The 70863-nt window shown below is 39.9% G+C and overlaps 5 protein-coding genes, 1 long non-coding RNA gene, 1 other non-coding gene and 1 pseudogene across 14 annotated transcripts in view; 2 read left to right on the top strand and 6 right to left on the bottom strand.

The window, feature by feature from the left end:
• LOC103449638 (ubiquitin C-terminal hydrolase 12) overlaps window positions 1-723 on the top strand; it is a 10568-nt gene extending 9845 nt beyond the window's left edge. For all 4 annotated transcript variants that reach the window (XM_070809713.1, XM_070809715.1, XM_070809714.1 and 1 more), the window contains exons 31-32: window positions 1-19; window positions 135-723. The exon at window positions 1-19 is cut by the window's left edge and continues 68 nt beyond it. In XM_070809713.1, the coding sequence (XP_070665814.1) occupies window positions 1-19; window positions 135-176 (61 nt within the window). In that variant the 3' untranslated portion in view covers window positions 177-723. The remainder of the gene's footprint in view (window positions 20-134) is intronic.
• Window positions 724-3610: 2887 nt separating this feature from the next.
• Window positions 3611-7147, bottom strand: LOC103448736 (uncharacterized). 5 transcript variants are annotated; one of them, XM_070810164.1, is made up of 6 exons: window positions 6819-7147; window positions 6648-6738; window positions 6221-6561; window positions 5994-6106; window positions 4526-4633; window positions 3611-4352 (listed from the first exon to the last, which is right to left on the bottom strand). In XM_070810164.1, exons 1-3 carry the CDS (start codon window positions 7123-7125, stop codon window positions 6441-6443), a joined length of 519 nt encoding a protein of 172 aa, XP_070666265.1. In that variant the 5' UTR covers window positions 7126-7147; the 3' UTR covers window positions 3611-4352; window positions 4526-4633; window positions 5994-6106; window positions 6221-6440. The 5 variants fall into 5 exon arrangements, with proteins under 5 accessions (XP_070666265.1, XP_070666267.1, XP_070666268.1 ...); XM_070810166.1 differs by having other exon boundaries at window positions 3611-4633; window positions 6221-6403; window positions 6491-6561; XM_070810167.1 differs by having other exon boundaries at window positions 3611-4633; window positions 6221-6397; window positions 6491-6561.
• A 103-nt stretch (window positions 7148-7250) lies between these two features.
• TRNAR-CCU (transfer RNA arginine (anticodon CCU)) lies at window positions 7251-7323 on the top strand. Its single transcript has one exon. It is a non-coding gene; the product is annotated as a tRNA-Arg (tRNA).
• Window positions 7324-13891: 6568 nt separating this feature from the next.
• On the bottom strand, window positions 13892-19309 carry LOC139189784 (G-type lectin S-receptor-like serine/threonine-protein kinase At4g27290; annotated as a pseudogene).
• Window positions 19310-22836: 3527 nt separating this feature from the next.
• On the bottom strand, window positions 22837-27679 carry LOC103423230 (probable glutamate carboxypeptidase AMP1). Its single transcript, XM_008361301.4, has 10 exons — window positions 26613-27679; window positions 25469-25711; window positions 25147-25299; window positions 24954-25022; window positions 24775-24862; window positions 24598-24681; window positions 24387-24475; window positions 23809-23922; window positions 23452-23586; window positions 22837-23282 (listed from the first exon to the last, which is right to left on the bottom strand). The coding sequence occupies exons 1-10, from the start codon at window positions 27579-27581 to the stop codon at window positions 23100-23102; spliced, it is 2127 nt and encodes a 708-aa protein (XP_008359523.3). The 5' UTR covers window positions 27582-27679; the 3' UTR covers window positions 22837-23099.
• Window positions 27680-36551: 8872 nt separating this feature from the next.
• LOC103449605 (amino acid transporter ANT1) lies at window positions 36552-40275 on the bottom strand. The gene is made up of 3 exons (XM_008388940.4): window positions 39457-40275; window positions 37916-38563; window positions 36552-37132 (listed from the first exon to the last, which is right to left on the bottom strand). The coding sequence occupies exons 1-3, from the start codon at window positions 39667-39669 to the stop codon at window positions 36722-36724; spliced, it is 1272 nt and encodes a 423-aa protein (XP_008387162.3). The 5' UTR covers window positions 39670-40275; the 3' UTR covers window positions 36552-36721.
• A 965-nt stretch (window positions 40276-41240) lies between these two features.
• Window positions 41241-43534, bottom strand: LOC139190199 (uncharacterized). Its single transcript, XR_011574272.1, has 2 exons — window positions 43316-43534; window positions 41241-42460 (listed from the first exon to the last, which is right to left on the bottom strand). It is a non-coding gene; the product is annotated as an uncharacterized lncRNA (long non-coding RNA).
• An 11996-nt stretch (window positions 43535-55530) lies between these two features.
• Window positions 55531-56010, bottom strand: LOC139189783 (uncharacterized). Its single transcript, XM_070809008.1, has one exon. The coding sequence runs from the start codon at window positions 56008-56010 to the stop codon at window positions 55531-55533; it is 480 nt and encodes a 159-aa protein (XP_070665109.1).
• Between the last annotated feature and the right edge of the window lie 14853 nt (window positions 56011-70863).

The raw sequence follows: 70863 nt of genomic DNA, 5'->3' as shown, positions 1-70863 counted from the left end.
AGCGTATGCAGTAAATCAGGTAAGTGCTGCTTCTCGGTGTTATACAAACTTCACATGCTCATGCCCAAATAGTGTATCGAATAAATGGATACCTCCCGTTTCTTGGTTTTGATTCACCTCACAATATATTGCAGAACCGTCACACGTACGAGAAGCCAGTTAAAATATACAACTAACAAGAGCTGATGGTCCTAGGCCGGTGCATCAGCTTGTACTTAGCATCCTTCAGTGCCACAGAGGCAGTCTGAAAATAGCCAGGATGCGAAACAATGTAGCTCGTATCATATAGGGGTGATTTGGTTAGGATTCGATTGTTGTCTTTTGGGCTCAAATGTTGATTCATGTGGTTGCGGAACTGGAAGATCATCTCCCGATGTGTCGTAAAATTGTTAATCCCTCTGCTGGAGTTCTGCTCTGATCCTTTTGTTTGTTTGTTTTGCCTCCTTGGTGAAGGCGCCGCCTCGCTTTCGGAGGTTGGTTGCGTTCCCTATACAGCTCCGTTGTAATTTAGCAGTACATAAGGAGATTTTGAGGGCATTTGTATCGGGTACAGTCGGCTGCATTTGCATTTAGGATTGTTCCGTAATATTATTTTTCTGTTCAATTAATTTTATCTTAATTTCGTGAAAGAGATGGGAAAAAACTGCACAAGGGGTTTGTATTAGCGTGGTTGGCTTGTTCACAATTCTGGCTCTCAGATTGTATAAGATATATGATTTCGAATTGTCGTGTTTGTGTGCATCAATCTGAACCGTTTATTTTTCAGTTCATCTATGCAGTGTTTATGATTTCGCATGTCAGTTTTGCACAAGTCACTGCGTCGTCCATGCATGCAGGACATGTTGATTTATATACCAAAATAGATGTATAAGATACACTATTGAAATTCAAGTGAAAAACGCTTTTCGGCAATGCAGTTCAATTGATCCAGGAACATTAAAATATGAGTACGCATATCCCTTTTACTTGTCCTTTCTAAATTTTTTATTATTAAGGAGAGGGAAGGGTTCGAAACTATTACAATAATTTAGGGATGGATAAGGTTTCGAATCCGGGATGCATAGATAGAAACTCAACACCTTATCGAGAAATTTTTCAACATGCTTAGTATTTGGGACGGTACACCACATGTTATTATACAATTGGAGGAAAGTTTATTTTTCCAAGTGTCCTTCTAATTGTGTAATAACATGTGCCGTACTATTTCATGTTTCAAGTACATTAAAAAATCTCTATATTGGACCACATGTCCCTTTTAGTTTTTTATATTTTATCTTATACAGTAAAAACTCTCTAAAGTAATACTCTGTAAAGGAATAATCTTCTAAAGTCAAACAATTTTGGTCCCAACTTGGTACTAGTTATGTGTAGGAATAAACTTCATACGGTGATAAGTTATAATTTTTTTTTGGTCCCATCTTAGGAAACACATCGCCACACAGTAATAATTGTCGATGAGTACAAAAATATGCAATATCACAAATAAAAGTTTAAGATGAACTCAATATTTCTCTAAAGTTGTTTGGGACAAGGCTTTAGCTTTTAAAGTTGATACCACCTCTTTAAGCTTGTGGGTAATATAATACTTTGTCAACACGGACACCTTGTTGAAGCCGCAATGTTTCTAACTTCTCAAGCATGTTTACAACTTCTTGGCATGAAAATTTGGGTATTTCCACACACATTCATTAAGGATAAATAAGTTAATAAATAATATTTTTAACTACACCTCTATTATTTAATCACCTCTCTAAAATATGAAATTAACTTGGTCCCAACTTTATGACTTTATAGAGGTTTATCTCTGCAATGCCAAAGCAAATTGATATCCGAATTTGGGGTTTGGGGATTAATCCAATCTAATAAACATAGCAAGCCATGTTGACTCTGGGGGATGCCTTGAGTGTTGAATTAAAAAAGGGGAACTTTAACGAAAAGCTCCCGGTACTGTTCACTTTAACGAAAAATCACATTTTTACACTAAAAAATCAATCCTGGTACTATTCACTTTACCCTTTATTTTGTCCTTATCATTAAAACTCAAAGTTTCCAAATCCTTTTCATTAGTTTTCTTTTAAAAAAGAGTGGTTCTGTTTACACTCAAAAGCCTCTTCAGTTTTGTTGAAAATAAAAGAACACTATGCCCATCTGCGGAATGACCTGAAGAAATCCAGGATTTCCAACATCTGCATACATTGGGCGCTTGCTGTGAACAAGGGCGACCACAAGTGCGGTCCGATGGCCGCCGTACAAGCTAGAAAAAACTGGTGAAAAATCACCTTCCATTTGGTATTGAGAGTTCAAATGCAAGCTTAGCGTTAGAAGTAGGTGAAAAAGCCACAATGACTTTGACATGAATACCACTTTTAAAAATAAGACCAATTAGCTTAAGGTACAACGAAAATACCAAAAAACTCCTTTCTTTTCAAGCAAGCAAATATGGTGGTATCAATCTGTTTGAGGAACTTGAGAGGGTACATGACTGCCGGAAATGAAAAGAATCATGATGAAAAAAACAGGATTGAATGAGGCATTGTAACCAATTGACCCGCGATACAGGTCATAGAAGCCTTTTTACGAGCAATTGTTCACAATGTCCCTCGCAATCCTGTTTCTTCGTCATGTTAATTTTCTTATTCAGCCATGTAGTAACGTCTCAATTTCCTCAAAACACATTGTTACCACTGTATCTGCTTAATTGAAAGAAAGAGTTTGTTTGTATTATTGTTCTTCCTCAGCTAATTTGGTCTATTTATACAGGTTGCGCTCACGTTAAAAATCATGGTGGCTTTTTCACCTAACCCTCATGCTAAAAGCTTGCATTTCAACTCCAAAGACCAAAATTACCAACACTGATTTCATGAAGCTATTCAAGTTGAGATTATTCAACCTGATCTTGCATGGGATTTTTTACACTACTCTGAGTGTCTTAACCGTAAGATCTTTGTTTAAAAAAAAATACAAAAACCAGGATCTAAAAACGGTAAAAACATTCGAAGTATTTTGTAACCCAGAGCAACCTATTTCAATTCAATGTAGAATGGTTATGTTAACACTCAAAACTCATTTCAGGACCCAAATACATACTTTTCTTAAATGACTTCAGTATCCTCTTGCAAAATGACTGATAAGTCCACAGACAAATCCAACAACAACAACAACAACAACAACAAAGCCTTTTCCCACTTAGTGGGGTCGGCTATATGAATCCTAGAACGCCATTGTGCTCGGTTTTGTGTCATGTCCTCCGTTAGATCCAAGTACTCAAGTCTTTTCTTAGGGTCTCTTCCAAAGTTTTCCTAGGTCTTCCTCTACCCCTTCGGCCCTGAACCCCTGTCCCGTAGTCACATTTTCGAACCGGAGCGTCAGTAGGCCTTCTTTGCACATGTCCAAACCACCGGAACCGATTTTCTCTCATATTTCCTTCAATTTTGGCTACTCCTACTTTACCTCGGATATCCTCATTCCCAATCTTATCCTTTCTCGTGTGCCCATACATCCCACGAAGCATCCTCATCTCCGCTACACCCATTTTGTGTACGTGTTGATGCTTCACAGCCCAACATTCTGTGCCATACAACATCGCTGGCCTTATTGCCGTCCTATAAAATTTTCCCTTGAGCTTCAGTGGCCTACGACGGTCACACAACACGCCGGATGCACTCTTACACTTCATCCATCTAGCTTGTATTCTATGGTTGAGATCTCCATCTAATTCTCCGTTCTCTTGCAAGATAGATCCTAGGTAGCGAAAACGGTCACTTTTTGTGATCTTCGCTAGATTGCTCCGGTCATTAGTGTGGATAAGTATATAAATGGATAGAGATAGGAAAGCAAACACAAGATGTACGTGGTTCACCCAGATTGGCTACGTCCACGGAATAGAGGAGTTCTCATTAATTGTGAAGGGTTTGCACAAGTACATAGGTTCAAGTTCTCCTTTAGTGAGTACAAGTGAATGATTTAGTACAAATGACATTAGGAAATATTGTGGGAGAATGATCTCGTAACCACGAAACTTCTAAGTACCGGAGTGTGGTATCGTCTTGACTTGCCTTATCTGTCTCATAAGTAGATGTGGCATCTTAAGTGAAAACCAAAAATTAAAAACGAAATAGTTCTCGAACGGAACTTAAAAAAAAACAAACCTAATGCGCCAATTCCGTTGCATAATTGGGTAAAAGGCTAACGCAGTTCTGTCAGCAGGATTCGTAAGACTCGTATTTATGAAACTCCATTGGATATGATCTACATCCCGTTACAAAACTTGGTACGATATTAAACCATTTACGGTCTAAAAAATCGATTCATGCGTACAAGCAGGAGCAAAGAGCTCGCTTTCAGCCCTATATCTATGAAACAGCACCAAATCAGGTCGTTGATTTCGACATCTATAAACATATGGTGGTAAAGAGATTTCAAATGAAACATGTGTGCATATGCCAACAAGTATGGATGCACCGCAGGCATGCTATTGTTCTTGCATGAAATCAAAGTCTATGAAGAAGCAAAAAAAAGAACTTACCTAAGCCCAAGGACGAAATTTCATCTTGATGAAAGAAATTATTCCCCCTTGCTTTCTGTTTCAGGCTTGAATTAATCTTCTCGACAGCGGCAACCAAGTCCTGAAAGTCTGAGTTCAACACAACACAATTTTTCACAAATTGGAAACAAAACGAACAACAAATTTGACGTCATACAGTAAACTACAAAGCGAACTGTGATATTTGATGAGGATTGATATATTCATTTAAGACTAAAACTGGTAAGTTTCTAAATGCACATAAAGGCACGGAAAGTTTGTCAACATCGATCTTATTCTACCCTAATGTCATTCTTATTTGCATTCATTTTTCTTTCTCAATGAAGACACTACCTCGATAACGATATCCTCTGAGTTACACGGTGCATCATACATATTCATAAACTTTTCCAGAGTCCTCAACGCCATCTATTACATTACCTCACATCTTGGTCGATTCCATTGGCTTTATATAAATTTGCACATTTTAACTTGTATCAATTGGATGGAAAAAAAAAAACAAAAAAAAAAAGAAAAAGCCTTCATCTGCAATGAGACTACTGATTTAGCCAAGTGAAATCCTCAAACCATGCGTAAATCTGCTATGAAGCATTCTCAAACAATGTTCCAAGACAAGACGATGACCAATGACAAACCTGAGCTCTCTCGTGGTCTATACCCTTGGGGTTGCTAAAACGGGAAACCTTTAGGATATCATTTTTAACACTCAAGCACAATTAGCATGGAAACTTTATCACTAGATAGATACTTCACTATCCAACATTCAACATCTTACAGCTATCAGAATAATAGTCAATTTCTCAGTCATTCAATAGATACTTCTCTCTATATTTTATCACCATAAGGATTCCAAATGCCGGTATAAGAGTCGTGTGAGAATATGAGTATGAGATAGAGAAGTTTTGGATCGGCTATAGGTGTTCAGTTTGATAGAAAAGTCTTGTTGACAAAAGGAATGCTAATCCTTGGCAAAGAAGGATCTTGTATAGCATTGAGATCAGTTCATGTATAACAAGGAAATAAGTGTTTGTTTCGTATATGGATTTTAATAGGGAATCCTAATCTGTCAAGGTAAAGATTATATGTGTATATATATAATGACCTCTCTTCTCACAGAAAAAACACTCATACTGGACTTAATCCTATTTGAAAGTCGAGTTCTAGATAATCTGCAAGAGAAGAGAAGGTTCACTGGAAGCTTGGTGCTATGGCTTCGAGTTCTGGAGTTGCTGCAGGTATGCTTTTCTTCTTGGTTCTCTTATACATGAATTTTGGTTGGAGCTTTTAGACTGTGATTCATGTTTTGGTCTTGGATAATAATTCACTGCTTACAAGTCGTTCCCATTATCATGAATCATGATGCAGGTCACTTAAGCGCTACCTTGCAATACAGTGTATGCAGATTTGAAAACATAAATGCAATCACAATAAACACGACGCAGCTTCATACCTCCCAAGGTGCTAGACTTTTCATGTAGGAAGGAAGGCTCTCGTAGTCATCCTGGGATACCTTTACAAGAGGCAAAGGAACTTCAGCTAGCTTTGGTTTATCCTCAACTTCCCCTACATTTATTCAAAAGCAATGCCAACATCAATGGGCAATCGTCATAAGATTTTGTTCCCAGCTAAACCGATGATTTTCAGTGGAAACATACTACAAAAGACAGAATTAAATACCGAAATCAGATAGCAATCCATCTCTGGGAGCTCCTGAGGTCTTCGTGGAAGCATCATACGACCCCTTAAAGGACTTAAAACTCATGCATAGCTATATCAGGTTCCTCACTTTTAGCATTAGCTGCAGCAGAGTGCGCGATAGAACTCAAAGTGTCGATTGCATCAGCGAAAATTAAACTGAAACTAAGAAAGCAAGTACGCAAAATTCGAGCATTGTGAACTAGAAATCACAAACAAACAGATTTACGGGTTTTGATATAAATTTCTGACCTTGAGATGCTAAAGTGGCAAGAGACGCATCCGAAAGCCCGAGCTTCTTCAAACTCAAAGACTCATCCAATCTAATCGAAACACCACTAAGAAAACACAAATCAAAATTCCAATTCCTAAATTTTTAATTTTAATTACAAATTCCTATTAAGGATACAAATCTTCTTCTTCATCAATGACAGGTGCATAGAATCCCTCCTCTTGAACAACCGGCGTCCTTTCAAAGTCGTCCTCGTCGATCTCAAGCTCTGCTGAAAATACCGTAATTAATAATTTATTACGAATAATTATTTTTAAGGGCGTGTTTGGCAGGCGAGAAAACTAGTACGGGCGACGGAGGAGGGGGAGAGACGACGTTGGAGGTGGAGGAGGCAGGTTTGGTTGTCCTTGGACCTCGCAGCAGTGTCCCAAGAGCTCCTCGAAGGAGACGGTGCCGAGCGACATCGTTTCAAGGAGGTTGAGTTGGGTGCTGGCGGCGGAGACGCGGCGGTTGAGGGATTGAGGAAGTTGGACGACGCCGTATCGAGAGGGATGGGGCGGCGGTCGACGGAAGTTTTGAGGGCGTCGCAGCTGCTGTGGAAGTGGTTGCAGAAGGACGCGACGCCCTTGCACAAGCTCCGAATCGATTCCTCCATTTCTCTCTCTCTCTCTCGCGTTCTGAACTCTTGTTTTTTTGGCTCCTTTTTTCATTCGGAATTAAATGGGAGGGAAGTAGATGTAAAAGAATAATAATTTTAAAGTAGGTATATGATATCGACAAGCGCCTGTAGCTCAGTGGATAGAGCGTCTGTTTCCTAAGCAGAAGGCCGTAGGTTCGACCCCTACCTGGCGCGAACTAATTTTTACTTTTATTCTTTTTGCTCCTTTATGCGATTATTAAGTAACAATTTAACCAACATTGCTGAAATCTTCAGCTATTCCGAGTCCTCACATGATCTATGGAAATTTGTGAAGGACACGTATGGGAATCAAAACAATTACGCACGAGTTTGTCAGCTAAAGAGAGACATTGCCAGTCTTCAACAAGATAGAAAATCTTTTATGCAGCACTTGGGAAGTTTCAAGACTATGTGGAATGAGTTAGATGTTTATCTACCTCATACCATTGACACTGTTGTTCTATATCAGTTGCTTGCTAGCTTGAACTCGGACTGTGAGGATCTCAAGAGCCACATCCTGATGAATGTCAAACTTCCTTCGTTCAAAACGGTGTGTGCCACTGTTCAACGTGAAGAAGCTCGAAGAAGGGTGATGAATTTGGAGAAGAATCCCAAAATTTCTAAATCTAGAGTCTACGCTGCAATACATAAACCCTCAATCAACAGGCCTTACAAGGGTAAAAATCCACATTTGAAGTGCAGTTACTGTGACGCAGTAGGTCATGTTGAGGAAAAGTGCAGGATTCTGCATCCTGAACTGAAACCTAAGTTCAACAAGGATCACAAAATGATTCCTTCAAGGCAGCCCAGCTTTGGCTCGTACACAGTTCATTCACAGTTACAGTTCATTCACTGATGGTATTCAGGACTTCACTTCAAATCATGTCTTACTCATCAATGAATTTGCAATATACTTGCAAAACAAGGGACATAGAGAAGCTACAGAGAGCTCGAAGGCTACAAATGAAAATCTCACTGCGTTACTAGGACAGTTCGCATGTTTCCTTGCTGAAAATGAGAATATACCAAGAAGCAAGGCTCCATATATTTTTAGTGCTTTCTCAACTACTCTACACACTAGTATTGAACATGATTGTTGGATTATCGACTCAGGAGCCATTGACCATATGACAAACAAAGCCTCCAACTTACATAGTTTTCAAACCTTGTCAAAACCTTCTCATGTATCAGCTGCTAATGGCAAAAATGCCATGGTTTTAGGCGTGGGAAAAGTCAAATTGCTTTCAAACAACCTTGAGTCTACTGCACTATTTGTTCCTACCTTTCCCTTTCAACTTTTGTCAGTAGGGAAGATCACTAGAACCCTAAATTGTCTTGTCACTTTCTCACCAAGCAGTGTTGTGTTTCATGATTCTCTCACTAAGAAGACGATTGGTGAAGGTTTTTTTTTAATGGTCTGGATTATCTATGCAAGGAATCTCATCTAGTCAAAGTCTTCCAAGTTGATTCAATCTCGCCCAAGGACCAATAAATCTGGCATCAAAGCTTAACCCATCCATCAGAGGTTGCTTTGTTTAATTTTTTTCCCAAAATGTACCAATCATCTATAATGTGTGATACATGTCAATTCTCCAAGTTTACTAGACTCCTTTTTACTTCCTCAATGTATAGGGCCAGCAAACCTTTTGAACTTGTACACTCCGATGTTTGGGGTCCAACTATTGAATCTTTTGATGGATATAAATATTTTGTTATCTTTGTGGATGACTTTACTAGAACAACATGGCTATATCTCTTGAAATCAAAAAATGAGGTCTTCTCTATGTTTAAAGACTTTCATCAACTTGTCATAACTCAATTTCAATCAACCATTAATAACCTAAGAACCGATAATAGCACTGAGTTCTTATCCAACAATATGAATCAATATTTGAGCTCTCATGGTATTATCCACCAGACAAGTTGTGTGGGAACCCCACAACAAAATGGGATCTCTGAAAGGAAGAACAAAGATTTACTTGAGAAGACGTGTGCATTGATGTTGCATATGAAAGTACCAAAGAAATTTTGGTCACAAGCCATTCTTACTGCAACTTATTTAATCAACCGATTGCCTAGTCCTATTTTAGAGTTTAAGTCTCCTTATGAAACTCTTAAAGGAAAGCCTATAACTCTATCACATTTGAGGGTATTTGGCTGCACTTGCTTTGTTCATGTTCAAGCATTGCACCATGAAAAACTGGATGCTAGGGCTGTGAAGTGTGTCTTCATGGGATATTCATCAACCCAAAAAGGTTACAAATGTTTTCATCCTATCACTAACAAAATGTTTGTGTCTAGGGATGTAAATTTTGGGGAAACTGTTCCATATTTCTCCAAGAAGGCTGCTTACTCTCGAGAGGAGGAGCTAATGTATGACTTATTTCCTTTGCCTGTGTGCATTGACACTTAGTGCATTTGGATCCTGAAGCCACTAGCAATCACGGACAAGAAGAGATTGTGAGTGACACTACTCATGTGTCTCCTCAACCTAGCAATCTGGGGGATGGTAATGAGTCTACTCAAGATGAAAGTCACGAGGAGGTTCCCATTTCGCCTCCTACAAGGCATAAACCTGTGCGTGCTCGACAACCTCCAGCAAGGCTCCGAGACTATGTCACCTTTGCTTCCAAACACCCCATCATTGAGGTGTTGAATTATAGTCGTGTCTTTCCCAATCATGCTATGTTCCTGGCTGAAATTTCCCATCACATTGAACCACGAACCTTTCAAGAAGCTCAACTAATTCCTGAGTAGAGAAATGTTATGAAGGATGAACTTCGTGCCTTGGAGAACAATCAAACATGGAGCATTGTGAAGTTACCATCAGGGAAGAAAGCTATTGGGAGTAGATGGATCTATAAGATAAAGTTCAAGGCTGATGGATCAATTGAACGTCACAAGGCCATATTGGTTACGCGTGGTTTTACTCAGACATTTGAAGTAGACTACAAGGAGACATTCACTCCAGTAGCCAAAATGAACTATGTTATGGTTCTTCTTTCAGTGGCTGTGAATTGCCACTACTAGTGAATTCTCTTATGTCAACGAGGTTACCAAACCAAAGCAAGCAGCTTCTTTCTCCACCCCACCCCCCTGATATCTAGATTTGCATACTCCGTACATGAGCAATTTTCTAAACATAATCGCCTGCATCCCTTAAGGCTCATGCTTTTATTAAACTATGAAGAAAATGTGTATGGAAATTTAATCCCATTGTACTTGAGGAAGCCATCTCCATGTCTGCAGGCCAACGAAATCTTTCGAATGCACCCATCGAACCAGTATCCTGAGTTCCAATCTTTTGGAGATTTTGGTGCAAATCCCTTCAAGCATGCACATATGGGAGAACGATTGATATTGCAAGTAGTATATGCACCTCACAAGGCATGAGTTTCACACTGATCTGCATGGAATGTAAGGGAAAATTCCAAACTCTGTGTTTGGTGCACCCATGTGAACAGCTCCCCAACGCCTAACGAGTTCAATACATATTTGGCGAACACCGACCTTTTTTGGAGCATGTACTTATAGTAGACCTCATCCTTGTTCAACCTAAATTTGGCCCCAGCTATTGGATTTAGTTCTCTTTTTCCTCTAAATTCATATCATGTTAAATGAATGCCATTCCATGACCCTCTTTTAACATGTATCTTCTCTCCTTTCATAGTAAAAAGTTATGGTAAGCCACGATGAATTATCCGTAGCGAAAACTCTCCTGGAGCAAGATCTTTTGTACTCTTCCAAGACGAGTCATACCTCTCTAAACCGCTAGCTAAGTTCTAACCAAGCTTCATTTCTGGCAACAATGTGTCACAAGGATAATCGAAACTTTACCACAAGTAGTTATAAGGGTTAGTTTCATTTCCATATTTTACAATAAGATTTCCCGTATCCAAGAGTTGTGATACTGGATTCCCCACGGTTCTTGATGAATTTGATGACCATACAATGCTGTTTGAGCTATTAAGAATGACTAAAACTCTATGCTAAGTGAAATTCAAACATCCTGAAGAATCACCAAGTGATGTTTCTCTGTTGGTTACCCAAACAATTGTATCAGTAGAAACTGTGTGCCATATCCCCAAGTACCGGCCTTTTGAGTTACCAGGGCTGAAGAATCCCAGTTCAAAGTCTTCACCAGCCGAAACCAGAGTTTAACCATCTCTAATAGATCGAATATGAGTGATTGTTCCTGGTGTAACGGCGGATGTGATTCTTAGGAAGGATAATAGACACAAAGACATGAAAAACCTTGTCAAGTATTGCGTTGGCATCATTTCTATAGAGAAGTTGGAAGAAGCAAAAAGGTTTACACGACTTCAGGCAGATAAAACAGCTACAAAAGCTAAGCCAGTCAATCAAGTAGGTGGTTTTGGATTAGTTCCTCGGATTTCGTCTGAAGTAGAATACATTTAACATGGTCAAGTATTTAGTTAGACTTGGGTCCTTTGTTTGAAAAGGCTAAACAAAGGTCACAATTACATGCCATTCCCTAAGGGGGTAAGTTGACAACCAACCAATAAATTGATCACTTCTCCAATGGAGGGAAACTTCAACCTAAGACAAAAATGCCATCAAATAAGATACTACTTTAATGTGTTGCTGCAAGGCTTGTAGGTTTACAGCATGCCCATATGGAGTGACACTGGTAGAGGCACTGTAGGAAAAACCTTTCATGCCCTATGCCAACACCGTAACTGTCGCCCAGGATGGAATCTATCCATCGCCCCATAGCGGAATAGGGACCACTAGGTAAGTACAAAACCATTGAACATACATTTATTTGAAAGGCAACTTCATAGTATAAAGTCATCCATCATCTATACTATAAAGAGGTGTTATAAACGTGTTCTAAATATTATATCGTCATCCATAAGATATTCTATAAAGAACACGGGTTATAGGAAAAATAGTAATAATTCAAACTAGCCTTAATAAGCATGTTATCTCATAAAACGTAATCATTAAATCATGTTTTTCATGTATGCATTTCTACTATTAAAACATGCATTTTTAGAAGGGGTCCACTCATAGATACTTCACCGCCGAGAGCCATGCAAACTAACGGAGACAGAACGCCACAATAAATTGCTCCTAAGCGCATAAAGGGTCTAATTAATAAGACTATATTACAACAATTGAATTTGAGAAAATGGACATCAGAAACGGATTCAAGACGTCGAATTACCCTAAGAAGGGTCCCGGTTAAATTTATGAAAAGTCAACAGGGAAATATTCCAAGAATATTCCTTAGAATATTCCTGGAGGGCTTGGGCCAAAGGGCCCTAGGGTTTTTGAGCTTGGGTCCATGCTTCACATGGCCCAAGGGCCTTAGTTCACTTAGGGTTTTGGGTTGGGTTTTAGAATTAGGAAATTGGGTTGGGTTTAGGTAAATGGGCTAGGGGGTTTAGGCCTAAAGGGTTTTGGGTTTCTAGGTTAATGGGTTAGGGAATTAGGTTGATAAAAGGGCATGGGGTAATTAATTGGGTTTGGGCTTAAAAGGCTCATGGGTTGGGCTGGAAGCTCGTGGGTTTTGGGATGGTTTCAAAGGACTTGGCTCGGGTTAACCCGTTTTCAGGCCAATGAATTGGCCAGTTTCTGGGCACCACTTTGAACACCCATAACTTCTTCGTTACTCAACAAAATCAAGTAAAATAAAAATGAAAGTTATAGTTCTCGACGAGAAAAAGAGAATGGTACCCTGCACAATGGCTAACTCGCTATGGTTTGGACAGAAAATGCCTTAAAACCTCAGAGGTCGCTGGAAACTGGGTAAGATTCAAATGGATATAACTTCTTCAATGTTCAACAAAATTGGGTAATTCAAAAAGAAAAGTTGTAGTACTCAAGGAGATGAAGAGATTGATAACTTACACTCCAGCCAACTCATCATGGTTTAGCCGAAAATTACCTCGAAAGGGGCAGTGCTTGCTAGAAAACTGGGGAAATTTTCCCTCGTGAGGTTCCTATGTCCAAACATCGATAAAACTTCTTAAAACCACTTCCAAACATACACTAAGACATGATCTACAAATTTAAGATGAGGTTCAAGGCTTACCTTCGCCGGAGGAGGAGGATACTCGCCAGAGAACTTCGGTGAACAGTGTAGGCCGAGAAAGGGAGGGGTTTGGGGTGTTCTCTTTCGATTCTAAGCTCACTAGGGTGATAATGGAGATGTTGATGTTGTTGTGGTGTTGGGTGCGTGGGGGTGGTGCTCGGGCAGAAGGAGAGAGTGCAGAGAGAAAGAGAGAGCACGGGTAGAGAAGAGAGAGTGAGGGAGAAGAGAGAACTGAGAGAAAAGAGAGAGAAAGACAGGGGGACACAAATCAGGGGGTGGGCGCCTTGGACTCACTAATTAAGACCCAAAAACCATTTTAAAAGAAAAATGATCTAGCCCAAGGTGCAAAATTCGCAAAAATACCCCCTTTGTTCCTATAAAATCGGGTCGGGTTGTTACAATTTATTTCTTATCATTCATTTTCTTATCCCACTCAACCTTAACCTTATGATTGTCAACTTTAACTCTGCAAGTAAGTGATATGTTGATTATTGGTTGAATCTATATCATTATGAAATGTTTTAAACAAGTATGTAGTCCAATTATTTAGTTGATCACATTCATTTCCACATTAAAATTACTAACAGTAATCTCATGTCTCATTGTTTCCCAGCTAAGACTATAAGTTTCATTTCAACATTCTGAACATGTTTTGTGATAGTAGGACTAACCAATGATGATCTACCGAGGTTCTATCAACGTAGTGCTGAAAGTATTCTCTAAACATGGAAGCGTCCTTGATGGTGATTCGGAGACGTTTCGTTCAATGTAGAAATCAGGCTGCTTTGGAGGCGGCAAGGCCACATAACTGCTCAACATCAGAACCACAGATGACATGCTTGGTCTATCCTCAGGTACTCTTTGCACGCATAACAGCCCCACATGAAGGCACCTTACAACTTCAAATATGTTGCACGAATCAGAAAGCATCTTATCGATTAGTTCCAGTTGTTTATCTTGCATCCATAGTGTCCATGCCTTGAAAACAATTGAAACATGTATGCTATGTTAGTAGGATAATATGCAAAAGGGCTTTGCTGCAGACCACCTATGATGTTAAATGGCATGTCATGAGGGGGTGCTTCGAAGTTTGCACCGTATAACTCACTAATTTCATTAAAGTAAAATATCAGCATCTCGTTCGTTATACTTACGTGTCCAAGAAGGTTAAGGTGGTGATCAGGATGACTAAATCCCCTGTTCTTCTTCTTACTCAACATCTCTAACAGTATAACTCCAAAGCTGTAGACATCAGATTTCATTGAAAAAATTCCATATATGGCTTATTCAAGAGACATATAACCACTACCAAATCAAAATCGTGGTGAGAGGATTTCGGGAAAACAACACAATGTGAAACATAAATCATATAACAAATCTGATCGTGCTTACTAGGTTCCAACCGCTCTATTTATATTGGCCTGACTTTGATCACTGTCGAATATTTTAGCCAAGCCGAAGTCTGCAATCTTTGGGTTCATATTATTATCAAGGAGAATATTGCTAGCTTTTAGATCTCGATGGATAATCCTTACTCTAAAGTCATGGTGAAGGTAAAGAAGTCCTCGAGCAATTCCACCAATAATGTGGAAGCACTTAGTCCAGTCGAGCAATTTTTGTCCCTCTTGATTTGAAGAAATTTTAAGCCTGTTAATCAATGCAACATTGAATTCTGGTATAATAAATTTGAAAGCGAAGGATGGTATGACCTAAAAGCCAAATGGTTGGCTTCGGAGGAAGTCGTACCAAAAATAAAGAAGTCTAAGCTTCTATTAGGCATGAATTCATATATTAGAATCTTTTCATCTTCTTGAGTGCAACAACCCAGGAGCTTTTCGAGATTCTGATGCTAAAGTCTAGCTATAAGCTTAACTTCATTCATGAACACCCTCATTCCTTGTCCAGAATTTTTCGAAAGTCTCTTAACTGCAACTTATTTCCCTCCCATCAATGTGCCATATGCATCATCATTTCAAAAAGTTTTAAATTCTGTATGACAAAATATGGTATTTTAGTTGTTTAAATTTATGTTACCTTGTACACAAGTTCAAAACCACATTCTCCCAGCTTGTTGCTGCTTATTGCAATTTTTATTATCTAGGTTTTTGTTCTCAAATCTTATGATTAGATATCCGGAAATAAAATAAAAGTCGTAGTCCTTGTCTGAGATACTTACCTTCATTTCTGATTCTCTTCTTCCGTATGTACAATATCGACCCAACTATTAGCACTCCCAAGAGTAAAATTGCAGAGCTGATAAGAATTGGTAGCTTTTTCTCATTACAATTTGAAATATCCCAAATCAAAATTTTCATGTTAGCAATCAATCATGTTGTAGTAAATGTAAACATCAGCTTCATTTAGCCAGGTTGCTTATAACTTTCTTTTCGGGTAGAAACATGTACTACTGCCTTTTATTATAGACCTTGATCTACGAAAACCTCAATGATTTTCACAATGCTTCTAACTGCTGCCTTATCAAACCTCCTTCTCGGAGGGAAAAAAGAAGAAGAAAGCATAGAAAGTAGACAAAACCCCATTTCACCTTCTCAAATATATGTAGTGACCTTTACAACCAGCTTTGGAAAGAAAATAAAAGTCTATGAGCTACCTATTTCTGAAGCTGCCATCCATATATAGACGTCCTGAATTTCGTTAATAGTGATTTCTCTTATGTCAACGAGGTTACCAAACCAAAGCAAGTAGCCGCTTCCTCTTCCCCTGATGTATAGATTTGCATATGCCCTACATGAGCAATTTTCTAAACATCGCCTGCATTCCTTGAGGCTCATGCTTTTATTAAACCTTTATTAAACCATGACGAAGATGTGTCTGGCAATTTAATCCAATTGTACTTTAGGAAGCCATCTTCATGGCTGCAGGCCAATGGAGTCTACCGAATGCACCCATCGGACCAGTATCCTCAGTTCCAATCTTTTGGAGATTTTGGTGCAAATCCCTTCAAGCAAGCACATATGGGAGCGTGATTGATATTGCAATTAGTATATGCACCACATGAGGCATAATTTTCACACCGATCTCCAGGGATTGTAAAGGAAAGTTCCCAACTCTATGTTTGGTGCACCAATGTTAACCGCTCCCCAATGCCTAATACATATCTGGAGAACACCGACCTGTTTTGGAGCATGTACTCATAGTAGATCTCATCCTTGTTCAACCCAAATTCGACCCCAGCTATTGGATTTAAGTCTCTTTTTCCACTAAATTCATATCCTGTTACATGAACGCCTTTCCATGACCCTCCTCTAACCTGTATCTTTTCTCCTTTCATACTAACAAGTTGTGGTAAGCCACAAAAAATTATCCATAGTGAAAACTCTCCTGAAGCAGGATCTTCTATGCTCTTCCAAGACGAGACATACCTCTCTAAACCGATAGCTAAGTGCCAACCAAGCTTCATTTCCGGCAGCAATGTGTCACAAGGATAATCGAAACTTTGCCACAAGTAGTTATAAGGGTTAGTTTCATTTCCATCTTTTAGAATAAGATTTCCAGTATCCAAGAGTACTGATACTGGATTTCCCACGATTCTTAATGAATTTTATGACCATACAATGCTGTTTGAGCTATTAAGGAAGACTAAAACTCCTTGCTGAGTGAGATTCAAAAGTCCTGAAGAATCACCAAGTGGTGTTTCTCTGTTGGCTACCCAAACAATTGTATCAGTAGAAACTGTGTACCATATCCCCAAGTACCGGCCTTTTGAGTTACCAAGGCTGGAGAATCCCAGTTCAAAGCCTCCTTTCGTCGAAACCAGAGTTTCGCCATCTCCAATAGATCGACTAGGAGTGATTGTTCCCGACGTTGCAGCAGATGCGATTCTTAGGAAGAAGAATAAAAACAAAGACATGAAAAACCTTGTTAAGGATTGCATTTTCTACAAAGAATTTAGAAGAAGCAAAAATGTTTACACGACTTCAGGCAGATAAAGCAGCGACAAAAAGCTATGCCAGTTAATCGAGTAGGTGATTTTGGATTAGCTCTTGGGATTTCAGGGCAAAGTGGAAAACACCTAACATTGTCAAGTATTTAGTTAGAGTTGGGTTCCTTGGTTTGAAAAGATAACTAAGTTCACTATTACGTGCCATCCCACAAGGGGTAAGTTCACAGCCCGCCGATGAATTTGACCATATGGATTGACGCTGGTAGACGCACTGTAATATACAGGCCCATTGAATGCATAAACAGAAGTGAATTTTATAGCTACTATCATCTGGAGAGATAGATATGCAGTAACCCGTGAAGTGAATCGATGCAGCGAAAAAATATGAGGCAACCATGAATTAGGGCATCAAAATAACCAAAGCAACCGTGAATAAGGACATCAAGAAATCTAAGCATTCATCAACCAAGGGATAGCCCAGGCAACCGTGATCTAAGGTGACAATATACTAGGAAAAAAAAAACCTAAGGCAAAAGTTTAGCCTACTGGCAACCATCATTGGATACGACAATACATTGAGACAACCCTAAAACAACACTACAGAAAAAAAAAAATTGCAAGCAATCAATGGCAAATCCAGGATTTTAAACTCGAGGAGTCCTAATAATAAAGGTCAAAAAATTTATAGACAAAAATAACATTGAAAAGTTAAATATAACACACTTCATTCAAAAATCATATGCAAAACAACATTACAAGTTATAAAATCCTAATTCAAGCATCCACGCTGAGGTTTCATTCTGAAAATGTTCCATGATAGTTTCATTACCAATACATGAAAAAACATCTTTCTCAATGTAAACAACTAAGCTGTCACTCAACCATTGACCTCCCATTTTGTTGCGAAATGAACCCTTAATGATATTCATAGCAAAAAATGCCCTCTCCACTGAAACGGTTGCAACCGGTAAAACCAAAGCCAACTGAACAAGCAAATATACATGCAAATGTTCGATGCAACCCTTTCTCCACCATTTTCTTAGCAAGACCATTAATCCCCCGCAGTTGAAAAAAAACCTTAACAAAACGCACAAAACAAATATAAATATCAAGTTGATATTGAAGTCTCGATCTATCTCAATCCGTGAAATCTTTAGGATACATCTGAGCAAGGCGAACAAGCTTCTTTTTATCAAAAGTTACAAATGAATCATTCGGACTCAAACATGTCAAGCAAATACGCAATTCGGTATTACCTTCAGTGAAGCGATCATCTAATTCTATAAGTTGGAAATCAATGATGTCAATAAAGAGCTCCACTTTGTAATGATAACGATTGGTCTTTCTTGGAGCCTTACGTAATGACTTCCCTTGAATGACATATAAATCATCCATATTGGGCACCTCAATTTCATGGTCAACACAAAAAAATGATACTTTATCAACCAAAAGATCAAATTTTTCATCATTCCTCGTGCAACGTAGTTGTTCTTTACATGTCTTGACTAAAGCCATTGCATTCACAATCTCTTGATCTTTTTTTTTTTTTTTTGCAATGCTTGTGACAAATTATTTGTAACTCATAATATGAATTTCATTAAAAAGAGGAGGAACACAAACTCAAAAGATTGTAAATATTTTAATAACCTTTTTGCTTCACCAGCACTATCATTGTAACAATCTTCAACAATCATGTCCAGCACATCCACCACAGATGAGAACATTATAATCAAACTAATCAAAGCACCATATGTGAATTCCACTGTGTATCCCAGCACGTTTGAGACTAGTTTCTTGATTTAACCCTTGCCCCGTTTCAAGATAATCATTTTCAATAGCTTTCATGAGATTTTCTTGTTGTTTCTCTCTAAATGCATCACAACGCTTACATGAGCATCCAACAACATTCACCAAACTATTAGTCAATGTGAAAAAAGCACCAACATCAGAGTTTTTCTTAGCTACGGCAACAAGAGCTAATTGTAGTTGATGAGCAAACAATGAACATAGAATGCACAACTTTCTTCATCCAAATTTTGTTTTTTAAGGCCATTGAACTCACCTCTCATATTACTCGCCCCATCATAACCTTGACCTCGTAGGTTGAAGAAGCTCAAATCATGTAGTTTCAAGAACTTATCAATGGACTCCTTTAGTTTACTTGAAGTTGTTTCAGTAACATGTTGGACTCCCATGAACCTTTCAATTACTTGACCTTTTGTTGTCCACATAACGCAAAATCACCGCCATTTGCTCCTTTGTTGAAATATCACGTGATTCATCTACCATTATAGAAAAAAATTTACTTTCTTTCACTTCCTTCATAATAGCCTTAATGGTTTCGAAGGCACATGAATTGACAATATCTTTTTGAATTGAAGGAGCTATCAGCTTGAGATTTCACGGAGCATTTTCCAATACAACTTCCTTTATTTTCTCATCATGATCCACAAGGAATTGCAAGAGCTCTAAATAATTCCCTCTATTATTCGAAGTGTCACTTTCATCGTGGCCACGAAAAGGAAGGCCTTGTCACAACAAGATCTTAGTGCAATCTATTGATGCATTCAAGCAAAGACAATATTTCATACACTCTTCTTCTGACTGTTTAATCACAACTGCTTCAATATGTGTCTTTTGGTTCATTAGATAACTAGCTGTTTCTCTAGCTTTATTGTGGAAACTACCAATAGGACCAACATGTTTGTCAAAACATTCTCTTGCATTCTTCCATTTCTTAAAGCCTACCCTAGTGAAGGCATTGCTTCCTAATTGTGAAAAGTTAATTTTAAAGAGATAGCAATGAAGACAAAATGCCGCATCTTTAGATATACTATACTCCAACCAATCATATTCTTCAAACCACGAAACAACAAATCGTCGCTTTTTCTTTGCATGCAAAGTGTTTGGGAACTCATACGTTGTAGACCTACAAGGTCCCATTTGCAAATATGCTCTTCGGACCTCATCTTGAATATTAGAAGGATAGTCCTTCATTTGAATTATTTTTCCCAGGTCTCTCTCAAGATTATTAAAATCAATGTCACACTCATTTTGTCTTGAGCTCGAACTACCCGAACAAGTAGATGGTGCTATTGGCTTTGGCTTGAAATTTTTTTCCATATTTCTTATTTCTAAACTACACATTTAACCAAAAACACAAAATATATACCAATCAACCAATAAACAAAAATTCCATCTAAATTTCAATGATAAAATGATTATACAAACATAAAACATATCAACAATCATATCAATAATAGACTATTAATGTCTATCAATATCTAATATAATTTAATTGAGATTACATTAGAATACCAAAAATTTTACTTGAACTTTGAACCAAATAGTGGTGGCTAGGAGAATTGAAACAAGTGGAGGTATGATATTGGAGTAATGTAATTATAATATGGGATTGGGTGGGATTAGAAATTTAGGGTTTTGGGGGAATATAAATAAGATGGGGATTAGGGGAAAAGCAGAGGAGCGGGGAAAGGAAGGGGACTCTCAGGAAAGATGTGGCCCATGTGGGGCTAGGCTTTAAAAGAATATGGAACATCAAGGACAAACGGCAGCTTTTGTCTTTTTTGTTTTTGTTTTTTTTTTTTTTTTAAATTAAAACAATTGGCCAAAACACTACCGTTTTGGACCAATTGTTAAAATGCCTTGTTTTCTTTCTTCTCCCCCATTGTCTTCTTCTCCATTGCACCTGCAACCTACAAACTGCAGCACAGATCTCGTGTTCGAGTACGAGGGGTCCCCCGGAAAATTTCTAGTAGAAATTTAGGATCACCGAGGGGTCGTGGGACCTCCCAAGTCCCTCTGTAGATCCGACACTGCAAGCAATGTATTGAGGCAGCAAGTAACCAAGAAAAGCATTAAAGGCTAACAGTACAACCTCATGAATTAAGGCAACTATCAAGTAACTGAGGAGGGATCACTCTCGGTCTTGTGTTCTAGAACTTGAAAGACCAGGTTACTTAATTCATTGCGAAGTTCAGAATCTTCTTCACCAAGTTTGGCAGCTTCAATTGTATTCATGAGAATATAAGTGCGTTGAATCGGTATCAGACTGTAGACTGTAGGGACAAAGATACTCAAAGGATATAAGCATCTTTATGGTGAACGTTGTTCGACTGTCTGAATGCCGAACTCGGAAGTGCACTTGGGAGTAACCAATTATAGAACACTTCACTTTGCAAGGGAGCTAATGAAGTGACCTCTTCGGCAAAATAATCAAAGACTCCTCGCTAGCTGAGACTTGGATAGATAACCAACAAAACTTGAAGTATTGTTGTTAATCTAAATTGAAGGTACTTCTATATTGATTGATTTTTTGGCTCCAATAGTGTTAATCAAAATTGAACGTGTCGCTGGTTATCAACACAGTGTTGTTAATCCAAACTAAAGATGTGCTAGGCTAATTAGTATTTTTCTAATATGTGTGAGAAGGCTTCTCGCAGAGCGTTTGAGTTTGTGTGTTGAGTTGAAGAGGTTTTTCACATTGCAGAATCACTTCTATTTATAGAGGTCGATTTCATGATAACCAAGCTTACTATGCCTTCTCAGCATCCACTTGGATATCCTTGACGTTATCTCTTCAATCCTCTCTTCAAATGAAACACAATCTCTAGCTGGTCTCGACTTCTTTGACTTGAACTAGGATTATAAACCCAGTCTTTTTATCCACTTAATTTATTCTTATCTAATCAGCCATATGTTTTGATTCCTAGAATAATTCGAATTTTTATCAAAACTCATCTTGATCCTTAATAATTTTAATTTAACCAAGATTCGACTGAGTCACATTTAAGTCTGATCCCTTAGTAATCCTACTTCTATTAGGACTCAATCAAGTTATGCCTCTTTAGGCTGAAAAAGCCAACTGACATGAAGGATCACCATTAGGCCGAGAGTCATACCTTCCAACTTCAATCACATTTCTTCGGCCAAATTTAGTATATCAAGCCCAAACAGTATCAGATAAACATGACAGAATGATAATATTAATTTGGTTAACAAAATGATAATATTGATAAGGTGCCCGGACATGGAACATAAAAAGCAGAGAGCATAAACGGGCATAAGTCAAATAGTTGTTTGTCAATAAAATATGGGTATTTTTATTCACATTTGTTAGTTTTTGTTGATTGATCTTTTTCAATTCATTCAACACGACGTCGGAAATTAAAAGAAGTGTGTGAGATGTAAAAATAAATGTGTAGATAGCCGACCTATTTCAATCAAGCGTTTCAACAAGTCAAAACCTCGTGAAGCAAGCTGGTTAGTAGCTATGGAACAAGAGAATAACTTCAAATCGAACTTTTTTTTTTTTTTCAAGAAAATATCAATGATACGAGATAAATTTTATTGATCGATGATAAGTCAAAACCTCAACGGTACGAGTGGTAGCTTTTTATTTATGATTCTATTATTTGTTTCCGTCGTTGATTTGTACGTCCAGATTATATAAGAATTGTTAAGCGGTTTCTGAGTCAGCCACCATCAAATTTTGCAGAAAACTACATCACTTTTCTAAAAAGCTAAATATGCATTTTAGAAGTTTTTTTTTAGTGTTGATTTGTATGTCCAGATCATATAAGAATTGTTTTTCGGTTTCGGTCCCATATTTTTTGGTTTTCGATTTTTCGAATCGACCCCTAACTTGAAGTGCATTTTAAAAGCACAAATTATGTGTTTCTTGCATAAAACACATCATCACTTGTCTAAAAAGCTAAATATACTTTTTGATAAGGAAGGTACATCAAAATCTTCCCTCGGTGAAAGTTGTGAGTTTAAAGGGCATAACCAAGTTACTATTTACAAAAACTGTGAGTTTATATTACAGGGCAAAAAAGTTACATAATTTTCTACTCAATGCTCATAAATACAGGCCTGCACCAGAATGTTTCCGACGTTTCTTCTTTTTCTTCACACTCCCTGCCTCCCAAAGGCGCCTAAACGGCGGGCCAGTGTACATGAACTTCAGAAAACGTCTCCTCTCAGGGAATTTGCAGCCCTCTGTATGGCTCTGGCAACTCTCCAGATCTCGTGCTGAATTTTGGCCTGCCCTTCTCTCCTGCTCATTCTCTTTGCTCGAAGCATTGCATCGCCTACTCCGGGAAAGAAGGATAGTTTGCTTCCATGCTCACCAGGAGGCCCATACACCTACAAGAAGACGGGAAATGATCATGCAATGCGTTTGTATGAACACTTCGTCTCTTTTTCTTTGTTTCCACTCCCTCTCTCTCTCTCTCTTTTCGTTTGAACTACCATAATAAATATCTAATAATTTTCAATCAGCTTTAGGAAATCAAGGAAAAAGAAAATTACTTACAAGATGCTTGAGCCACTGTCTTCCTTCAAGTCCATCTGAATCCAGGAAGCCCCTTTCAGCAAGCATCAGCCGATCATTCAGTGCCCGCTTCTTCAAAACTACAAGCTCACTTGTATTTTCTTTCTCTCTCAGCTTCTGCACTCCATAAAATAAGAAGGGTAAATTTCACAGAATTTCCCAAAAGGTTTATGCTTATTCCGCTTCAGGACAAGAGAGAAAATAAATCAATGCAGTGCTGTATGCATGTCATTGTAATTTCACTTGTTTATTTCCAACACGACATAAAAAATGGCATTGATTATTTGACTAATAGACGGCAACAAAGAGTGTCAATATGCCTATTTTTGAAGATTTTACCTGTGCTTCATCTTCAGCTTCTTTGGCGGCATAGGCAAATTCCTGAATAGCTGTTGTGAGGGGATGTAGAGATACACCCCCGTCTAACAAGTTGCTCAAAACATCTTTATAATGCTGCCCAAAATTAGTGAAGATGTAGGTTTAGCATTTAGTTTAAAAAGGACCAACCATATGCACGAAAAAGCCTAGACTACCCCTTTTTTTAACCACAAATATAGTATTCTTGACAAATTCGTTAAACTGATGACAGCGAATGCCTTTAAATAATTTTCGTACTACATCATTTCATTCTATCCATTATAAAAATTAAATGCTTGCATTCCATTTGTCTCTCAATTTTATTGATTATACTAAAACAAAAGCCATTAGTAAAATGGTAACCATCAGTATTTCACCAAAAATAATTTAAGAAGTTAATAACAAAATTCAGAGACTTGGGTTCGAGACTTGGGAGCAGCCTCTCCATAAATGGGGGTAAGGCTAGCCGACATTCACCTCTCCCAGACCCTGCGTAAAGCGGGAGCCTTGTGCACTGGGTACGACCTTTTTTAATAACAAAATTCAGAGAAGATTCACACCTTTAACTGATCCGCATAAGAGAGGAAACTGAAAGGTATAATTGAATCGTCGGCCAGGTGGAGGGCTAGAAGTCCCCACATTCCAGCAACTGAGATAACCCCAAGAGAAGTTACATTGAAGTTTTAACAGTAAGGCAACAGACTTCATATCTATTAACGAAACTAGACAACAAACAGTTTTGTAAATAAGTCTGTAAAAAAGTATGCTTACCAGCCACATGTCTCTGAAACAAAGGATCTCCAAAGTTTGTCATCCACTCATAGGCATCAAATGCAGTGTGATAAACAGGAAAATCTGAACAAGAATGGATATTCATCACCCTACCGCATTATCAATATAAAAGTCGATTTTTCTATCCAACTTACTACAAGGAAATAAGAGGTGTACCAATTCCATAGTACATATCCGTGGAAGGAATCCCTGCATGTTGCAAAAATGGGGCAAAATCAGAATCCACAGCACTGAGTCTTTGGATCTGCAAATCCATGACAGAACATGTGACCAAAACTGTCATAGTAGGATACCACATGAAAGTATGGAGCAAGAATGGGAAAACCATCACTTACATCAACACTTCTATTTTCTGTCATCCATTTTTCATATACAGTGGCACCGACAGAGTCAGGATCTTTAACCTGAAGTCAGATTAAATAGCAGTCAATATTAGACAATACCAGGCGCCAACAGTGACTCATATCGAAACAAACTGACCATAACTTTCTTAGAAGTGCAGTTAATGTTTATGATTAATTTATTTACCATCTTTGTAACCTCAAGGATGATATTGTCCAGCTGAGGAGTTGCTCGAACAAAGAACCCTGGCCCTTGAACCGCACAATCTACATTGAGGTAGGCAACGGCTTTGGAACCCAGATTAGCAATGTTCTGTTCAACCCACTCAGTAGATCCTACCTGAGAGCACCGAACATAATGAATTTTACCTTGAGAGATCAATAAATTCAAGTATTCTGATTAATCAACCTAACTATTATGTAATAAAAGTCACTTAACCATCTGATGCAAAACAATGACTGTGACTGCCCAGACTCTTTTTTGGTAATGAAAATGGAGAATCACCTACCATTCCAAACTCTTCTGCATCCCAACTACAGAGAATAATCGTCCTCCTAGGATTCCAACCCGAACGCATCAAAAGAGAATATCTACGAGCAATGTCAAGTAATGCTGCAGTTCCACTATTGGGGTCAACAGCCCCAAACGTCCACGCATCTCTATGGTTGCCAAGCAGCACATAGCGGTCGGGCTCTTCTGAACCTCTTATGACAGCAAAAACATTGTGAATCTTCACCACCTTTTTCTCCCCCTAAAATTAAGACACGAAAGTATAAGTTATATACAAGGAGAGAGGGAGCAAGGAAGGATATTATCCCATGCAGGCGTAAATATCATTCCTCTTGTTTTTTCAGAAAATCTAATCGGTAAGTGAACAAAATATTCAAATCAAAAGATGAGTATTTAAAAGATTGTAGAGGGGTATTTCTATAAACAAGATACCGATGGTAGACAAGGAACAACAGATTTCTAACAGAGAGACTAAAAGACAAGCTCTCGGAAACAATACAAGAGACACACGTACTCAGAAAACGGGAGAATGGAATTCAACAATAAATATGAAAATTATGGCGCTCCAAATTCGCACTATTGTGTAGTTATGGAAATGTCACCAATGTCATATACAAAAATCAATTAGCATTTCTTACTCAACATTCCTTCTTTTTAAAGCTAATGCCCGAAAAACTCGTATTGGCTTTATTTCCTGAAAATATATGCAAGTAATGGAAACCCACAACTGGTATATAAACGTCACAATTCAAAGTTTGTCCCAGCAAGTATCTGATTCTCAGCTAAAGGTTGCAAATTGAGATATAGACCAACCAAACCAAGCAAATATTTCCAAATTTGATTAAAATTTAACCCCAAGTCAGCAATTCTCCTAAAATTGGCAAAAATCTCAAAGCTTTTTCACAAAATTATATGTTTCTAGCAAAAATCCCAAATGCAGAGCTGAGTTTATGACCCACATCCAAATTTGACTAAACTTTACACAACCACCAGTCTGGATAACATAACAGAAATAACAGAAAACACCAAAGTCAAAAAAAACACACATTGCCACAAGCAGAAGTTTCCAAGCCACCACCTTTCACACAACATTTGACTAAAATCCATGCAACAAAGAAAAATGGGCACCACCAAAGCCCAACCTGGTAAGTGAAATTCACCACTGTCGGTCCAGGCCCGACACCGCCCACTGCCGCGGGCAGCGATTCCCTCCACGCTGGCGGCACGGGAGCCCCTCCGAGCCACCCCAGAAGGGTCTCGGCGGCCTCCGCGGACAGCGGCATGGATGGAATTTTCGGAAACTTCTTCAAAACCTCAGGGTCGTCCAGGTCCAGCCTCTCGGCTCCGTCGACCCCGGCCCACCCGGGACTCAGTGGGTCCCCCACGCCGTTCATCACAAACCCTCTCTCAAAACCCTTCTTAAACCCCCCACTTGCATCACCATCTCCCCCCTCGGTGTACAATAGCACAGCCAGCGCACCGTTTTGCTCGGCCTTCCGGACCACTTCGCCTCTGGACACGTCATCGCCTCTTCTAACAATCACCACGCACCCGCTGACGTTCACCCCGAGCTCCCCCAGCGCACGATAGTCCTCGTCCGTGCCGTGGTTGGCGAAGGCCAGCTTAGCGTGCGCCGATCCAGTGGGGGAGTAGGCGTGGTACGGCGGAACGACACCGTCGTGGTCATTGTTAAGGCCGGTCTCGGTTAACGGGATGTCCACGCGGGAGCCGTTGCTAAAATGCGCGGAGAGTGAGGAGTGGAGTGGGTAGGATAGGAGGGCGTTGTAGTGGGCCGACCGGGTGTCGAGTCTCAGGCCCAGGAAGTGGGCCCGGACGAAGTTGGCGGTGTCGAGGGAGGGCGGGGTGCCGGCGAGGTGGGGGTGGAGGGTGAGGGCGCGGAGGTAGGAGGAGAGGGTGGCGTTGGTGGCGTGGGAGAGGAAAATCTGGCGGAATAGGGGGGCAGAGTGGGAATTTGAGGAGGAGAGTGCAGGCTGGGGGGAATGCAGGGTATAAAAACCCAGAATACCGACGATGAGGAGGGAGACGAAGGTGCATGTGGGTGAGACCTTTGAAGTGAAGAGGGTGGTGGAGTTGGGGAAGAGTTGACCCATTTTTACTTTTTACAGTCTAGGCTGGTTGTGGAGAGGAGAGAGAGAATTGGGTTTTAGAGAGAGAGAGAGAGAGAGAGAGAGAGATATGGGGGAGGAGAGGGAGGAGTAGAGATAGAGGTGTGGGTGGTGGTTTCAATGGGGGTTTTTGGGACTTTTGGGCTGCTGGCCTAACACTGGTTGTGGGAGTTTCGGTGGGAGATACTATTTCATATTAAAATTGAATAGTCTCCTTTTTATAATATTGCTAATATTTACTTATAAAGTAATAAATTGATAAAAATCAACTAAAATTTAGTGAAGTGATATTTTTAGCACTAGTAATGTAAGAGAGATCACATTTTTATCATAATGTGTTGGGTCGTGCTCACCAATATTAGTCTTACCTTATTAGAGTGCCGAAAGTATGAGTCGTGAAAAAGAGTGACCATGCATATGCATATAAGTAATTAAATTACTCTTTATAATGCAATTGATTTTATGGTGGAATCTTATATTTCTTCACGGTATCAAAGTAGGTGGTTCCTCATGTGAAGCTCCACGTCACCCGATTTGTGTTGTCCAAGTATTAGGCTTAAAAATTTGTTACACGGGCATGTTGAGATATCAATCTCAAATGGTGGAAAAAAAGAACCTCGTATTTGCTTATAAATAATTAAGTTACTCCTCATATTTTCAATTAATTTTATGGTGAAACTTTAATTTCTTCGTAAAGAAGTGATACAACGTGATCAAATATTATCTGCTTAGCATTTTTGTTCTAACACAGAAATATTAACAAAAAAATTATGTTAATTTGTTAGTGACTTTCCATGCACAACTCATTGGTTGCCATAAGAATCTTTTTACATACAAGAAAAAAGTGGATTAGTATAATTTAAATTTTTAAATAACCATTAAGTCAGATGGTATCTCTTCTCTAACAAATATAAACGGAGAACAGATTCTCATTTCAACCATCTATTTTTTTAACCACCTCACATCACATACATACATACATATATACATACATACATATATACATACATATATATATATAGGAATTGCTTAAGGGGAGGGATCCCCATTTTTTCAAAAAAATGGGGACACGCTCCCCACCGTTGGATTTGAATTAAATGAAATCCTGTGGTTGAGATTCTATGGCCTGTGTTTTAATCTCAACCACACAATTTCATTAAAGTCAATCTAACGGTGGAGAGCGTGTCCCCATTTTTTAAAAAAAAATGGGGGTCCCTCCCCTTAAGCTCTCTGTATATATATATATATAGGGAGCTTAAGGGGAGGGACCCCCATTTTTTTTAAAAAAATGGGGACACGCTCCCCACCGTTAGATTGACTTTAATGAAATTGTGTGGTTGAGATTAAAACACAGGCCACAAAATCTCAACCACATGATTTCATTAAAGTCAAATCCAACGGTAGGGAGCGTATCCCCATTTTTTTGAAAAAATGGGGATCCCTCCCCTTAAGCAATTCCTATATATATATATTCCACTGTATTTAAAATCTAGGGAAATGTTATTGACACTCCAAAAATCTCATTCTACACTCCTTACAAAGGTATTTTTCTTTCCAAATATAGAAAGTTTGGAGTGTAAAATAAGATTTTTAAAGTGCTAATAACAATTCCCAAAATTTATATTCTTAGCCTGCTAATTGTCTTGATACTACATATATTTTAATTAAACAGCAGGCCAATATATAAAACCTCACTAAGTCTACAATACGTTACAAAAATATTGTCTACTTGTATATAACTGAAATTTTCCACTTTCATGACATATTACCAAAGCAAGGTTTATTTTGATGGAAGAAAATCTCATGTATAATATGAATAAAATGAAAACTTAAAAAGGAGTTAAGTACGTTTTATCATTACAAATTTTGGAATCAGTTTCACAATAGGTCATGCGATTTCAATTTTTTCATATTGTACTCCAACGCTTTGACATTCAAACAAATTACAATTTTGTAAGGTTAATCTAGTTAATTGTTGGCGTGGAAGTGCATAACTTACCCAGAAAAAAAATCTTGATTTGTATTTTGTAGTGTGGTTGGTTAGTGTGCGAGTCGTGTAACACATGAAATGTTAATGGTTGACCAATCAAAACATAATAAAGGGCGTAAATCAGACAAATATCAAAAAATTAGAAGATGATGCTAAAAATTAGAAATTGTTTACTCATTTTGGAAATAAAAAACTTGGATGATGAGAAATGTAATTAACCTAATAATAAATTTAATCTGAAAATCTATAAACCGAATTATTTGATGGCTCTCTATCATAGTAGTTAAGAGGAGTGTTGTTCTTATACCACAACATGCGTTCGAATCCGATTAGTTCTCTAATCTAACATTTAATTTAACAAATTTATCGATTCAAAAATAAAAAAAGACACAATTGAACACAAGGAAAAGACCGAAGGGTTATCCAAATGACGATGAGGATCCTCTCCAGATCCTCTATGTGGATTCCAGGGATCCTCTACAGCTGAACACAAGGAAAAGACCAAAGGGTTATCTAAATGACGATGAGGATCCTCTCCGGATCCTCTCTGAGGATTCTCGGATCCTCTAATCACGTATGTTCATCGTATTCAATTTTAAATACAAATTTTTTTAATAATTTTTAACTATACGATGTACGATAAACATACGTAATTGAAGAATTTTCAAGATCCTCACAAAAAGAATACGGAGTTCTCATTCGGGTTATCCGTCGACAAATGGCTTGGAGATGTCCAAATCAACAAATCAAGGAGAGACGCTGTCAAGGCGATTGAGGTGTGATGTTGGGCCCACCGATCCTTTTAATATATTTTGGGTTTCATGGCCCACTGGATTTTTCATAGTATAAGAGAGGTGTATGTGCATGATTGCAACCGTCTTTTTCTTGTGCAATACAAGGGAATGTGTATACATACACTGTATAGTGTCACAGTGTGCATGATGTGAACAGTTCAAAAGATCTAACAGTTAAAAGTCATTCAGTACTACAGTCTAACGGTATTTATTTTCATTTATAAGTGTTAAATTTGATTCTCGGGACAAATTCGAACTAAATTGTTTGGCTGGTTCATGATGATGATCAGCCTACTCCTTCACTCTTTGTTGTAGATAATGTTGTGCGTATTCTAATTAAAAAAAAAATCCAATAGTTAAAAAGTTTTGAGCATTTAATACTCTAAAATACTAAAGAAAATTCATGCATGTAAATCGTAATAGTGTAAACTTAGATGCTATGTGTCTAATTGCATTAGGGTTGTTTGGAGAAGAAACTAGTTTACCTCCAATCTAGGTTTTGACTTGTAAGTTCAAGTATGAAACTCGAGGTTTATATATATATGATTGCGAGTTATTTTTTACTTTTAGAGTTCATGGTACGCGTATGAGTATAAAAGTTGAGTATAAGGTACGAGGCCTCGTACTTTATTAAGGTGATTGTTTATAACAATTTTAGTGTGTCTCAAACACATACGGGCACCTCTAATAGGAGGTGCAAAATACCATGAAATGGGCAGTTTATATTTTTTATTGGCTGAAAAATTCTCTACTGAAAATGATGTAAAACACCCATCTTTAACCGGAAGATGTAAATAAAAATGAAATTTTACATCTTACATTTTTGGAAGTGGACCACACCATTCAAACAAAGAAAAAAAAACTGTATCACTCTTGCTGGAGTAAAACTAAAATATACATTTCTCAAAAATGTAAAATGAGATATAAATATGACTTTTACATCTCAAACTTGCATCTCTTCATTGGACATGCTAGCATATATGGTACCTTGTTTCACATTTACTAATTAGGAGTAGAGGAAATAATGATGCTTCTATACCATCATCCATGATCCATGTTGAGTCACCATCACTGATATTTGTACCAAAAGTGCATGGGGGAATGGCTCAAATGGCTAACAGTACAAAACAAAAGAGTGATGAATTTCTCAAAATAACATTGTACCTCATTACATCCAGAAATTTACTTATAAATCGCAATTCGATACTTAACTACATATATAGTTAGGGAGAAGGAAAAAAAAATAGCTGATTTTTATACTTCTTTTAACCTCACATACACCTTTTTTACTTTTGTTTCATCACACAAAAAAAAAACTGTGAAATGAAAAAAAGTATACTTATCGTTTCCAAATGAATAAAACCACTTCTACTCTTTTCCTCTCAAAAAAGTATATCCAAAACTATCAATTCCAAACCTTTCTACCTCAACAAAAAAGAGTTTGCACCAAGCCAGCTAGACTGTCTACTTTTAATAATTGGGTTTTAAAGCGATGAGAAGACATGAAAAAGTGGACTACTTTACTTCTCAACTTCTCATGCATGGTAGGAGGGTGGGATGAGTCACATACTCAATATTCATTTGCTAAAAATTAAAAATTAAATTACCCAATAGAAATGGCACATCATACTAACCTCGTGGCCATTGCTCCCTCCCTACATGAATATCTTTTATACTGAGTGGCATATCTTTAATGAGATACTAAGAATAATCAAATTGAAATTGTCTTGAATAAAATATATATTTTTAATAATAATAAGTGATATTACTACTTTAAGATCTTTCATAGTGATTTACGTGAGTTTAATTCTTATACATAGGGATTAAACACCTTGAATTTGATTTCTATAACACAATTGCTACAACTATGCCGACCCGTTCCTAATTTTATGTTTTTACATTGTAAAAACATAAAATTAAGTAAAAACATAAAATTAAGAACGGGTCGTCACAATAACGGTGTAAGTTTGATAAAGGTTAGTTCTATCTATTAATTGTGAAATTCATCTAATTTCTACTCTACTATTGGTTTTTTTCCCTTCTCAAACAGTTGGTCATTTATTGTGCATGAATCAAACTCATGAGTTCAATATATTGTACTAAAAAATTGGAATCATTCTCATAAAACACAAGTTTTCTAGTTCATTGTAAGAGTTTGATTGCTTTAAATTGTGTTAACGCGGGGTTCTTTCTGACCTCAAAGGCCCAAAGTAACTCATGCCCAAAAGAAGAAAGGCCAAGGCTCGACATTGGGAAGGACAATCCCGAGCGTTGCAAACGATTGCTAGGTAGTTTGAAGTGTTTGTCAGCAATGAAGCCAAACGTTTCCCCATAAAGTACATTTCGATTGCCAAGAGCAAGTTGGGGTACTAACAACTTTATAACATGAAGTCCTAGGTACACAGAGACATGGCTCAAACATCAACTCTGGGCCACGTGGCGGTTGTTAAAGAGAACAAAATGCTATGAAGGGACATAAAGACTGACAAATTAAGCGCTCGGTGTTGGCGTGAGTCAAATAATTGAATAGGAATGTAATTATGTTTCCTAGTTTGGGTATGACTCTTCTTTTGTAATGTCTTTAATATTCCTTGTAGTACAAGGATTTAGTATGTATGTATGTATGTGTGTGTGTATGTGTGTGCGTGTGTGTTTGTGTGTGTGTGTATGTTGCCTCCTATGAGAGAAGAATAAAGAAGAATATTTGAAACCTTAGAATTAGTTTTATCTTGGTATTAGAGCCAGGGGACTTGCTCGTACAGCCACGTGATTGGGCGGGTCCCCTTTGGCCCCACGCGATGAGTGAGTCCCGACATGGCTCCACGTAGGGCAAGAGTGCCACGTGATTGGGTGGGGCTTCTTGACCCTACATGATGGGTGAGTCCCGACTTAGCTCCACATGGTTGCCAATATGTGGATCTCCATGTGTGACCCACAAAAGTGGGGTCTTACGTGCCGGGGGGGGGGGGGAGGTGTTGGCTATCTCACATCGGTGGGGAAAAGAATAAATAATTAGTTTAAATAGGAATACCCCACTCTAACTAACACCGAGACATTTTGTGATAAAACCCCACACCTAACGGATTGGGGAAGTGGTAATTACCAAGTTGGGGATATTATCGGTGTTGTTGGAGTGAGGCCCTCAACCCATCAACCTGAAAAGTTCAACACACAAGTTTGGATTCCCACCAATACTAGGGCCGATCAAGGCACACTCGGTACGCGTTATCCCAAGAAAGCATGCAAGTGGACCTGAATGGATGTCACTTCGATACCACATGTCGGCTAAAGAAAAGGAGGGGACAGCTAGTAGGTTAAGCCTACGTATTCAACTCATTAAATGCAAAAGCAGTGAAGGATCTCAAGCTTGGGGACTTGGGGCTCATGGAGGGCTTGTATAAGAAGGATGAGTACTCTTTAGAAGGGGTCAGATCACTTGAGAGAGAAAAAGGACTGTGTGAAAACTGAGCGCTATTTATAATACTTTGTTCAATATATACGAAATACTTAGTGGATAGATCCTAGTTTTGAGGGGTGAACCACCTAAATATTGTTGTCTTTTTCTTGTTATTCTAAACTCTGAGCCCACTAAACATCGACACATGACCATTCTAGTCTTTGTTAACCTCACCACTTTTGAGCGTTAAAAATTGGAATCAAACTCAATTTTTCGCTCTCCCGTGGAAGGCCTAAGCTAGACTAAGAAGACGTGAGAAGGTTTGAACTTGTGACTTAATGAGTCGAAAATGAATACCTTATCTACCGAGATAATCCATCCCCTACGCAAAAAACATTTTGAAAATCGAAACGTTTTCCATGTAGCTTGATCTTTACAATGAAAAAGAATGAGAATCTAAGTGTCTATTTTGTTTTTCCCCCTTACTTTCATTTCCCACTTTGTAATCTCGTGCCAAAAGCAGAGTTGAGTGTTCATGCTAAGCCAAGGTGACCTAGGTGAGTGGCCACAACATTTAAGCTTGGAGGCACCGAAATCTGTTTGTCACCTGAAACGTCATATTCCAACAATGAGTGAAATCATTGTTTATACCACCCAACTTTTGTAGATGAAGAGACGGCCTATTTTCGGTCCACGTGGTTCTATTCTTGGATATTTCAAAAATTAAATTGAACTTTGTATTTTTTTTTATTTTAATATTAATCATTAAAATATTTTACAAATGATTTGTAGCTGAGTTGATTTATCGATTCAGGTCACTTAAGTGGTATCAATGTGGTATCGGGTGACTACTCTTCAATGCCTAAATCAAATATTTTTAAACAAATATATAAGGATAAAAACACCTAAAAAATGGGTCTATTTGGTATCCTGTTAAAAAAATTTTATCATTTCTCATAACATTTCTTAAGAACATCTTTTGGAAACAATTTTTTTAACACTAAAAAACTTGTTTGGTATGAGATGTAAAATTGTTTTTTAAATCTTAAAACTTAAACTGAACAAAGAAATTCAAAGACAGGGAGAAAGAGGAAAGTGAAGGAAGGAAAGAAAGATAGGATCGGAGGAAAGAGAAAGAAGAAGAGGATTGAAGGAGATAGAGAGAAGGAGGAGAGAGAATGAAGAGAGCAGAATGAAATGGAGAAGAGAGAGAAGGAAAGAGAAGAAAAAGAGAGAGAGAGAGAGAGAGAGAGAGAGAGATGGATTCGGAGTGAGAGGGGAGGAGAGAGAAAAATAGAAAGAAGTGGTTTAAGTTTTAAAACTCTAAAAATTCGCTTTTAGTGTTTTGTAGATATTAGGTTTTTTTATTAAAGGGGTGTATTCAATTGAGAATGTGAGAGATTTTAATAGATTTATAAATTCATGAATTTTTATGAAGTTTAATTGATTTATAGAGATTCCATATAAAATTTTGATTAAGTTCCCTTAAAATCTCATGGAAAGAGATGAGATTTGTGGATAATACACTACGAAATCTCTCTAATTCACTCTAATTCCTCAACTTTCTCAAATTCTTTAAAATCAATTTCTAATTGAATACATCCGGATTTCTAAGGGTTTTAATAAATCATCTTAAAATTCTAATTGAATACACTTAGAATTTTAGAGAATCACTTAAATCCTGATTGAATACACCTAAATTCATTTAAAAAATTAAAATCCCTTAAAATCCCAATTGAATACGCCCCCTAAGTTAGTATTGAGTTCAAATTTTAAAAATAATCTTACCAAACAAGTTTTTAAAGCTTAAAACTTGAAAGTGTTTTTGAGTTTAAAAAGTTGAATTCAAATATAATACCAAACACGGCCTCACCACTCTAGTAAACCGTAAAAATCTCATCCAATACTTAAATGAATAAAAAGTAAAAACTTGCAAGAGATGAGTTAAAGTTAAATGAGGGATGAAAGTACAAAAAGGTTGACAAACGGGGTGAAGTTGATTTATAAGTCGGTATTATTTCGATCTGTTGGGCTCGGATGCGCGGCTAAGCGGCGTTATTACTTGCAAGCTTGGGAGGAGGTGCATTCTGCACTCAACAAATATCCACAAGGGCCCGTTTAGCCTCGGACCTCAGAACCGCCACTGCGACAGAATATCTTGTTTCCTAACAAGTTTGAAGTTACATACAGAGATTTGGGTGTTAGATTGCCTGAACGCACGTTAAAAGTGCACATTTAAGTTTTACATTTGAACAAAAACCATGAGATTCTATTAAGTTAAATGATATAACGATTCTTATTCAGATGTATAACTTAAATGCACGTTGGAGGCAAACCTAGTTGACCGCCGAAGCAATCGGCAATTATGCTTCGGAGGTCAGGTGTGCCCCCATCTGTTTACTGGATGGGCCTTAGAATCAAGCAACAGTGATCCATTCTTTGTGGTTAATGCGAGGACTTATTCTGGTGGAACTTGTTGCTTGATCTATAATTCCATTTTCGTTTATCAGATTGTGATCAATAACGCAAAGAGTTTGCATCTCAGTTGGTTACGGGCATTTATCCTCGCACCCGAGGTTCGGAGTTTGAATCCCCTCTTTCCAACTACCTCGTGTCAAAAAACAAAAAAAAAAAAATTAGCGTCAATGACAGCAGCCTCATACGAAAACACAATAAGTACAACAGCGTTGTCACACGAAACTATTGTTTGTAACTGGAAAACAGCCACGTGGTAATCGTCATGTAGAAAATTTGCTTAAATTAGAAGTAAAGGATTTGATGGTTCAGATTTCGGATTTCTGCATCATTGGGCTGAAGAATATTATACACTGGTGGTACATCGAATATTGGAATCCAGATACAGATTAGAGTTCTTCTGCTTCCCCATTGTACAGTTTGTATTCATGTATCTCTTACTTGTAAAGTACTAATTACGACAAGCGATTCAAACGCCAACTACGGCATTGTAAGCGCCGTATGCGGCAAAAAGCATTCCGCAAAATAATATGCAACAATCCAAGGTTCTTTGCCACAATTTTAGGGAAGAACCCAACAATGCTAAGTGAAATGAAGCAGGTAGAACAAATGAGATCAGTGCACATACAGTACTTCCCACGAGCGACGCAAATACTGCAAACCCTGGAACGCACGAGGCCAAGACGGCCAGTATGATCACCACTATTGCTCGACTCACGTACACTGCAAACCTTCCTAGAGGCGGCATCGTTGAATAATCGTCATTGTCATCATGAGCTTTCTGAAACCATTTGCCTTTTACCAACTTCCCTTCTATGATCTCGTTTATCGGGTGTAGCATGATTGGGAAGGTAAATATTAGCCCCAAGCACAAACCAATCTGTTGTCAGTCAGCACAATGATCAGCGAATATATCCTACTACAGTTTTTCAAGGTATAACAGAAAGGAAAGACATTCCTGCATCGATCTAGTCATATGTCATGATTACTAGTTAAACGCCCATAAATCTTATCAAGAGAAACTCCATACACTGTAAGTTATAACCCATCAAGCAACCATGAAACAGTATTTTTCACCAAGTATTCGACACGATATATAGTCACAGTATATGGTCACCAAGTCATCAATTCAGCTATTAGGTCTCATATATGATATCTAAATCACGATATTATTGCTTGAAATTAGAGAAAGAAAGCAAAAGGACTCCACAGCCTCTCATATCAGATTACATAACAAGTACTTCCCTTATACTTAAAGATACATCCTACATGTATTTATTAATTTATTTTTATTTCAATATCAAATACTTTTTAGAATGGAAATTATAAGCAAACGAAAAGACCGTGACGAAAATGAAGTATTGAACCAAGTGTGGGACGAATACAACGGTATATAGCTTGGCAGCGAAACTATTAATTAAGCTTCTAGGAAGCAAACAAGTGATTTGTTGTCATCGTACATATTAACAATAGAAAGGACTTTTCTAGAGTTAGTTTAAGTTCATCTTCTTGCCAAAAAAATTATGAGCGAATCAAATGAAAGGTTTGTTCCTTTTCATTTTTCTATCCAAAATTCAAGACAATAAAAGTAAGCAAGTGCATGTAAAAGTTGAAAGAATGATAAGCGTTGACTGGTATAACATGGAAGGTTGGAGTACATTACCTGAACCACCATGGCAGACCAATTGTGAGGGAGATTGAGAGTGACAATTTCGAGGGTTTGATCACCATAAGCCATGTAACCGGCAAATCCAAATAAACAATAGACAAGGGTTATCCCTGTGAAAGCCTGAGCAAGCAACCTCGGGAATGTACTTTTATCTCGCATAGAACCTTCCAGTGCTAATGTCATCCCAAACCCCTCAAAACAGAACACCGCCACACCTCCTGCAAATGGCAACCCTCCTATACTTGATGTGATCGCTGTCCTATCCCTAAAAGAAAACTCGCCCTCCACTGCCTGCTGTATGTCTTCTTTCACCACAAACGCCATAGCCAACACATTGCATACTGACGCAAACACACTGAAGGGTGCTAAAGCTGATAGACTGCCTATCCAAGACAACCCAATTTCGACTGGAACTAATAAAAATATACAGGAAGCAACTGAGAAACCGTGGCCATTCAACATCGACGAAAGGTTTTGTCCAATAAATACAAGGTACGCCACGGAACCTCCACATTGGGCAATCAGAATCAAGGATTCGGTTAGATAACGACCTGTTCTTCCCATGCATCCATGCCCCAAATCACCATAAGTTTTTTTACCTGATGAATTTTCTTCTGATGCCAACTTATCCCTACATTGCACCTATTCATTTTCACGACATCACAACATAAGAGTTTAAATTCAAACTTTGCCTCATCCCCAAAATTAAAATAACCAAAAATCAAAGTACGGCATCATAGAGATGTGAATCAAGAAAAGAAAAAAGAATTCTACTTTACTCTAAGGAATCGTTCAATTCCGTTACAATTAGCAGGTTACATTGCAATTTGAACGATTGATCAGGTGATGATTGTTCAAATGTGTGGTTCAAAAGAATAATGTTGTACTCTAGCAGCATAACATGTCACATCTAAAAACACAGCACGTCACATAGTCTAAAGTAATGTCCAAATGAACTAGTTAATAGCACCGATAACACATTGTCTAACAATATAACATATCGAATAGTCAAACGCTTGTTTGGGATTGCTTCTTGAAGAGCTAAAAGCGCTTTTTGGCAATCAGAAGTGCTTCTAACTGCGGTTAACATATAAGTTCAGAAGTGTTTATGGATCTTAGAAGTGCTTTGTGAAAAATGGTTCTTCAAGAAGGACGAGCACTTGGATTTTTAATATAGACTTGAATGTCTCTAATGAAAGTGCTTGTAGCAGAAACGCTTATAAACATGAGTGCTTCCTATGGAAGCTGTTCTAAATTAATGTTAAAACAATCTAACAATAAACGATATAAACGATCTCACAATATAACATGTTAAACGATCATCTAACAACATAACACGTCATGTAGTCGAGCAAAATACCATATTGATTAGTGTAACATAGCAAATAATCACACAAACAGAACATTGCACACGTATTAACTAAAACCAAACGAAGATCTTAGGTCAGGATTTGTATAAGTATTCTTTATAATTATACAATTTCTTAGAAATCTTAAAAAATGGAGGGAAGAGAAGGGAACTGAGGAAAACTGACAAGGAGGAGCATGCAGTAGTAGGTGGAGAGACCAGCAACCATGACCCCAAGAGAACCAGCGAGCCAACCGGCGATTCTCAAAGCGAAGGGGAGGCCCAAAACGCCAGTGCCGACAACCGAAACAATAATATTTCCGAGCGTCTGCGCCGTCGAAGCCCCAGCCGGCCTGTCCAGCAGAGGAACCCCCTTGCTTTCTCCCCCTCCACCTTCCATTGTTTCTCACTGCGAGAATGAGAGAGAGGGGGAGACTTATAATTATGGAAGAGTTGATGGGCAGCTACCAAATTCCCATATATATATATATATATAATAAAATTGGGACTGGTGATAAGGGATGAACAATATTAAGGAGGATCTTTTCCGGAGGATTTTGAGAATTTGTAAATTGTGTCCGTTTATCGTATATCATATGATTAGTTTTTATTAAATATTGTTTGTGTTTAATTTTAAATAAAAATATTTAAAATAATTTCTGATCTCACGATGTACGATAAACGAACAAGATTTATAAATATTCGAATTCCCACAAAGAAGATCTGGCAAAGATCCGGATTCGAACAATATGGGATCTGGTTGCATTTTTTTGGTCAATTTTCCATTTGATGGGGTTCTTCACTTCTTCTTCTTCTTTGCCTGTCTTGAGTTTGAAAGGACAATCTGGGAATGGGGTTGGGTGTGAAATCCAATCGGAAGTGCACTCATAGCTCTCCAATGGTGAGGGTTTCGTTGCTTGGTATGTCATGTGTCCATGGAACATATCAACTTTGGGATTTCTCGTTCTAGTGATGTGTTTTGTGTGATGTCCGTATAGGGGTTTCAAAATCATTTGTATTTGTGTTTATCACCTTTAAATCAAGAAATTGATCATTGAAGTATATGTACCCATCTAATATTCTTGTAAGTGATCGGTTACGTTAATAAAATTCCATCGTGTCTGTTAGGAAAATAAAAAAAAAGCTCTCCAATGGCTCTCTGGAGACAGAGACGTATGTGGGTGGGAGATTCTGTAATATGTACGTGTGTCGGATTCTTTGGCATGCCACGTGCTTGTCTTCCCTGTGAACTGTCACGTCATACAGCTAGATTTTTGTAGCAGATTTGTTTGTTTATTTCTTTGAGTAAAAGATTCCAACCTCTAGAGTTGTTTTGCACATACTTTATGAGAAATATCATTTTTATTTTTTTTATTAATATTGTACCTAAGTTTTTTTTTTTTATAGAAGAAGTTATTTGTTTTGACGGAATTGGCAGACATCTGAAAAACAAAAAAAAATTGACATTAAGGAAGGAGAAAGAAAGAGAGAAAATAATTTTAGAGGGCAATGATAAAATGGCATGGCTAAGAAATTCAGAAGAAAAAAAAAAATTTGTTTGTGTAAAATTATCTATTAATATGTAATATAGATAATGATTTTTTTCATAGCACAAAAATACATTTATTTTTATGTGTTTGAAATAAAAATGATCAATTTTCAAATTTAGTTATTGAATCGTCAAGATCTAATCAGTTATTGAGTTTCTTTTTTATGTCGTCAGTATCTATTATTTGAATATTGACAATAAATATTTGATTGATATTTCGTTGATATTTAATTTTAATTTTTCAACAATAATAAAGTATTATCTCATTAAACAGGATTTGTTGTACAACTTGTCGAAAGTTGTTGTGCTCGATTTTGCACCAAATTCGACAATTAAAATTTTAATTTTTAATCTTTTCCTTTTCACGACATAAGCAATGTGGATGAAGAAAGTAAATTAAGTGTAGAAAAAAGTTAGATGGGTTCAAATAAAATTTCTCTTGTTTCTATAGTTTCTTTTTTCATTTATACAATGATATCTAAATTTTAACAGAAAAGTAAACAACACGATACCCATCACCGTCAAAACGTGAGCATCGCCACCACATTACGTTCTCGCACGAAAAATATCATCGTTGTGGGTCAAGGGCTTGATTTTCTGTGAAGTGATTCAGATTTCCTGGGCGGCTCGGGAGCCCGAAATCCGGAGAGAATCTTAACTCGTAGTTTGTAGACATTTTCTTTCTCAGAATATGCACCAACCCGGAAACCGTACACATCGAAATGGAAACAACATACCTTGCTGCATTTGATGTCAATTGCAGAAAGGGATTTTGGTTTTGGGTTTTATCTCAGCTTGGACCTAAATGAATTCCGGAATGCTTTTAATATAAGCACGGCTGGCAAAAGCAGTCGATTGCATGCATCAGTTTCCTCCGGGGCCCTACTGCACTGGCACCCATGTCTTTGAGCTTCTTCATGGTCAGATTCACCAACTGAACTTTATTGAGACCTTTCCTCTTGAAAATCCTAACAAACTGCCCCAGTCCCAGTGATGCTAACCACCTGCTTAACCCACCAGCTCCCTGAAGCTTCCTCTCGAGATTCAGAGCTCTCAGCTTTTGCTTCAACAGCATTCCTTGATTGGTGAAAATACTGGGGCCACGTCGTAATCGTCTTGGCTGAATGATGGCTTTTGAGGTTTTAGATACTCCCAGTGTTCTATGAGACTCTGAAGTAGCAATCTGATCTGGATTTCGTAATTCCATTCTCAAATCTCGTTTCATTGGCTTCGGAAATGTTGAAACGTAATCGGCAGCAGGAGATTTCCTAGTAACTTGAACAACCCTTTTAGGAGCAAGAGATTTAATCTTTTTTTACTCATGAACTGAAGTTGTCTTGGGACATGTCTCGGTCTCAACGGGAAACCGTGATTCGTTGCCTTCCGCTTCTCTGGCCACAGGTCGCAGCTGGACTGGTCCTGGATTCGGCGGTGGAGATTTAGTAGCAACAGGCAGGGGAGGTATCACAATTCTGACTCTCTGCTTTTCAACTATCACCCAACTATCTTGCAGATCAGGATCATTATCGGAGTTTGAAGATTCAATTAGATCGCCAGCGAAGGTATTCTTCTTGTGCAAGGCAACCCCCAGTCGCCTTTGCCTTTTCTCGTCCATCAGCAGAGAACCTGCTTGTGAAATCATCTGTTCATTGGATCAGAAACAATGAGATCATTGTCGACGGAAAATACAATCCGACAGTTGGACACGTACTACTCAAACTCGAGCAGTTGATGGCCAAACAATGAAAAAACAACCAACAGCACTTCACATACAATTTGAATTGAAAACTGAATTCAAAATTCCCCTCCTCATCTTAAAACATAAAACGGAAACAATGAGATCATGAGTAACTATGAACTCTACGCAACACCATGAATCCCTACAGAATACCATACACTATAAAAATCCACCACAAGATACGCTGCTATTTTTCCGATGTGGGACAATCGGGTCCTAACATTTCTCCGTTAAAAAACTCTAAAACATGATAATATATCAGAATTCAGAAGCAAAGTGTAGGAAGACATTATGATTATTGAGCTAGTATTGAATAATGGATGCAAAATTTAAACTTTTGGTGCAAAATTGAAATTAAGCATCCCAAAAAACTAAACCAAATCTACTTTATTTACACTATAGTTTGGATTTGGATTAGTGTCTACCGCTCAACTACTAATTGCTGAAAATCATCAGTTTTTGGGTATGTCTTCCTATTCTCATCACTATGTTGTCAATCTTTGATCGCTATGTCATCCATATTCCGTCCATATCTCGTCGATATTTAATTTTGATCGATTCAGCAATTGGGATTTGACGATTTCTGATCGTTTTCGCCAATTTCCCTACAGTTTCAAGTAAATCCATGAATCCCCAGAACCCAAACAATCCTAGAAGCTAATGAAGCAAAGAATCACACTTGCACAAGCAAAGATTATAACACGAATAAAGGAGGGAAATTCAGAAACGGAACAAGAAAACCCAAATGAGGAAATTTACCAGTAGAGAAAGCCGGAGGATGAGGAGGCGTGATGGGTCGGCAGTTGTTGCTTTGCTTCTCTCCCTTGGATCTCTGAATCTTAGATCGAACCGGGCTTGGGTCGGGTCGGTTGGCCGGGTGGGTCTGAGTTTCCGTTGCGTTCGCAGCTGCTGAAGCCTGAATCTTTTGGTTTAAAGCAGTTCCACCGTGCCTAAGGCCCCATAAGGCTATCCACTATGCTATCCATCCATGAATAATAATTGTCTTTTGCAACTCTATCCCTATAGTGAATAGCTTTGGCAATAAACAATAAAATATTAGTTTTTATTAAATAATATAAAATAATTTTATTTATAATTTTGAATAGGATTTTTAATTGGTCTCGTTGTACCACTTTCTATTAAAAAATTAATTAATGAAATATAAAAAAAAACAAAAAACCAAAAAACCAAAATAAACACCCACACGCAGATTGTCTATGGGTATTCATCAACCTCGGCGACGAACTCCGGCAAGAGCCGTTGAGTTCAAAGCCTGCTGGGTTTTACAATTTTTTTTATTTTACTTTTTTTATTAATATTTTATATTTTTATTATTTTTATATTGTGGCTAACGTTGCCCTGACATCATCCTACTTCACATTGCCTTCGGGCTCTTGGGCTGGGAACTCATGTCGGGCCTCTCCCTCGGGCTCGCTCGGGCTCCATCTGTCATAACCCGTCCCGAATATTTAATTTTTAGTGATGTCAAATGACAGTTTAATCCTTGGACGGGGAAATTGTAGTGTGTATGTGTGACATATTGAGACTTAGAGTGTATTGTGTGGTTTTGGATTGGTGATCACGTGGATCACACACACACCACACTCACTCTTTCTCTTTTCCCTCCCGTGCCTTCATCTCTCTCGGACTCACTCTCTCTCTCTCTCTCTCTTCTTCCTCGTACCAAGCTCGAGGTGAGCTTCCCAGTCGCAGATTGAAGATTCTAAAGGCACCATTGCATTCCTCGTGCCATTTCAAGTTGGTTGGTACCCATTTCAGGTAAGGATTCCTTCGAAATCTCGAGAACCTGAAACTCATCTTTGATGCACTATTCATGAGGACGTAAAACCTTGTGTTTCAGAAGATTTCAAGCTCACTAGGAGCTTTAGGAGGTTCTAAGGAAGCTCAAGCTAGTTCGTTGGAAGAGTTTGGACGTTGGAGGGCCGAGATCGAAGGTTTTCAAAGTTGACTAGATTATCGAGCTTTCTCAGGTAAATTCTAGTGGATTTCAAGGCTTAAAAATAGTATAACGTGATTCTTCATGTTGATAGCTTTCCAATGGTTCAAATTTCATGAAAAATGGTGCAAAAATGAAGAAGTTAGGACGATTTTAATATTTTTCTTGAAATCGACGAAGTCACCGGCGACCGATGACTCGCCGGAGAAGAAAGAGAATATTCCGTCAGTTTTGACGGAATATGCTGATGCCATCAGTTAGTTTGGACGATTACCGTTGGGTTTAACAGAATATTCCTAATGGCAGTTAGGAAATCCGTCAGGATTTCCTGCGCGTGGCCGCGCGTCTTGCCGTGCACTCACAGGCACGTGGCAGCGCGTGAGGGGTCTAAAAATTAATCTGAAAATTTGGGGATGATCCTGAGGTTGTGTAGGTCACTGTGGTATATTCATATACCCATTTTGAGTTATGTATGAGAAGTTATTAGCTAGTTTTGCCTATGTGCTTTAAAATAACGTTTTTATAGTTAATTCGCATATCAGTGAGTGGGCTTTTGGTTTTCAGTATATATTATATACTTGATATTTTCCCAGAAAAATGTGTTTAAATAATAGTATGCCATAAATGCCATGCATATAAGTTTATAATTCATACATGATTGGGTATGTGATGCTTTATATATATAAATGTGGTGCTGTTGACGCTCAGGTAAGCTCAGGTAAGTTGTGTATGATTATGTGAATCATCGATGATGCGATATGTGATTGAATAATGTGAGCTCATAAAACTGCACTTAGGGTGATTGTGATTTAGCTATAGATATGGCATATGCCTGTTTATTATGTCACCTCTCGCACCATATGCTCATATTGAATCCAATTTAGGTGCACAGTCTTGTCGTACAGAACTTATTAATGGTTCCGACTCATAGATGACTAGCGATTTATCGCCCGGTTATTATGTGAGAGTATTATTGAGCATGATTGTATTACACCCATTATTGTCATATAGACCTTTTGTTTGGTTCCGACTCTTGTGTAGTATATTGCCATATAAGTCATAGTAGTGACTCTAGCTAGAGTGACTTTTGGAGCTATGAATTCAGCCGTACAGACTGCCATAGGGTTTCTAGCTCACATGTTATTGTAAACACGGAAATTCCTGCGATGAACGAGACAAGAAACACGTGTACAAAATAATATTTGTATTGATGATTTAGGGGTAACAATCTCTTCTACAAATTTAGCCTCTGATTCTATCTTTGTAATGGGTGGATTTGATGTTGTTGATCCAAAGGGCCGTCGGGGCTTGATCTTGGGATAAACAGTTGTGCGGATTTGTTGACATCGTTGATCCAAAGGGCCGTCGGGGCTTGATCTAGGGATGAACGAATGATGAATGATGAACACTTTCTTCAAGGGCTGTGGGGGGGGGGGGGCTTGATCTTGAATTAGTGGAAGTTCTTCAAGGACCGTTTGGGCTTGCTTTTGAATGAGGATTTTTCGAAGAACGAATGGAGCTTTCTTGATCCTTCGGGATTTGCTTGGGAGCTTAGGAGTTTCAAAGCTTCAAGGTTGTGGTGTGAGGTGAATTGGTTATGAATTGGTGTCCAAAAATGAATGCCTTAGCCTCCTATTTATAGAATTCCAAAACTTGATTTTTTTGGATTTAAATAATCAAATGAAATAAATCATTTCTGCCAGGTGTTGACACGTGTCATGTTTGATGACTTTTCCGATTTATTTTGATTTTTTGTTTAGTCACATGCTATGTGTAAAATTTATATGACACGTGAACATTGAAATTTTAATTATTGATCAACATTTATTTCACCGAAATTTCGATGTCTACAAATGCCCCCACTTCAAGGCGCGCCGTATACATGTGCTTGTCACGTGTAGGAGATGCGTTTTGAAGTCCTTTAATGTAGATGTCGATCCAAGGGCCATCGAGGCTTGATCTTGAATTGGGCTGGAGATTTCTTCAAGGGTCGTTGAGGCTTGATCTTGAACTTTGTTTGAAATTTCTTCAAGGGCCGTTGAGGCTTGATCTTGAGGGTTGAAATTGGACCACAAAGAGCTTCATGTGGTAGATGATCTTTTGCTTTGGTAGTAGGTGAATCGGCACGTCTTTTGTTGCGCTTGTTGACTTTCCACAGTTTTGATCTTGAACCGGTTCGGAGGATTTTCTGGTTTCCTCCAATTGTTGACTTTCCACAGGCTTATTCTTGAACTGGGTTGGAGGATTTTCTGGTTTCCTCCAAAGGACTTTCCACGACTTAATCTTGAACTGGATTTGATTCAAGGGTGGTGGACATTTGATCTTGAATCGGACTTGTGATTTCTTTAAAGGCCGTCGAGGCTTGATCTTGACTTTGGCTAGAAGCTTCTTCAAGGGCCGTTGAGGCTTGATTCTTGAAGGTTGACTCGAACACATGGCAAGCAGGCACAAGGTGAAGGTGATGGTCTGTTTCTTTGTTCAATCTTTCTAATTCACACTTGAGCAGTTTGGTCAACGGTATGATCTTCAAGAGTGATGGGCGCTTCTTCCAGTTAATGACTTGATCTTTAAGGATTTGATTCAAGGGTGGTAAATCGGCACGTGCAGCTCACAACGCCTAGCGGGCCGACCCAAGAATTTGAGGGTCGAAACAGGTCCACCAAACCTAGAGTGATTGTAACCCTAATGATATGAGATACTTTTGATTTTGAAGAAGTAGCGGATGAATCGGCACATGCTTTGTTGTGCTTGTTTCTACATGCTTCAATGTATCATTTTCCCTTGCCTTATCTGTTCTTCAGGCAGATGTGGTATTTTCTCTAGAAGCATAAGATGTTGAAACAATGGGTACTTCGAGAGCAGTGCTAGGTAAGCAATCATGGAAGGGTTCCAAGCAGTTGGTTCCAGATCGGAAGATTGATACCAAGTGCTGTCTGATTGCTTTCTTTCTCATTGTCCCGCAGGTAAGAACAAGGACAAAGAAAAGAATAGGGAGAAAGCATGATATGAAATACTCTGGCTTTCGAAGAAGTGGTGGCGATTTGACAGCGTTGCACAGCGAGGCTTTGCTCTTCGACGATGGTGCCGTCAATATGTTTGTTGAAACTTCTCGAGCTCTTGGATTTAACTCAGACTCCTTCTGCTGGGTTGGTTGATTGTGCAAGGAAGGGGATACTTGATCTTGAATGAAATCAGCACGTTGTCTCCACATGCTTCAAGGTATCATTTTCACTTGCCTTATCTGTTCTCCGGGCAAATATGGCATCTTCTTCGGAAGTACATCAGTAACTGAAGACGAGTACTCAAGAGCAAAGCCAGGTAAGCAACCAGGAAAAGGTTCCAGGTAGTCGGTTTCTTACCCGGAGTTTGAGTGGAGGTTCTGACATATTGCTTTCTTTATCCTTGTCTTTGCAGGTAAGAACAAGGACAAAGGAAAGAACAAGGAGAAAGCATGATATGAGATACTCTTGCTTTCTACCCTGGTGATATGAGATACTTTTGCTTTGGTGTCATTTGTTTGCAGAGGTATTCCAGGAGAGGAAGAAAACTGGGTATTTCGAGAGGCTCTGCTGAAAGTGTACTCTCGGAAATGAGGAAGGGTTGGGCATTTTTGCAGGTCTGCCTTGCTATGGACGGTGAAGGTGGACAGTTATAGGAAGTTCTTTAATACCTATAGAGGTACTATTCTTTCACTCGTGTCGGCAGCCATTGAGTGATTGATTAGTATGGCTTCACGTGCTTTCTTCTTCATCAGAAATCTTCGACAAATTGCCCGTAATTTCTGTAAAGCTGAGTGTGCATGTGACAGGTGCTGACGAGGCTGAAAAAGTCTGGCGCCTCTTTGATATCTGAGATCGGCGCTTCGACAAATTATCCGTGATTTTCGCAAAGCTGAGTGTGCATGTGACAGGTGATGACATGTCTGAAAAAAAAAAAAAGCAAGTGCCTCTTCAATTTCTGAGATCGGCCCGTGGTTTCTGAGCAGCCCAGCTTTTGAGAAAGCAGACGTCTCTTCGATCTCTGAGCTTGCCTCTTCGATTTCTGAACTCGCTTATTCAATTTCTGAAGCTCCGTCGAGTGCTGATTTTTAAAGAGAGGCACGCATCACATTCCAAAGCACACTTGAATTTTCCGCCTGTAGAAGCTCCCTACTTGCACTTCTAAGAACTTGATTTGTCCGACCTCTTCTTTTTCTTCACACCTTCGAAAATGTCTTGCCTTTCTGACTGTCGTTTTAACTTGAATGTCGGGGAAGATAGTGACATATCTTCTTCAAACAACATTGGCAGCCGTCCTTTGTATCTCCCAATGGTCATTTTACAGTTGGGGATTCTATGATGATGAACGATACAACTGCTTCGATGGTGGCCAGAAATCTTCTCACTCCTAGAGACACTAGGATACTTTCCAGGCGGTCCGACGAGCTGGCTATTCAGGACTTTCTGGCCTACAACGTCTGATGTGCAGGCTCAGTTTCAAACATAGGCCAACGCCTTCTTGCTCGATCTCGTCAGGTTGAGTCGTTGATGGCTGAGGTGGCCAGTCTTCGGCAAGAGGTCAGAGTGCTTAGGCACGAGAATAAAGAGTTGCACATGCTCGCAACTAATTACTCAACAAGCATGAAGAGGAAGCTTGACCAGTTGCAGGAGTCCGAAGTTCGGATTCAGAGTGATCATCAGAGGTTTGTGGCGTTACTCCAGCGGCAACTTCTGCCTTCGTCCTCTGGCGCTTCACCAAGTGTTGAAGCTCCGGATAATCAATCTCTGGTGCTTCGTCTTTCTGGAGCTCCGCCGAGTGATGATGCGCCACCTGATCATCCTTGAAGATCCCTTCCTGTAAATTTGATTTGACTTTTTTTTTAAATGTATGTATAATGCAAATTTATGTAAATTTCCAGAAAAATAAATAAAATGGACTTTATTTCTCTTAATGCATTTTAGATATCAATGGACATGCTTTATTTTATTCAGTATGTTGTGCTAAATACAAATAAAACGTATATCTGACTAAAATGCGTTACTTCCTTCTTTTATTTTTTTAGATGGTGCCTGACACACCCATTTCCTTTTAGATGGTGACAAATGCACTATTCTTTCACCTTTTTTTTTTTTTAACTTAACAGTAGCTGGCACTTTTTTTTAGTTGGCACTTTCTTTTTGTACATAATCATATTTTCCCAGTGCACCATTTAGGGTCCCATTTTACTTAACAGTAGCTGTAGTTGGCACTTTCTTTTTATACATAATCATATTTTCCCAGTGCACCATTTTACTTAACAGTAGCTGTAGCTGGCACTTTCTTTTAGTTGGCACTTTCTTTTTGTACATAATCATATTTTCCCAGTGCACCATTTTACTTAACAATAGCTAGCACTTTCTTTTAGTTGGTACTTTCTTTTTGTACACAATCATATTTTCCCAATGCACCATCCCATCACCTCTCATTTTGGTTTTTCTTTTCCAGGCACGGGTGGTCGTTTGCATAGTTTGCACAGTCACGGACCTGCGTTTTGAATAGCCACCGCATTTCATTTGCTTCTCCGGGGACCTTTATATATATATATATATATATATATATATATATATGGGATTGCTCCTTTGCTTGTACACTCATTACACAGCTTCAGCCATTGCGTTGCTTGTTGCCTTGCATCGCCACTGCACCATTGTCCAGCAATCCTGCGCTGCTACTTTTACTTGGTGAGTCACTTGAGTATATATATATATATATATATACGGAAAGCTACTGTTGTAGTTTGCTTTATCGCTGTTGTAGTTTACTTTATCACTGTTGCAGTTTGCTTTATCATCGTGCATACATATATACATGTAATATAATGTGCTTTGCCCTCTGCAATTCCTTCATGCTGCTTTTACTTGGTGAGTCACATATGTATATATATATATATATATATATGTCTTTTGAGCCGTGCATACCATTTCCATCTTTTGAGCCATGCATATATGTATATATATATTTGTCCCATCACCATCACCATTTGCGTCCTTATATATATATGTGGAGGTTGATCATCTTGTCACCATCTTCATTTTGTGCACTTGTCCCATCACCAAACCGTGCACACATATGTCTATATATACATATATATATATATATATAACATAATATAATGTTTTATTTTATTTTATTTTATTTTTTTTACGCACAATGTGTGTGTCCCCACTGATGGATTTCTTTGTTTGTAATGTCAGGAATTTTTTTTAATCTTGAGAAGGCAGAGCTTGACGCCAGGATCTTCACGAAGATTTTAGAGCCGTGGTAGCAGGCCGTGGGTGTGCTTGTGTAAAAGACTGCAACGAGGTTTCGCTGTGTAGTGTCTTTTGACCACAGTTTTCCCTCGGTGGCACGCTGCCGTGTGGTGCTATGCAAGAGCCTGCAGCGGGGCTTCGCTGCGTAATGCCTTTTGGTCACAGTTCTTTCTTGGTGGTGACGTCGACGTGCGGTGCAAGAAACTGCTTGCGTAATCGCTGCGGGTTTGCGTAGCATTTTAGTTTCTTTTGCCACTGTAACGTGCCTTGAAGGACCATCCTGTAGCTGCCATCTTTGTCGTGCTGCTCAAGTTTTGTGGCTGATTTGTGGTCATGGTATTTTTCAAATGTTTTAGGAACAACACCATCACCATTCTTGCAAAGGAAGGCGATTCACAAGATGAGGGAACAACGTTGAAGCTTTACCCGCCACTAACTGGTCCTAAAGCGCTTGCTTTTCTCGTGAAAGACAATTCCATGCATATTAAGTCGTGGTCTTCTGAAGTATCTTGGGAGGTGGTAGACGTTGTTCAACCAAATACGAAGAAAAAGACGTGCACATTGAAGGTTCTTATTTTGAGTCATTTGCACCATGCTCGTGACCATCATCCGATCTTGTTTAAGCTTCTTGGTGATCACATTCGCAGCGGAGCCATGGCTTGGAATGGTACCCTGTCGACTACTAGAGAAGCCGTCTTTGATGAGTTTTATTGGGAGTGGCTTGAAGATGTCTTGAGCCGATCTAAAGATGTGCTTACTAAAGTGGGCCTTTACCACGCTGTGTACGCATCTTTGTTTAGTTATGATCGTTATCCTTCCGTTCTTCGAGCGTTCTTTGAGCATTGGTGTTCAACGACCAACACACTTCACACGGCGCAAGGGGAGATGTTAATTTCACTGTAGGATATTCACAGGATAGGAGGCTTGCCGATCCATGGTAAGTTTTATGACGAGGTCGTTCCCAGTGCGGAGGAACTTTCTCTTTGCAATAGCCGATGATTGCCTGCGAGTTACCGCTATTTGTTTTGGGTGTATCACAAGCTTTTCCAGGATGCTCAAGGTAAATTAGGCGTGAGGATTTCCTCATAGATCCGATTTTGGTACTGGGAGGCCATGAGGTATAAGAGGTATTCGAAGAAAAGTTGTCGTAACAAGACTACTAGGCCAAAGGGAGACTTAGACCCGTCCGGTGTTATTGGCTCAACCAAGCTCCGCTCTTCTGACGAGTTAAGAGCGTTTAAGGATCTTGGCATAGTATCATAGCATGTGGATGAGTCTTACCTAGCTGCTTTCTTAGCTTGGCTTTGTAAGTTTGTTTTCCCGACAAGCGACGTCAACTTAGTTCGTCCTGGAGTTTTCAAAATTGCTAGCAAGATGGCTACAGGTGAGTTTTTTAGTCTTGCTATTCCGGTTTTAGCCAACATTTACAATGGCTTGAGCATTGTTTCGAACTCGGCAAGCACTGAAGATCGTGCTGCAGTGCTTCCTTACCACTATGTGTATGGTTGGTTGGGTGAATATTTTGGCACTCACTTTTCTTTAACGACTCTAGACAAGTCAAGGCCTTTTTCATCGACTGCAGCCAAGATGGGGCCTTTGATGACGAAGTATTCTAGCGTGCTCTCCGCGAAAAGCCTTGATGATTTGCAGGCACGAGCGCTATTTGAAAGTTGTGAAGATTTGAAGATAGACCCCTTAGCGAGAGTTGGCTCGGTGTGGCGAGGCATCGTAGACAATTCGCATCTCTGCTCGTCAGACTTATCTTATCTTATAAGTCTTCGTTCGGGGTTTGTTTCTTTGCGGCAAGAAGACCGATGCGTTGTTCAGCCATATAGTCCCCACCATTTCAGCAGGCAATTTGGTTTTGTCCAAAACTTGCCAGGCAAGCTGAAAGAAAAGAACCAATCAGTATCCTTGCAAGCCGTGTATATGCATTGGGAGTCGTGTACCCGTGCATGTACAAATGTTGTTATCACGCTGCCAGCCAAGGACGAGTTCAAGAGTGATCCAGTGACCCGTGTTTATGCTCGTTGGTGGTCAAAGGTATATTATAAGAACTTGGGGATGGCAAGTGGTACCAATTCTTCTCACTCGGGCAATGATATGTCGAGAGAGGGCTATCATGTGGTTCCTATGCAAGCGGTAGCTCTTGATTGCACCAGTGCGGCTCCTTACAAGATAAACCTGTAGCTTTAGCTCCTCAACGCCCATGCTTGTCTCCTCGACATCCGGATGCTTCTGAAGAGACGGGAGATGAAGTTGACTCGCACGAAGATGGATTTATTTTGCAACAGCGTCAACAAGTTTCAAACAAGCGACCACTTGAGGATGCTCAGGTTGACAGCGATGTCAATTTTCGTCATAAGAAGAAAGAAGTGTTTAGACCTCCTCTACTCGATGACCGTGTGCCATTTGAGAGAGATGTATGTACTTCATTCTCTCTTGTGATTTCTTATGCTTTCATTATTTTGTTTCTAACATCTTTCTTTTACCTCTTTAGGTTGGGCCTTCTTGTTCTTTTGATTTGGCAACTGCAGATGTTTATTCCTATACGGAGATGCTATTTGCGAGCGAACTACTTACAGACAGGGAGATCGGGGATTCGCCTGGTGCAGAGCTTGTTCCAAATCCGCCGAACTTCCCAAGTTTGCCATGTGTAGGTGAAGGTATGCAAGAACCTGTCATGAGTCCAACACCTTTGCCAGCTAGCTCTGAGATCTCTTTGAGAGGGCCGAACCTTAACGGTACTGAGCAAGTCATCCATCGCATCAGTCTTAGTGCGGCAATGGATATCAAGAGCCATATAGAGAAGAGGATTTCTAAGTGCCCATTGGAAGACCTTACGTTGCTCAATGAGGATTTGTCGAAGCTTGTTTCTGTGATTGACAACCTTAACGTTGACTCTTCATCCTTGAAGATCAAGATTGCCGAACTTATGGCCGCCTCGACTGAGTATTCTTCCTTGCGTGCTATTTCCTTGGAGAAGTTGAGTCCAGATGTTAGAGCTCATCAGCTAGCAACAATAAACTCGTCACTGGCTCAAGTCCAGTCTTCTCAGCAAGCTGCTTCGAGAGATTATCAAGTTAGAGAGACTTATTTATCTTATGTCCAGGTGCGCGTTGGCGAGAGAGAGAAAACAGTTGGTAATCGAAGCATCGTAACTTGAAAGTGTTCTTGCGGAGCAAGGAACTACACTTTCTCAGTACCAGGAGGAGATTTCACGTCTAGAATGAGAGAAATGCATGACTATAGAGTTGCCTATCTTGTCTCCCACCGAGGCAGAAACTTTGAAGACTTTGGAAAACTTGCTTGAAGATCGTCTTCGTAGTTTTCGGGACATAGTTTTCAAGTAGTATCTTCTATTTTTTTTTTTTTTTTGTAATATGGCTTTTGGAGCCGACTCCTTCTTACAAAGAAATAAAGTATTTACATTCTTGAATTTGCTCTTCATTCTTTAAAGTGTTTTTTTTTTTAGATGGTGTGACTGTACTTGAAGTTTTGACGTTTCAAGTTGCCTACGTACCCTCTGTTGAGGAGAGATCAAGTCATAACGTAGTTCAAATGCATTTTTTTTATGATGATTTTGCCGTACACAGTTTATGCTCTTACAGGCTAGGAGCTTTGGTTGTCGCCTTTTAAGGGTAGTAGCGCTTCAAGAATATTCCATTGATAGGGCCAATCTTCAAGCCATCTTCTGCCATGATTAAGTAGGCGCCGTTGGTGTAGACTTCTTGTATTACGTATGGTCCATCCCACTTTGATGTGAACTTGCTTTTCGTTTTGTGAGTTGTGATGATAGGCTTACGCAATGCGAGGATGAGATCTCCAGTTTGGAAAGACCTTGGGCGGACCTTCTTGTTGAATGCCTTGGATAGCTGTGCTTGGTAGTATTCCAAGTGTTGTTGAGTTTCGAGCCTTCTTTCGTCGAGTGCTTCCAACTCTTGAAGGCGTAACTTTGCATTCTCCTCATCAGTCAAGCCTTCTTGTATAGCCATTCTCAGTGAGGGGATTTGACTTTCGAGCGGTAGAACAGCTTCCACGCTATATACAAGAGAATAAGGCGTAGCTTGGGTAGGAGTCCTATGTGTCGTCCGATATGCCCAAAGTACTTCGCTTATTCTTTCATGCCAGTCTCTCTTTGTTCGGCCGATCACCTTCTTTAAGAGATTGCATAATGTTTTGTTGAATGCTTCTGCAAGACCATTGGCCAGGGCATGATACATGGAAGACTTGTGCTGCTTGAACTTGTATTTCTCACATAGCTCATCCACGAGTCAATTGGAGAATTGCTTTCCGTTGTCAGTGATGATGTAGCGAGGCACCCCATATCAGTGGATGATGTGCTCCTTGATGAAATGGACGACAGTTTCCTTTTTTACTTCCTTTAGGGGTATGGCTTCAGCCTACTTGGAGAAGTAATCTGTTGCAGCTAGGGTGTAAGCTTCTCCTACAAATGATTTCGGAGTAATTGGTCATACGACGTCCAATCCTCATGCATCGAATGGCCATGAAGTAGCTGTAGGGTGTAATGGCTCAGGTGGTTGGTGTATGAAGTTGGCGTGGAATTGGCAGGCTTGGCACCTTTTGGCATGTTCCAGGCAGTCCTTCACCATGCTTGGCCAGTAGTAACCCATTCTTTTGAGCTGGAAATGTAGCTTTGGTCCAGATTGATGCGCCCCGCATACGCCTGAGTGTGCTTCTTCCATGGCTTGATTAACTTCTTCCTCACCTAGGCATCTCAGAAGTACTCATTCGAAAGAGCGTCGGTAGAGTGTTTCTTTGTAATAGAGGAAGCGGGGTGCTCGTCGACGTATTTCGGAGCGGTGTCTAGAATCATCTGGAAGTTTTCCATGCTCTAAGTAATCGATCAGCAGTTGTCTCCACTCTTCAACATCGACTGGAAGTACTGAGATGACATTTGTATCATCCTGTAGCATTTCAGAGATGAGGGGGATCACCCATCTTTGGCAGACTGGCATGTCTGCAGCTTCGTCTTCTCCTAATGTCATGCTTGAAGTTAGGTTGGCAAGAGCGTCTGCCATTTGATTTTCTTTTCTTGGCACATGCTCTAGTGTCACAGTCTCAAACTCTTGTAGTAGTTGAGTTGCCAGCCGGAAGTATGGGATGAGATCATCTTTCCTCACCTCATATTCAGTTAAGAGTTGATTGATTATGAGCTTGGAGTTGCCAAATACCTCAAGGGCTGTGATTCCCATGTTGATCGCCATTTAGAGTCCGATGATCAATGCTCGGTACTCAGTGACGTTGTTGGAGCATAATTCACTTAGTTGAAAGGAATAAGGTAATATCTGTCTTTGCGACGACATGAATACTACTCCTGCCCCTGCTCCGTCTGCTCGTGCAGATCCGTCGAAGAAAATCGTCCATGTCGGGAAGACGGCGATGTACAATATGAGTGGTTTCCCGGGCACAGGCGCCCCCAAGACAGGTGGACTTGACAAATACTTTTTTATGCTTTCAAAAGCATTGTGGCATGCTTCGTCCCATACAAACGGAACATCCTTCTTCATAAGTCGGCTGAACGGTTGACAACGCCCTGCAAGGTTAGAGATGAAACGTTTGATGAAGGCTAGCCGTCCTTGTAGACTTTTCAGCTCGTGCAGGTTTCTTGGCTCAGGCATGCTTTGAATGGCCTTGATTTTTTATTGGTCCACTTCAATACCATGGTGCTTGACAATGAAGCCGAGGAACTTTCCGGAGGTGACGTCAAACGCACATTTTAACGGGTTCATCTTGAGGTTGTATTTTCGCAGCCTTTCGAACACTACTCGCAAATCCTTCAAATGATCTGATATTTTCTTTGTTTTGACCACCACATTGTCCACATAACATTGTACGTTCTTGTGTAGCATGTCATTGAAGATTTTTTGCATTGCGCGTTGATATGTAGCTCCAACGTTCTTTAGACCAAATGGCATCACCTTGTAACAGTAGATACCTTTTGGAGTGCAGAATGCTGTTAGTTCCTCGTCTTCGAGAGCCATACGAATTTGATTGTATCCAGAAGAGCTGTCCATGAATGACAGTGCCTCGTGGCCAGTGGTTGCATCCACCATGATTTCGATGATTGGCAAGGGGAAGTCGTCATTCGGGCAAGCGTCGTTGAGGTCTCGGAAGTCTACGCAAACACGTATTTGTCCAGATTTCTTAAGGACGATGACGATGTTGGAGATCCACTTGGGGTATTGCACCTCTCGAATGAATCCTGCTTCGATTAGCTTGTCAATTTCTGCCTCGATTTGTGGAATGAGCTCGGATCGATAGCGCATTTGAGTTTGCTTTATCGGTCATGTTCCAGGCTTGACTGCAAGATGATGCACATCGATGACAGGGTCAAGGCCGGGCATTTCTTTGTAAGTCCAAGCAAATATGTCTTTGTACTCTGATAGCAGTTGGTAGTACTCATTTATCTCGTCTACTCTTAGCAGTGCACTTACAAAGATAGGTTTTTGCTCATCTTTTGTGCCCAAGTTAAGCTCCTTGAGATCGTCAACCGTGGCTTGCCCGCCCATCCTCAAGTTGTGGTGGTACAGCAGTGACATTTTCTTCAGGGGTCTCGTCTTCTTTGCCTTCTTGGATCGTGATGTGGAAGACATATTGGACTTCCTCTTTAGTGTCGTCCTCTTGGGTTTGTTGGTATGCAGATTGTCCAGTATGGATGATGGTGCTCCTTCTTACTATCAGTGGTCCATTTGCGTTAACTTCCAAGATTGCTTGATGCTTCATCCTTGAAGGAATTGAACTTCGAATATCGCATTTTTCTGCTAGCCTGTCGAGCTTTTCTTCCTTTGACGTTGTTTCCCTATTTCCAGAAAACTTCATGTTGTCTTCAAGTCTTTCCAAAGCTGATTGACGAGGAGGAGAGCTAGCCATGTTGCTTTGCTTCTTAGGTTTTGACAACCTTTCAAAAATAGAGCTTCGGGATGTTGGCCTGTTAAGCCTCTTGAAGACGGAGGTTCGGTTTTGACCACCAATGTGATCAAGGGCTGACGTTCTGGGTCTGGAACGATTCATCCTATCGAAGATTGGCGTTTGAGGGGCGGATTTAGGCTCCTCTCGATCTTGTTCAATGCTCACGCTAATGTGTTGAGTGCTAGCATTTTTCGCTTTGCTTGAAATCTTCACGGGTGCATTTGGTGTGAAGCCAAGTCTAGCTTTGTTGTCGTTAACTCTGTAACCATGCTTCTTCAACTTCTTTTGAGTCTCAGTGAGGTCACGTTCTTTATTGTTAACGGTGTTTGAAACCTTTTTTCTAGGATTCGAAGAAGAAGCGAAGTCGTACCCAGCTTTTGACATGAGTTTGTAGGCGTTTGGATCAAAACCTTCTTCGGTCCTCTTGGATGGGAGAAAGCTTGGTTCCACCCCCTTTGGTAGAGCTTTTACGAAGCCTTGTGGTAATCTTGCAACCTTAGCGTTGCTTAGCTGTGTCAGAGGTAAAACTGCATTCGTCTCGAGCAACTTTACATTATCCATGTACCGTTGTGCATTGGCTTTGCTTGTTTCAGTTTCGAATGGGGATTGACCATTCTTTCTTTTTGACATCGGGATGTATCTGAAAACGGGTGTGTTTAGTCCATTTGAGGGCGTCCTACTCCCTTTGGTTGTTGCAGGTTTAGCAAGCTCATCATCGTTCTTGCTTGAAGACGACATGGCTTCTTCTTCTTGCTTCTTGGGCATGGCTTGCCACTCCTGCTTTTTAGGTGTTGCTTTGCCAGTGGATTTGATCTCTTTTGGAAGAGCTTCGAGCACCATGTCTTCATCCATGTAGAACTTGGCGTCTACGAAATGTGATTTGGCTTCGGTGAATGGTTTGGTGTCACCATAGATCACCTTCACTCCTTCTCGGAAGAATTTCAAGCATTGGTGAAGGGTGGACGGTACTACTCCATTTGCATGGATCCAAGGCCTTCCTAAGAGTAAGCCGTAAGAAGTTCTTGTATCAATCACGTGGAATATCGTGCTTGACTTGAGTTCACCAATAGTCATCTCCACTCGGATCATGCCCATCGCTCTTTGTCCTCCTTGATTAAAACCTTAGATTAGTAGACGTCTTAGGGATAGTTCATCCGCCTTGATACCGATTGTAGTCATTGTTGACTTTGGCATGATGTTTATGGCTGATCCACCATCCACAAGCATGCGGTTGACTTTGTGCTCCCTTACGTACCCAGAGACAAAGAGAGGACGGTTGTGAGGCTTGGATCCTAGCAGCAAGTCTTTGTCGGTGAAATGGATTACGTTCTTGATGGCACATTCATGTGGCCGAAGCTTCAAGCCTTCGTTCTTGCTTTCTTGCACTTCGTGGTCATTGGAACTTTCCAAGACCGCTGCTAACGCTATTCGCATCTTCTTTGGTAATCGTAGCGCTTCCTTAATGCTAAAGTGTGTTGGCAGACCTTCTTCGAGCGTGAGAGTTTTTTCTCCCTCAGTGGTGATATCTTTGCCTTTTGAAGGTTCTTCTATTTCTACTTCGACCATATGGCATGCAGCGATAGTGCACTGTTGGAAGAAGTCATTCGGGAAGTACTCGTGCAAGGAGACAGGAATGCGTGGCGCTTGCTCCATAGGTTCCCCAGCATACGTTGGCTTATCAACTTTTACGTTTCTTTTGGGCTTCCTACTGTTGCGGCAACGGTGCTTTCTCACTTGTTCCACCTTTTGTCTTGTGGCTTGTGGTTTTGGTTTCCTTGTTTTTTTGTAGGTCACCAATATCCATCATTCTTCATCATCGGTATGTGCATCTTGTTCGTTTGCCCCCAGCGATGGTTGCGCAGAAGGTATCGTGCAACTTGAGCATTGATAGGAATGGTCAGGTACTGCTTGGAGAGGCACGGGATCGAAAAATCCAAATGCAATTGTAGTAGTATGTGTTGCGGCCGTGCCTTCGAGGTCGAGCTCGATTCGCCCTTGTTGTGCTAGCTTCATGATGAGCTCTTTGAGGACGAAGCATTTACCCACAGGATGGCTCACGATTCGATGGTACTTGCAATGTTTAGGATCGTTTATGCGATTCATTTCTACAGGCCGCTTGCATTCGGGTAGCTCGATTACCTTCTTTTCTAGCAAGTCGTCTAACATTGCATCCATGTCTGAGTCAGGAAAAGGGTATACCTTCTGCTCCAATTCCCTCAAGGTGCTTTTGTACCTTTCTTAGGTGCGAGGAGGCTCACTTTTCTTTATCTCCTTTGCTTTGGTTTTGGAGGAGATCTTGATAGGCGCGGAGACGGTCTTGACGGGCGCAGTGCTGATGGTAAACGTTTCATTGGGGGGTTTCTTCCTAGTCTTGTCTACATTTGGGAAGAACACCTTATCCTTCTTGAAGTCGGTGATCGGCTCTTTCTCCCCGTGATGGGCAATACTTAGCTCCATATCGTGGGCACGGGTGGCTAACTCTTCAAATGTCCGTGGTTTGGTGCCTTGAAGGATATAGTGTAACCCCCATTGCATGCCTTGGACGCACATCTCGATCGAAGAGATCCCAAAGAGCCTGTCTTTGCAGTCGAGGCTCAGATTGCGCCATCGGTTGATGTAGTCCATGATTGGCTCATCCCTCAATTGCTTTGTGCTTATCAGCTCTAGCATGCTCACGGTGCGGCGGGTGCTGTAGAAGCGGTTGAGGAATTCCTTTTCCAATTGCTCCCAACTGTTGATGGATTTAGGCTCTAGGTTCGTGTACCACTCAAAGGCATTTCCTTTCAGCGAGCGTACAAACTGCTTAGCGAGGTAATCTTCTTTTGTCCCCGCGTTGTTGCAAGTCTCAATGAAATGGGCGACGTGTTGCTTCGAGTTTCCCTTTCCATCGAACTGCATGAACTTTGGTGGCTGATAACCCCTTGGCATCTTCAAAACGTCAATTTTCTTGAAGTAAGGTTTTGAGTATAGTACGGAGTCATGTGAACTTCCTTCGTACTGTGCCTTGATGGTGCTGACGATCATCTCTTGCAGCTGTTGGATAGAAAGAGATCCCATGAGTGTTGTTGCTTGGCCTGGCTCCGGCTTCACATCGATTTTCTCCACCGGAGGCTCCTCATCATCGTCGTTTTCCTTCTTTACTGAATCATCCCCTTACTTGATTTTCACGTCGGGCTTTACGTCTAGTTGGTTGACGAGTGCGGCGATTTGCTGGTTCTTTTCTTCCACAATCCGTGTTAGCCTTGCGATCGCTTCATTCATATGAGCCAGCTGTTCATCGATTGAAGTCACTCCAATAGTCATGACTTGCATGGCTGAGTTACCGCTTAAGTCGGCATCGGAAAGCATGCAATCGGAGTACTTCATTGGGCTTTCTTTCCTTGGCGCCCTTAGCGAGGCCAGGGTGATCACAAGTTCGTGCCTCATATGCTCTTGTTCCTTCGGCGGAGTTGATGCAGGGGTGGAAGAGGCGGCAGAAATAGCTCTTGCCTTGCTTCGAGTTGTGACGCCCGAAGTGACACCGCCTGCGGTGATGACGCTCTTGTTCCTTGCATTGGCTGCGAGAATAACTTGAGCCTTCTTTAATGCCATTTTTGCTTTTTGCGGATTCAAAGATAGAGATGAGAGGTAGAGATGGTCCCACCGAGCGTGCCAAATTTGTAAACACGGAAATTCCTGCGATGAACGAGACAAGAAACACGTGTACAAAATAATATTTGTATTGATGATTTAGGGGTTACAATCTCTTCTACAAATTTAGCCTCTGATTCTATCTTTGTAATGGGTGGATTTAATGTTGTTGATCCAAAGGGCCGTCGGGGCTTGATTTTGGGATAAACAGTTGTGCGGATTTGTTGACGTCGTTGATCCAAAGGGCCGTCGGGGCTTGATCTAGGGATGAACGAATGATGAATGATGAAGACTTTCTTCAAGGGCCGTGGGGGGGGGCTTGATCTTGAATTAGTGGAAGTTCTTCAAGGACCGGTGGGGCTTGCTTTTGAATGAGGATTTTTCGAAGAACGAAGGGAGCTTTCTTGATCATTCGGGATTTGCTTGGGAGCTTAGGAGTTTCAAAGCTTCAAGGTTGTGGTGTGAGGTGAATTGGTTATGAATTGGTGTCCAAAAATGAATGTCTTGGCCTCCTATTTATAGAATTCCAAAACTTGATTATTTTGGATTTAAATAATCAGATGAAATAAATAATTTCTGCCCGGTGTTGACACGTGTCCTGTTTGATGACTTTTCCGATTTATTTTGATTTTTCGTTTAGTCACATGTTATGTGTAAAATTTATATGACACGTGAACATTGAAATTTTAATTATTGATCAACATATATTTCACCGAAATTTCGATATCTACAGTTATATTTCTATGAAATTATTCTTACCTCAATTGCTTACTCTATTATATCTTGGCATGGCATATATATATGAATATGATTATGTGAAGCATGAATTGAATTGATATGATTTCATATATATATTTATGTATATGCTTATATCTTGATTCTGGGAAAAATTATACATGTTTTACAGCGAGGGGTTACATATGTTCATAAATGAAATGGTTTTGTAAAACATTTGTTTTTGCCCACTCACGTTTTCTATTTTGCGCCCCTCCAGGTTTTAAATAAGCTTGATGTTGATGGCTTGAGGACATCGACAGTTCTGACCTATCTAAATAATAGTAAGACATTCCTGGTACTGTATAACTAGTATTTGTCCTACTGGACTGCACCCAGACTTATTATGCTCTGATTATGAGTGTTTACTTTTGTAACTAACTCCTATCACTTCCTGTTTAGTAGTGCACTCTAGTAATTCGGTTTTTAATTATTCGTATATTTCTTATATCTATTGCTTCCGCACTGTGCACATGGCTACGTCACTCTCACGTGACGGCCAGCATGCTTTGATCTCGGTCGAGGTGTATCAGTTTGGTATCAGAGCCTAGGTTTAGCAGTCCTGTTTAATTCTTGATTGTTCTAATCTTTGTGATGTCTTATGTAAGAACTATGTCGTCTCGTAGATAGCCCCGTCACTCACCTGAGCCTAGTTTTCTCGATATTACTCAATTAGGGGAAACTATAGTGGCTGCCCTTCAGACTGCTTTCCGTCCTCCCTAGAGGACATTTCTTGAGACTGTGTACAACCTGAAACTGAATCATTTCATTGGAAATAAAGATCATGAGGGGGCAGAAAAATTGCTTAATCATATTGAGAAGACATTTCTAGTGATGCAGAGTCAAAGGAATCTTCCTTCTGATAAGTGGGTCGAGACGACTACTTGGTTTTTGGGAGAGCAGCATGCATCCTGGTGGAGACAGGAGTCTTACCAGTTGACCCCAGCAGAGACTGCAGACTGGGGAGTATTTAAAGAAATGTTTTGAAAAAGGTTCATTCCTCCTAAGTATATTGATCGTAAGAAACAAGCGTTTACTCATTTGAAGTAAGGAAAGATGTCAGCTAATGAGTATTATAGGATGTTTACTGATTTATCGCGATATGATCCGGAGGTTGCTGCTAATCCGGTTAAGATGCTTTGTCGCTTCAGATTGAGTTCTAAGAAGAAATGACGTTCCATAGCGACATCGACTCACTGTGCCACTTACCAGGAGTTTTATGAGGTTCTACTGCGGATTGAGGACTAAAAAAACATGCCCAGTGAAAGTAATGAGGAAGGAAAGAATGGGAACCAGAGGCGAGATGATAAGGGCAAAGGGCAAACATTTCACGGACCTCGCAAGACTCAGAATTTCAAGAGAAGCGGTGGCAGTTCCAGCTCTTCTAGTGGAGGATTGAGTACTAATATGCAGAGGAGAGGTGGTAGATTTACTGGAGGCCCAAGGTTCCAGAGACAGAGAGATTTTAGTGGTCCAGGTGGTTCTGGTGCTCCTTTATGTCGCAGATGTAATAATAGGCATTTTGGGGAGTGTAGGAGAGGCAACAGTGGATGTTTTACTTGTGGTCAGATGGGTCATAGGGCTGCTCAATGCCCTCAAAGTCAGCAGAGACCGCAGCAACCTTCCTTCCCACCACTTGCACCGACCCAGCAAGCTTCAAGATCTGGTGGTTATACTCAGACTGGGCGAGGAAGTACTTATCATTATCAGGGCGACGCCGCTCCTTACACCTTAGGACAGCATCAGTACTCTCATGATCCTCAGTATCATAGTGGCTACCCTCAGTATCAGGGAAAATCTATGTCTTATCAGCCACATTCAGCCGAAGGATCTCAGTGGTACCAAGGGGGACAACCCCAGCAAGGAGAGATTGCTGCTAGGAGTGCAGGATCTTCGAGGCAGTCAGGTCAACAGAGGCATGGACATGATGTTCATGCCAACAGAGGTCGCGGTGGACGACAGCAGAATCAGGCACGTATCCACAACATATCACTACAAGATGCCCAGAATAATCCAGGTTTAATCATGGGTTCGTTAAATACTCTTGGTCATTTTGCTAGAGTATTGATTGATTGTGGTGCTACACATTATGTTATTTCTCATACATTTGCTCAAGTGACACAACCTCATCCTACACCCTAGGATATAATTTAGAATTTTCTATGCCTAGAGGGGATAGATGTTTTGTGGATCGGGTATATCCAAGATGTCCAGTGATAGTAGAGGATGTTATTATGCCAGCTAATCTTATGCCGTTGGATATTATGGATTGTGATGTGATTTTGGGCACTGATTGGTTACATTATAATCGTGCCAAGATAGATTGTTATGGAAAGACAGTCACATTACATTGTCCTGGATTACCTGAAGTTACATTTGTAGGAGAGCCTAGTGGGGTGAGGCATGGTATTATTTTAGCCATGAAAGCAAAGAGATTGTTATCGAAAGGTTGTCAAGGATATTTGGCTCATGTGGTATTGAATGATGATACTCCTAGTAGTGTGGAGGATGTTCGTGTGGTCAGATATTTTTCGGATGTATTCCCTGAGGATTTGCCTAGATTACCGCCATATAGAGAGGTGGAGTTTGTTATTGATCTGCTTCTATGTACGAATCCTATATCCTTGACTCCTTATAGAATGGCTCCTGCTGAATTAAGAGAATTAAAAGTTCAGTTGCAAGAGTTAGTGGATAAAGGTTTTATTCAGCCTAGTACTTCACCTTGGGGAGCTCTAGTTTTATTTGTGAGGAAGAAAGATAGAACTTTGAGGCTGTGCATTGATTACAGGCAACTGAATCGGGTAACCATTAAGAACCGTTATCCATTGCCTCGCATAGATGATTTATTTGATCAACTCAGAGGTGCCTGTGTATTTTCTAAGATTGACTTAAGGTTGGGTTACTACCAGTTAAAGATTAAAAATGATGATGTCCCTAAAACCGCATTCAGGACTTGATATGGTCATTATGAGTTTCTTGTGATGTCATTCGGGTTAACTAATGCACCAGCAGCTTTTATGGATTTGATGAATCGAGTATTCCAGCCATATTTGGATAGGTTTGTTATTATCTTCATTAACGATATTCTGGTATACTCTAAGTATAAGGCTGAGCATGCTAAACATCTGAAGTTGGTGTTGAGCAGTTTGAGGGAACACCAGCTATATGCTAAGTTTAGCAAATGTGAATTTTGGTTTAATCAAGTGGCATTTTTGGGGCATGTCATTTCTGCTCAAGGCATTCAAGTGGATTCTCATAAAGTGGCAGCTATAGAGAATTGGGAGCAACCTCGAACCGTCACCGAGGTACAGAGTTTTCTTGGCTTAGTAGGCTAGTATAGATGGTTCGTTAAGGATTTTTCAGTGATTGTTTTGCCATTAACAAGGTTGACTCGAAAGGATGTTAAGTTTGAGTGGGATAATAAATGTGAGCAAAGTTTTCAGCAGTTGAAGTACCATATCACTCATGCACCTGTTTTAGCACTTCCAGATGATAGTGGTAATTATGAGGTTTATAGTGACGCTTCTCTGAATGGTTTGGGTTGTGTATTGATGCAACATGGTAGGGTAATTGCTTATGCTTCAAGACAGTTGAAACCTCATGAGAAGAATTACCCTACACATGATTTGGAGTTAGCAGCTATCATCTTTGCTTTGAAGATTTGGAGACATTATCTTTATGGTGAGAAATGTAAGATCTTCACAGATCATAAGAGTCTTCAGTATCTGTTTACTCAGAGAGATCTTAATCTTCGACAGCGGAGGTGGATTGAGTTACTTAGTGACTATGATTGCACAATTGAGTATCATCCTGGTCGTGCAAATGCAGTGGCAGATGCACTTAGTAGGAAGACTCCAGCCAGACTTAATGCCATTTATGATTGTCATGTTCCTCTTCTAGCAGATTTGAGGTCCACTGGAGTGGAGTTAGGAGTGGAAGATCGAGAAGAAGCCTTGCTTGCTAATTTTCAAGTTAGGCCAATTTTAATTGATCGTGTGCTTGAAGCTCAGATGAATGATGAAGAGACCCAGGAAATAATTCAAGCAAGGAATCAAGGCAAAAAGAGAGATTTCGGGATTCGAGAAACTGATGGTATGCTTATGCAGGAAAGTAAGATGTATGTGCCGAATAATGCAGAATTAAAGAAAGAAATTTTGGATGAAGCACATATTTAGGCATATGCGATGCATCTAGGAGGCACTAAGATGTATCATACCATTAGAACATTTTATTATTGGTCGGGTATGAAAAGAGAAATTGCCGAATATGTGATTAGATGTGCCATTTACCAACAGGTTAAAGCTGAAAGGAAGAAGTCGTTGGGGTTAATGGAGCCACTTCTCGTTCCACAATGGAAATGGGAAAATATTACTATGGATTTTGTGTATAAGCTTCCTTGTACACAGAACGGTTATGACAGCATTTGGGTGGTAGTTGATCGGCTTACGAAGTCAGCACATTTTATTCCAGTGAGGGAGAAGTATTCGTTAAGCCGATTAACTAAGTTATTTATATCACAGATTGTGAAGTACCATGGTATGCCAGTTAATATTATCTCGGATCGGGATCCTAGATTTACTTCCAAGTTCTGGATAGCATTCCAGAAAGCTCTTGGTACGAGATTGCTTTATAGTAAGGCGTATCATCCTCAGACAGATGGATAATCTGAAAGGACTATTCAGACACTAGAAGATATGTTGAGATCTTCAGTGTTGCAGTTTGGAAATAGTTGGCATGATTGTTTGGATTTGATAGAGTTCGCCTATAACAACAGTTATCATTCGAGTATTGGTATGACACCGTTTGAGGCACTTTATAGGAAATCTTGTCGTACGCCTCTATGTTGGTTAGAGGTTGGCGAAAGAGTTTTAATGGGCCCTGAAATTGTGGATGTGACTACTCAAAATGTTCAGGTAATTAAGTCTAACCTGAAAACGGCCCAAGATCGACAAAAGAGCTTAGCAGACAAGCATGCCACTGATCGGAAGTATAGTGAAGGTGATTGGGTATTTCTAAAGCTATCACCTTGGAAAGGTGTTGTACGATTTGGAAAGAAAGGAAAATTGAGTCCTAGGTACATTGGACCATATATGATCACCGAGCGAGTCGGTAAGGTTGCTTACAGGCTTGAGTTACCTCCAGAGTTGTCCAAAGTGCACGATGTGTTTCATGTTTCGATGCTTTGACATTACGTTTTAGATCCTTCACATGTGATTCCTCCTTAACCTCTAGAAATTAATCTGGATTTGACTTATGATGAGGAACCAATGACTCTTTTGGATTGGAAGGATAATGAACTAAGGAACAAGACCGTGCGCTTGGTAAAAGTATTATGGAGAAATCATTCGGTGGAAGAAGCTACTTGGGAGACAGAAGATTGGACGAGAGAGATGTATCCATGCTTGTTTTATGATTATTAGTGGATGTGTTGGTTGTATGTAATTTTGAGGACGAAATTTTATAAGGTGTGGAGATTGTCACAACCCGTCCCGAATATTTAATTTTCAATGATGTCAAATGGCAGTTTTATCCTTGGACGGGGAAATTGTAGTGTGTATGTGTGACATATTGAGACTTAGAGTTTATTGTGTGGTTTTGGATTGGTGACCACATGGATCACACACACACCACACTCACTCCCTCTCTCTTCCTTCCCTTGCCCTCATCTCTCTCAGACTCACTCTCTCTCTCTCTTCTTTCTCGTACGGGCCAAGCTCAAGGTGAGCTTCCCAATCACAGATCGAAGATTCTAAAGGCACCATTGCATTCCTCATGCCATTTCGAGTTGGTTGGAACCCATTTCAGGTAAAGATTCCATCGAAAGCTCGAGAACCCGAAACTCATCTTTCATGCACTATTCATGTGGATGTAAAACCTTATGTTTAAGAAGATTTCAAGCTCACTAGGAGCTTTAGGATGTCCTAAGGAAGCTCGGGGTAGTTCGTTGGAAGAGTTTGGACGTCGGAGACCGGATTATCGAGCTTCCTCAGGTAAATTCTAGTGGATTTCAAGGCTTAAAAATAGTATAACGTGATTCTTCATGTTGTTAGCTTTCCAATGGTTCAAATTTCATAAACAATGGTGCAAAAATGAAGAATTTAAGACGATTTTGATATTTTTCCAGAAACCGGCAAAGTCACCGACGACCGATGACTCACCGGAGAAGACAGAGAATATTCCGTCAGTTTTGACAGAATATGCTGACGCCGTTAGTTAGTTTGGACGGTTACTGTTGGGTTTAACAGAATATTTTAGGGAATATTCCTAACGGCAGTTAGGGAATCCTACGGATTCCCTGCGCGTGGCAGCGAGTCTTGCCATGCACTCGTCGACGCGTGGCGGCGAGTGAGGGGTCCAAAAATTAATCTGAAAATTTGGGGATGATCATGAGGTTGTGTAGGTCACTGTGGTATATTCATATACCCATTTTGAGCTATATATGAGAAGTTATTAGCTAGTTTTGTCAATGTGCTTTAAAATAACGTTTTTATAGTTAATTCGCATATAGGTAAGACTTATCCCGAGGACGAGCGTATCCAAGGGTGACTCGGGGGCTACGACCTTTCGACATATCAGTGAGTGGGCTTTTGGTTTTCAATATATATTATATACTTGATATTTTCCTAGAAAAATGTGTTTAAATAATAGTGTTTGTACCATACTTAGGGCCTCCGTATTTAGATCTCATATAAATACTCGGAGAACTCAAATGTAATTATGTAATAAAGGAAAGGGCAAATATGTAATAAGTAATAAGCCCTTATTCTATAAAAGGACTCCTCACTCTCCTCATTGAGAGAGGCCAATTCTTAGGCCTGACCCCTCACCTTCTCAAACCCTCTCATACTCTGAGATTCAGAGTTTTCATCCTCATAGAGAAGCTCTCTCTATCTTCTTCAACATCTCAGATAAATACAATAATCTGTGTGGACGTAACCCAAACATTGGGGTGAACCATGATACATCTTGTGTTATTTATTTTCTTGTAGATTCACGGTCGGATTTACGTTGTTCCAAGACCCTTCCGGTTTTGTGCATCAACATTTGGCACCGTCTGTGGGAATCGATATGAAAAGCTATGTTGGTTCTCTTTCATTTTTCTATCTCACCACCGTGAGACCTCACCACACTCCACCGTGAATCTGCAGAAACCCAAGAACCCAAAAACCTCACTCTTTGGGCTTCTCCAGAAAACTTTCGCAGACCTTTAACCACCTATTTCTCCCCTCTCATTCAGTCAACATGAAAAAAAAAACAAACATAGAAAGTCTCATCCGCCAGTTCAATCCATCTGCTTTTACAGAAAGCCATAAACAACTCTCAGCATAATTTGCCACACGGGAGTTTGACGATGGAAGACTTGGACCTGCGAGTTGCAGTTCACTACGGCATCCCATCCACGGCGTCCATTATTGCTTTCGACCCGATTAAACATCCACCCCACATATCCGATCCAATTCCTCAATTTTTGAATTCAACAACCCAAATCTGAATCTTGAATTTTGTTCATTCCATTATTTTCGACTTCCAGTTGTATTTTTTTCAATCCAGATGGGTTTCAAATCCCTCTTCTCCCGGAAGAAGAATGAATATGGCAATCAGGAAGATAAGCGATGTTGCAGCAATGCGTCGAACACATTCGAGGCATTCTACGAGGGCTGGCTGGTCCGGCAAGAACACTTCCTTGATGAGCTCTTATCGGCCCAGCAGACGATCGACGAGGCCCGAGATGAAGACCTTCAAGATTTGGTGTCTTGGGTTCTCTTCCATTACCATCCATGCTCTCATTCACAACCACCAGCCTACCTTCAGCTAGACTAATAATAATATGGCTTCAACTCGGATTCTCCTTTGATAGAACCCCATCTCAACTTTAGCTATGGTAGACTCGTCAAGGATGAAGCTGATGGATATGATCACAGCAGACTCATCCACCGTATTAGCTTCCGCCTCCACAACGACGTCGGCGTCGGTGTCGAGTCAGCCGGCTCAGTCCTCTGTTATGCGTTTTCACCACCAAAAAACAGCGGTTAATGATTATGATCACCTAGAGCAGGCACTACAGAGGAACCCTTGTGATTTTAATAAGTTGGACAACTATATGCAGCAGTTCAAGGGAAGTAGCTCAAGCATCGGAGCCAAAAAGGTGAAAGCTGACTGCCAACAGTTTAGGGAATATTGTAATGCAGGAAACGCAGAAGACAACTGAAGTAAGAACATGCAACATTGAAAAAGAAGCTTGAGGCTTATTTTCAGATGGCAAGGCAAGTTGGGCCAATCAAGACAGCATGTCGACCCAAGTAATCAAGAAATTCATCAACAGCCAGAGTCTAGCTTAAGATTTTCTAAGGAGGTTCTACAAAAATACCTTGATCTAATCAAACCTCTGCACTCCAAAGGTTTCTAGGAGATCTACTGAGAAGGTGAAGCTTGTCGATGGCTTCTCCGGCGATGCCGATATTCTCTGTGTGTTCGCCGAAGCTTGACCGCCCCGATTCACCCTTGTGCGCACCAGCAGAGACGGAGAGCCGAGTTCCAGCCACGGCCTAGCAGACTCTCTACCATGTCCACCGGGTTACAGAGTGACAGAACGGACACAGGTTGGTTGGTTATTTTCCGGTCATTCCTCTCTTTTTCTGATCTTTGAACCCGGTGAGTCGAACTCGGAACCGCACATCGCAGCCATTTTTGATCTGATTCGACCAGATCCGATGGCACAGTTGAGTCGATTCAAGCAACTTAGA

This window comes from Malus domestica, chromosome 12, assembly GCF_042453785.1.
Source record: "Malus domestica chromosome 12, GDT2T_hap1".
NCBI classification, from domain to species: domain Eukaryota; kingdom Viridiplantae; phylum Streptophyta; class Magnoliopsida; order Rosales; family Rosaceae; genus Malus; species Malus domestica.
Note: the sequence above shows the minus strand (reverse complement) of the source record. Positions and strands in the feature narration are given on the sequence as shown.

Excerpts from the sequence above, each read along its gene's own strand:
- LOC103448736 (XM_070810163.1), bottom strand. The coding sequence starts at position 7,125 with ATGGAGGAATCGATTCGGAGCTTGTGCAAGGGCGTCGCGTCCTTCTGC. Across the intron at positions 6,739-6,818 it reads CTCCCCCTCCTCCGTCGCCC|AGCTTGAGATCGACGAGGAC; the intron begins GTACTAGTTTTC and ends TATTTTCAGCAG. Across the intron at positions 6,562-6,647 it reads ATTGATGAAGAAGAAGATTT|ATTGGATGAGTCTTTGAGTT; the intron begins GTATCCTTAATA and ends TGTTTCGATTAG.
- LOC103423230 (XM_008361301.4), bottom strand. The coding sequence starts at position 27,581 with ATGGGTCAACTCTTCCCCAACTCCACCACCCTCTTCACTTCAAAGGTC. Across the intron at positions 25,300-25,468 it reads ATGCAGAAGAGTTTGGAATG|GTAGGATCTACTGAGTGGGT; the intron begins GTAGGTGATTCT and ends CGGTGCTCTCAG. Across the intron at positions 23,923-24,386 it reads CTTATGCGGATCAGTTAAAG|CATTATAAAGATGTTTTGAG; the intron begins GTGTGAATCTTC and ends AATTTTGGGCAG.
- LOC103449605 (XM_008388940.4), bottom strand. The coding sequence starts at position 39,669 with ATGGAAGGTGGAGGGGGAGAAAGCAAGGGGGTTCCTCTGCTGGACAGG. Across the intron at positions 38,564-39,456 it reads ACTACTGCATGCTCCTCCTT|GTGCAATGTAGGGATAAGTT; the intron begins GTCAGTTTTCCT and ends GAAAATGAATAG. Across the intron at positions 37,133-37,915 it reads GGTCTGCCATGGTGGTTCAG|ATTGGTTTGTGCTTGGGGCT; the intron begins GTAATGTACTCC and ends GACTGACAACAG.
- LOC139189783 (XM_070809008.1), bottom strand. The coding sequence starts at position 56,010 with ATGGCGATCAACATGGGAATCACAGCCCTTGAGGTATTTGGCAACTCC.